Source organism: Ammodytes marinus (assembly GCF_949987685.1).
Source record: "Ammodytes marinus genome assembly, chromosome: 5".
Taxonomy (NCBI): domain Eukaryota; kingdom Metazoa; phylum Chordata; class Actinopteri; order Uranoscopiformes; family Ammodytidae; genus Ammodytes; species Ammodytes marinus.
Window position 1 is genome coordinate 13,146,078 of NC_137234.1, and position 59,519 is coordinate 13,205,596.

The 59,519-nt window shown below is 40.5% G+C and overlaps 5 protein-coding genes across 5 annotated transcripts; all 5 read left to right on the forward strand.

The window, feature by feature from the left end:
• Window positions 1-7,502: 7,502 nt before the first annotated feature.
• rfx7b (regulatory factor X7b) lies at window positions 7,503-16,676 on the forward strand. Its single transcript, XM_080028018.1, has 7 exons — window positions 7,503-7,569; window positions 7,664-7,786; window positions 7,877-7,993; window positions 8,493-8,577; window positions 8,688-8,895; window positions 9,692-9,987; window positions 10,590-16,676. The coding sequence occupies exons 2-7, from the start codon at window positions 7,677-7,679 to the stop codon at window positions 13,854-13,856; spliced, it is 4,083 nt and encodes a 1,360-aa protein (XP_079884144.1). The 5' UTR covers window positions 7,503-7,569; window positions 7,664-7,676; the 3' UTR covers window positions 13,857-16,676.
• A 2,829-nt stretch (window positions 16,677-19,505) lies between these two features.
• On the forward strand, window positions 19,506-33,599 carry LOC307251233 (protogenin B-like; the record flags this gene model as incomplete). Its single annotated transcript, XM_080028553.1, has 19 exons — window positions 19,506-19,572; window positions 20,292-20,591; window positions 23,802-23,946; window positions 24,103-24,236; window positions 24,347-24,643; window positions 24,867-25,026; window positions 25,153-25,400; window positions 26,002-26,166; window positions 26,458-26,763; window positions 27,997-28,182; window positions 30,037-30,132; window positions 30,252-30,438; window positions 30,707-30,834; window positions 31,009-31,179; window positions 31,516-31,698; window positions 32,080-32,203; window positions 32,315-32,453; window positions 32,588-32,695; window positions 33,171-33,599. 19 exons carry the CDS (start codon window positions 19,506-19,508, stop codon window positions 33,597-33,599), a joined length of 3,573 nt encoding a protein of 1,190 aa, XP_079884679.1.
• A 2,568-nt stretch (window positions 33,600-36,167) lies between these two features.
• rsl24d1 (ribosomal L24 domain containing 1) lies at window positions 36,168-38,996 on the forward strand. Its single transcript, XM_080028338.1, has 6 exons — window positions 36,168-36,309; window positions 37,505-37,618; window positions 37,706-37,778; window positions 37,879-37,942; window positions 38,094-38,179; window positions 38,474-38,996. Exons 1-6 carry the CDS (start codon window positions 36,229-36,231, stop codon window positions 38,548-38,550), a joined length of 495 nt encoding a protein of 164 aa, XP_079884464.1. The 5' UTR covers window positions 36,168-36,228; the 3' UTR covers window positions 38,551-38,996.
• An 868-nt stretch (window positions 38,997-39,864) lies between these two features.
• Window positions 39,865-41,940, forward strand: LOC307250468 (cAMP-regulated phosphoprotein 19-like). The gene is made up of 3 exons (XM_080027563.1): window positions 39,865-40,004; window positions 40,550-40,672; window positions 40,761-41,940. Exons 1-3 carry the CDS (start codon window positions 39,960-39,962, stop codon window positions 40,929-40,931), a joined length of 339 nt encoding a protein of 112 aa, XP_079883689.1. The 5' UTR covers window positions 39,865-39,959; the 3' UTR covers window positions 40,932-41,940.
• Window positions 41,941-43,194: 1,254 nt separating this feature from the next.
• LOC307250926 (unconventional myosin-Va-like) lies at window positions 43,195-59,294 on the forward strand. The gene is made up of 40 exons (XM_080028197.1): window positions 43,195-43,346; window positions 43,718-43,828; window positions 44,614-44,785; window positions 45,054-45,198; window positions 45,342-45,498; window positions 45,582-45,725; window positions 46,088-46,169; window positions 46,274-46,381; window positions 46,509-46,615; window positions 46,731-46,996; window positions 47,088-47,169; window positions 47,254-47,394; window positions 47,521-47,646; window positions 48,176-48,259; window positions 48,504-48,629; window positions 48,787-48,884; window positions 48,999-49,085; window positions 49,201-49,309; window positions 49,427-49,638; window positions 49,724-49,880; window positions 50,293-50,532; window positions 50,702-50,950; window positions 51,532-51,625; window positions 51,714-51,856; window positions 52,023-52,136; window positions 52,689-52,823; window positions 52,976-53,032; window positions 53,177-53,404; window positions 53,497-53,564; window positions 53,652-53,726; window positions 53,814-54,012; window positions 54,262-54,355; window positions 54,459-54,602; window positions 54,702-54,856; window positions 54,940-55,029; window positions 55,122-55,272; window positions 55,374-55,656; window positions 58,063-58,237; window positions 58,325-58,405; window positions 58,549-59,294. Exons 1-40 carry the CDS (start codon window positions 43,320-43,322, stop codon window positions 58,699-58,701), a joined length of 5,469 nt encoding a protein of 1,822 aa, XP_079884323.1. The 5' UTR covers window positions 43,195-43,319; the 3' UTR covers window positions 58,702-59,294.
• The last annotated feature ends 225 nt before the right edge of the window (window positions 59,295-59,519 follow it).

A 59,519-nucleotide genomic window follows, 5' to 3' on the forward strand; every position in this document is an offset into this window, starting at 1 on the left:
TATTTAATTGCCTTCAAATGAGCCTTTTTATATCTATACAGGAGCGAGTGGGGCACGCCGCCATGCACCACGATGTTTCTACAGTAGCACAGAACGGCCAAACTTAAAGGCCACACATGTTTTCATATATGGGTGTCAGTTGGAAGATCTAGAATAAGTACTATAGAATAAATAAATAAATACAAATCTCACCTCATCACATGATAATGTGGAAAGACTTGAGGCAGTGGTGGATAACGCCATCTTATAGCTTCTTGTCCTTTAAGGCCACCGTAGATTCTGTAAATTATCCGAACGGCTGGAATAGACATGGAGCGCTGCAAGAACTTTGACCACCAAAACCGCCAAAATACTCCTTTATTACTCACTGTACCTTTCATTTCGGCCGAGATCTATGTTTTACAAATGATGTCACAAAAACGACAGGTTACAGTACTGACTAGCAGTTAATATTGATGTCTAACCTAGGCTCCAGCTCTTCAGATTATCATCACATACTGTGCAAAGAGACATTAACTCATTTACAAATGTACGAACTAAACTGTAACAGACACAACTTCAAATTCCTGAAAACAAACACCACGTAGTGCAACTTTTCTATTATTCCCTCTTGCTCCTTGTTATTCCTATCTTGAGATGAAGCCTATAGTGACTGTAGAATTACACATGCATGCCTTTCCTTTCCCCTGTGTTCCTTCAGTCTATTGCTGTCTTGCATTATGTTTCATGACCATGGTGTTTTAGGAGTAGTGGGAGCAACATTTCCTGTTTCCATCAACAGATGGCAGCATTAAATAAGTCATGATGAAAGAATGTATTGAAGTCTTGTTTTTCTTGACCCTGGTGGCTTTATTTATCTGAATTTCCATATTTATATTTCCTTACATGGGGATAGGCCTACAGTACATCTTTTACCATTAGCCTACTGATTATTTGTATAGGGTAAAAAATAAAATGTTGGCCTAATTATAATCAAATGAACTGAACATGTGAGTGATATGTGTCATTTGCAGCGGGTTAACTGATGTGACATCAGTGATATTTAAATCTGGTACAGACAGTCTCCATCCATTTCATCCTCTCAGGTTTTGTTTTTTCCGCCAGCTGTGTCTCAGATTTCAGCCGAAGGAAAAAATAGTGTGTGTTGATGAGCAAAGAAATATCTCGGGAACAATCTGTCTGTTTGGCCTGTGCAGTGTTTATTCACCGAGAGTCTGATCAGATAATCATTCGTCAGAAAGATTTTGGAGGAATTGGAGATCAATACACGCGCTGCTACATGACCGGTGTACATGGTGAAGTCATATCATCCTGGCTGTTTGCTGTTTACCCGTCATTGTCACTATCAGATCAAGCAGCTTCCTGCAGCAGCGCCCCTGCCGGCTGTCAGCGCCACTACAGCGTACAGACCAGCGTCAAGTTACAGGACACGCGCTGAAAAAACAAACTCACAGGAAGTGAAAATAAATCTCTGTTAAAAATAATAACACAAACAAGTCGAGGAAATTTGCCAGGTTACATTTCGGAAGAGAGAAGTGCAACGTGTTTAAATCATGGAAACTTGCTTTGCTTTCGACCAGAAAATGATTTTAATAGTGACATAAACATAATCAATTGGAACCTTTTCATGACAGTCCATTTTTAAATTTTTTCCCTTTACCACAACAGATTTTTTTTATCTGGACAGGTGGTGGTGCACCCAACACTGCATTACTCTGCATTACTTGCTGATGCGCTTTCAATATAGGCTACATGCTGAAGGACAAGAACTACAGTCGTCGATCTCTGCAAAAATACATACCACACGGTTAATCTGAAGCCAATAAGAGTCTTCTGCTGCCTTATCTGATTTAGACAAATCAAGTGTTCATCTTCTAATGTCTTCGGTAAGAATTTTATAAGAGAGTGGATCTTTAGTTATAAAAATCCCCACTGTCTGTGAAGACACAAAGGGGAATTATTTAGCCTACTAAAAGGATGGTTCCTTTGGATGATAACCACTTGATTCAATTTAATCAGACTACTGAAGACTCCTGTTATTTCCAGTGTAAGTTTTGGGGTTTTCTTGAATGGCTTGTATGAACAGAAGGAATGATTAAAGCAAGCAGAAACGCTTTGGATGAACTAACATGGCATGTGAATAACGTGTTTAAAACTGATTTCTTTCAAGTTGACCTATCTTTCAAATGTGACAAATATTCTTTATCCTTTACTGTGAAAGTCTGTGAACATTTGCTTATTCCTCGGTTAATATTAAAATGGATGTTTTTGACTTCTGTAATACTTTTCTCCTACTATGTTTATGCACCAAACTAGTCAGACAAATTCCTTATAAATGATAGCCTACCTGTCAAAAAATATATTTTTTTTTAATGAAATGGCATGCTCTTATTTCTAAGGCGACAAACCTCTGCGCTTCCGGCCGTGTCCGCTCTACCTGCGTGCACCTTGACGCAGGCAGCTCGTCTGTAGCTGCTGCTGGCTGCTGCAGGCGTGCTATTTGCGGCAGCGGAGAGATCTCTGCGAAATGCCTTTTGTATTCCCGGCTGGGTTTTATTTGGGGGCTTGTTTTGTGTTTTGCGAGGGTCACATCACAGCGTTTGTAGCCATGCTCTGTGGTGGATTCAGTGGGCTGTCCTAGCTGACTGAGCCGCTCCAGCAGCGGTGGGTCCGGTGCAGTGCACAGCCGGGGATGAGGCCTACTTGTTAAAGCTCCCCCACCACCACCCCTCCATCGCGATGGCTGATGATCAACAACAACCTGGTCAGAAGCCTGCCTCGGGATTAGGCTCTCTTCCAGCGTTGGTGCCAGGACTCCAGGGGCCCGAGGCTAACGCGTTACAGTTCAAAATAAAGAATTCAATTTGGTAAGGATGTGAAATGATCCCTCAATCAACCACACTGTCCTTTTACGCTAGCCGTAGCCTCGTAATTAGCGTATCTAGCTTGTGGAGTGGCAAGGGGAGGATGTGTGTGTGCTGCACAAAGCGGCTGCAAATAACACCGAGCTAACCGGATATATTTCACCGACACACGGTAGCTGCAAAGGGAAAGCTTCTCTGCTAAGCATTAATATCACGTTAACGTCGGGTTACTAACGGCAGTAGCAGCTATAATCATTAGCATCGAGACCATAGGCCATGTGTGACAGATAACACCTAGACCCAGCGGTGGTGCTGATGCTCGGGATGACAGGTGTCAAAGCAGACAGGTCTGCAGAGACAGCCGCACACTGATTGGATGCTGTTAGTGAAGAATAGAACACATTCCCCTAGCCGCTTGGTTTATTACATGTGTTATAGAAATTATTTATATTCACTTATCTCTTGATTTCCAAACCCCGTGCAGAAAAATGTTCAGATTTTCTGACAGTGTAATTGGAAACGATTCCGACTTTCCCTCACCTATCACACATTGCCATATATGTTATTACATTTTTCTTTTTGAAAATGCATTTAATTTTTCTTTATACAGCTGCTTTTGCATTTGGTGCTCATGTGTTTATTTTCCATGAGCTATTTCTAGGTCTGTGTCCTAAATTCCTATTTGTGAGTCACCATATTCAATGTCTGGAGTACAACGTTTCCTTAAAAAAATACCAACAATTAATTTTTTATTTCATTTTTTACGAAAGATATTTTATCAATGAGAAACGGAGCCATCGCTAACGTTTTTTAATTGACACCTGTGTTAAGTGAAAGTGAGAGGTGTGAAAAGATAAAAGTGGCGCTCATGGAATGGTTACTACACCTATCAAAGTGTGAAAAAACAATCTAAATGTACTGTTTACCTTACATTAAAACATTGACCACTATTGAATGGTGGGTAGTAAACGAGGACACCCACTACAACCTGACTGGATATTACACAGGCCTTTTCTGACCAAAACAACAAAGCCACGAAGTCCAAGGAACTCTCCCTGATCAATTGGTGTCGTTCTGGGTGAGATAAGGAAAGCATTTCTGAAGTGTTAGGTGTTCTGGGAGCACTATGGGCTCCATTACTGTGAAATGGAACACATATGAAAGCAACCAAGACTCTTCCTTAAATGGGTCATCCAGAAAAACTGTGTAACCAGACAAGAAGGGTCATTTGGGGAGGGGGCGTGGCAAACTTGTTCATCAACCTTGCCAACACCATCTCTACCATTAAGCAGAGTGGTGGCAGGCAGCATCACACTGTGGAGAGGTGCTTGTCAGAAGTGAGAGAAGAATGAATGCAGCACAAAACACAAAAAGGACCTTGAAGGAAAAAGGTGCTCAAGATTGCACACAGCATACACATACAACCAAGGCAACGCTGGAATGGCTTTGGGATCAGTCTCAAATGAACCCCCGAATAACATCCGTGTAGAGACCTGAAGGTGGCACAGTTTTCGCTCTACCTTCCGGAAGAGGACTTGAAGCTGTAACTTCTGCCAAAGTTGCTTTCTTACAGTATGATATTTAGATCAGTTTTCCATTTAATCCATAACACAGTGTCACAAGAAGTCTGAATACTTTACCAATCTTCTATATAGCATGTAATATTTGTTTTTAAATTTCAGTAACACTTTACGGCATGATTGCGCATTATAGTATAAGGAAAAAATAAATGTGAATATTGTGTGGTCCCTGTGTGGCCTGGCCGACTATTCGACAAGGTTAACATATATTGGAAATAAACAACACGCTTATTTGAAATAGTAGTAAATGTGTTGTTTTAATCCAATCTGTATTTATTGACCCTTCTGCCTTTTGCTCTCTTTTTTTTCTTTGTAGCAAATCTGTACAATCAAAAGTGGACAGCATATTGGTGAGTATCACATAACAGACTGTTCTTCTATTACTACTCAAGCCAAATCTCTTACCAGTCCCTTATTTTAAGAGTTGCATGTACTAACTGTTAATTGGTGGAACCAATCAAAACTGAAACCTCTATGCTTAAATTTGCTTTCAAAATATTAACATCACAGCAATGAATGCAACCAAGGCGAATTTATGATTACATTAAAATATGTTCTATATTAAAGTTTTTTTAAATTATAGTGACAAAGTAATTTACAATATATCTTCCACACCATGTCAAAAATATACAAAGATCAATTTTTTTTCCAAATATCAGGAACTTAATTTTTTTGTACATTTGATCTACCACATGTGTAAAAGCTGTCTATTTATGCAAATTATTTGGTAGGTTTATATGAGCTGACTTGTGCTACGCCTTTGTATTTGGTCATTAAAGCCATGTGAGTAAATCAGCTACATGATTAAAAGAGTAACTTGCAGGTTGGAGACACCTGTGAATCAAATTATATAGGAACTACATTTAGAAAAAAATTAAATATATATACAATAAATACTCACTACAGTGCCCTCTGGAGTGGTATTTTTTGAAAAAGTTTTACTTTTACGCATATAAAATAACTACGAGTGACGTCACACATGGTAGAACGATCAAGTTCAACAATAAGAAATGAATATATCTAAATGCTAGTTTTGACACTGAAGAAGTTGTAAATATATATTCATACGGATAGTATGGACCACAAACTGATAATTATGGTAGGTGCTTTGTCCATTTTTCCCCCACACTTATAATACAGACTATCTTTCTGGTGTTTGACAGATTTCGGCAGGCAGGTTTAGTCCCTTCATTGCAAATCCCGATACAATATGAATATGACAGTAAAAAGGCCACCTTTACATCTAGTAATAATATGTGTCTCTTATCTGGATTAATAGATGGATGAATGGATATCTATCTATATTAATAATACTTTTTATCTATTTTTGGCCTATCCAGTGAATTAAATATTGGACAAATGACATTCATGCAAAACTCCATCCTGTAAATATCCGTAAGCAGTGACGTATTAATGCAACCAGAGAAAGGGATGGCTGACACTGTATAACTGTGTGGCAAAATCTCATACACTCATTTTCCCACAATATAAGGTGGCGCTTGTGTTGTGTATAGCCATCGTCTTGACAAGAGACGGTTTCCCGTATCTGACATGACAAGTTAAACCTGCAGTGTGTAGAATTTTGGGTTTTATTTCCTAGCAGATTTTGTAGAAGGTAATTATAATATCCATAAGTACATTTAATGTAGTGCATAATAGCTGAAAAAAATGTTTTTAATTTTATTTTTTTCCCTTAGAAAGGGTCTCATATATGTCCATATTTCTGCATATCTTGGACCAAGGCCTAGTGCCGCCATCTTGAAAGTGTCATGGTTGGAATGTCATCAGGTGCATTGTTTAGAAATTAGAATTGTTCTTGTCCTTGAAGGCCACTGTAGCTTCTGTTATTATTCGAAAGTGGTGGGGTTACCCAGGGAGTGTTGCATTCTAGAACTTTGTAGAACTTTCTTGATGATGTCATATTACACACTGCACCTTTAAAATGAAATTGTGTAAATTAAAATCAAATCTTTATGAGGTTGCCTAGGTTACAAGTGTACATGGCAATGTAAGGACCATGTTAGAAAGACCAAGAAAACATTTTAAGATGATGGTGCAAAAAATAAAATGACAGATATTAAAGGCGTTTAGAGGGAGTCAGACAGGTAATTTACTGGAGTGTAGTATGCAGCTCTTCTATCCATTGCTCATTCATTGGCTGACACCGTTCACCTCATTCATTCAAGTATTTGTTCCCCCTAGCAACAAAGAGACAAATAGAAAAGGAAGAGGTAAGATGAATCCATGCTTAGAAACCAATTGAGGAATGGTTTGAATCATAGTGTGCAACTGTCATACCTATGTATTGTAAAAATTAAAGCTAAATTATGAACCAAATAAAAATGTACTATGCTCATATAACTAACCAGTCCAATTGCGAAGCCCTGAAAATTATGATGCTTAAGATCAATGATTCTGTCTTTATTCTCTATATGATGTAACTCTCGTGAAGCATGCCTTTGTAGATTCTCTTTGGGGAGAACTGTCAAACGTTAGAATACCTAGCAACTTTTTACTTTGTTTTAAATTAATAAGCTTTTTTTCCCCTTTGTGCCATTTTCTATTTTTACAGCAAGATGTTGAGAAGTTTACAGACATCGAAAAACTCTACCTCTACCTGAAGTTGCCTTCTGGTCCCAGCAGTGGCAATGACAAAAGGTATGGCACAGACACACTTCACTCCAATTTTCCCACTTTTTTGCTCTTTTTTTGTTGGCTTTTTGTTTTGTCGGGCAACCGTTAAACACCCATGGCTGAATTATTATGGCTCTCATTGCATTATTGGCACATTTTTACTCATTGCTTTTTTATTTTAGGCTGATGGATCCTGAAAAAAAACAAGTTGATTTTCAAGTTTTGCTTTTGCTTTTATGACATTTCTTTTGCGAGTGGTGCGGGGGTTAGTTGGTCTCCGGTGATTTTTTTTTCTTCATGCAAAATTGTCATTCATTTTCCTGCTGTATGATTGATAATCATTATGAAGCAAACCACTGATTTGTGTCGATTTTTGCTATACCTAGCTGTGTGTGTTTCATTTGTTTCCCCATATCTATTCATCACTCCAACCCCCCAATTCTGCCCAATTGGACTGAGAATGAGAGGGGGTCCTCCACTCCTGGATTATGGTATTAAAAGTTTCTGTATTAACAATAAATGATGCGTACATATCACGGAAGCCCTGCCTCACCAGATTTATCTTGCCTTGTGTCTCAATTTCAGCGATCAGAGTTCCATGTCGTCGAGCCGTACTCAACAGATGTATGCGTTCAACTGGATACGGAATCACCTAGAAGAGCACCCAGAGACTTCCCTCCCAAAGCAAGAGGTGTATGACGAATACAAGTGAGTATTTGACCTCATAGTGTAACAGAAGCATACCTCAAGTGTGTGTATCGCTTGATACTAACAATGGTGGATTCTGCTCTCTTCTAGGAGCTATTGTGACAATCTAGGATACAATCCACTGAGTGCAGCAGACTTTGGAAAGATCATGAAAAATGTCTTTCCGAACATGAAGGCACGTCGTCTGGGCATGAGGGGCAAATCCAAATATCCTTTTTATTCCAACGAACCACTTTCCTTATGCTTCTATTTGTCTGTGGTATCCTCAAACTTTCAGCAAGTTAGTTAGCTGATTGCAGACATGTAGTAATGCCATTCAGGTGCCAGGATTTGAAGAGGCAGACCGTGTGTAAATAATTCTCTGCTAGCAATGAAAGACTTTGTTACGTTTTAAGTTAAAAAATGACCATAATAACTGTATAATGTATCGCCTTATTGATGTAAAACCTAGCTGATAACATGGTTGATACACTTTAAAACCTACAATTCCAGCTTTGAACGAACCCCAACAGAAAGCCATCATAATGTATAAAGTTGGCATACAGTGTCACAGTTATCGAGGACAAAATAATTGCGATTTTTACGATATTATCCCCAAAATCATCTAAATATACCCATTGTCGGGACGTAATTCATTATCCCCCCCCCAAGTATACATTTCTAAACCCAGAGTCACTTTGTTTCAGACACCTTAACTCCTTCTCACATACTGTTATAGCGGGTTAAGGAAGAAAGCTTTCGTTCACATGCCGTCCTTACCCAACCTGGATCTGCAGAAGTCTGGTGATGGGGTAAGAAGTTACACTGCAAAAAACAAACACACTAAAAAATTAAACATTCGATAAATACTTGGACACTCAGAAGCTCATCCACCTGCTGCTCTCTTCTGTCTGGACTGTAGTGTGAGCTGATGGAGTCGACGGGTCAGTCTCCCAGTGCTGAAGATGAAATGAGATCTGCGGCCTGTGGACTGGTGTGTGAGTGGGCCCAAAAGGTGCTGAGTCGTCAGTTTGACCATGTGGAGGACCTGGCCCGCTTCCTGCTCAATAGCCACTACATTGGCACTAAGTCCATGGCTGCGCTCACTGTTATGACCGGCACACCCACAGGTAATGATGTTTCCGCAGATCTACTGGTGTGGAAGTTGGTAGTTTTACGGTTGTTTGGTGTGTGTGTGTGTGTGTGTGTGTGTGTGTGTGTGTGTGTGTGTGTGTGTGAAGTTTATTGTGTACTGTACTTTATAGTTTGACATATTGATTTGTTATTCAAGGAGGGATGTGACGTAAGGTAACGCCTTTCAAATATGTAATATTTTGTTTGAACTGAGTTATTACGACGATGACGCAAACGCAACATCATAAAAAAAAATCCTAGCGTGATCCTGCCTCTTAGATATCTAAATGAACAATTAAACCATTTCTCATGTTAACCACCCTCAAGGCCTAAGCCCTGTTATATTTTGAAAGATTTTCGGAATAAATAATGATTTCAAGAAAAATCTGTTGTAATACTTCGTATATCATAAAAATGTGCCACAATTTTTTCTTTATTGAATGGGAATTGAAATGTTCCATTATTAAAGAATGATAAATTCATAGCCTACTCCCACTTAATAAAAAAAAAGTTATAGAAACTAAAGATTAAACCATGAAGAATAAGTTCAGTGGCCTGTAGTAAATATTTTAATTGTATATAAATACATGGTGACAGTATGACTGCGCAATATGGGTTAATATTATTAACGGTGGTAATAGGAAGATTTTTCCGAAATGTGAATTAGAAATTTCAATATTAAACCATTTTGCAAATTTTAAATATTACTTTGTTCTTAACTGCCCTCTAGGGGCCACACCACCACATCACACGGGCACCCTTTGCTAATCTTAATTTGACTTCTCTTGACAGGGATGAAGACGCCAACTCCAGTCTCTGCATTTGTGCCCACAGCTGAGGCAAACTCTTTCCAGCCCCAGGTGAAGACCCTGCCCTCTCCCTCTGTGGATGCCAAGCAGCAACTGCAGCGCAAGATCCAGAAAAAGCAGCAGGAGCAAAAGATGCACTCGCCCCTGCCACACGAGGCCCAGATGAAGAGAGCGGAGGCCAGCACCCCAGGCCCCACCATCCCCTGTGGCAGCCCTGCTATGCTGTCCCCTCAGCCCACCATAGGAATCGTAGTAGCGGCCGTCCCCAGCCCCGTCACGGTATGCGGCTGAATGTTTTCCCCACTAATTATTAGGGATGTGAAGATACACTCATCTCACGAGATGAGAAAACATTTTTGCACTATTTTAGACTTAATTTTTTATTTTATTTTTTTTAAATGGTCAATGAGGATAAATGACTTGAAAAAAATATATATTTTCACAAAATGTCAAACAATGCAGGCCCATTTTGTTATGTGCATATATGAAAATTCAATTCTGAACAGTATAAATAACAAAAATAAATAATTTATATAATTTTTAAGTGCAAATCAACTATAACAACAATCACAGCAGCAATTGTTGGCAATACAATTCAACAATGCAATATAGAAGAGAAAATGTATAAGAGGAATGCATAAGTAAAGAGAGCCACCCGAGACACAGATCAACACGAAAGTAGTGCAAGGAGGACACAGTGCAGATAAAAAGTAGTTTTGCTGTGATGATGCTAGACAGTTTTAACTTCAAGGAGAAATATGAAGAAATTTTAATATTGTGAGATCTCGTGTCACGAAATTTCGTCACACCCCTACTAAATATGTTCAGATGTGCAATTGTGACCGGAATGTGATTTTTTATTCTCATTGTTCTTCTCCCAGGTGCAGAGAAGCAGGCAGTTAATGACCTCTCCCAGCCCTGTGGGGACAGCAGAGGGGAAGGTGTTGCCTGTGAACTTCCAAGTGGTCACTCAGTCTCTTAAGCAGTCCCCCAAACCCCAGAATATCTCAGCCAGTCCTGTGGGCGACCGGCTGGCACGACACGGTACACGGTACGCCCAAATTCTGCCTAAGCCCTCTGCCACCAGTGCCATCACACTGCGGTCGCCGCCCACCCTGCTCATCACCAACAGCCCCATAAAAACTGTGATGCCCAATCCCCACGTCAGCTCGGTCAACGTGGTGAAGATGACGGCCATCGCTCTGGCTCACAGCAGCAGCAGTGCGACGGTGCGTCCTGCCTCGGCGGGTGTGAATACCAACGCTGTTTTGGACAATTCCCTGCACCTAGTTGGGGGGAGTCTGGATTCCCCTTACTCTCACGCAATCAGACCCAGTGCCCCAGTCTCCACCCCAACCTTCTCCACTGACACCAGAGTGGTGTCCGCAGCTGAAAGTTCAAAAGAGGAAAAAGTGGCTAAGTTCAGGGCTGCCAGTGAGCCAAGCTTCCTGGTCAAGTGTTCTCCAGTACCGGACCGAGGGGGGAGGATAAAAAGTGACCCCAAATCCCCTCCCAGCAATAACAGTAACTGCCATGACAGTACTTTGTACTTGACTGTTGATAATCAGAGCTCTATGGGCAGCACGTCATCGAAAGACCCCTGCCAAGATGCCAAGAGCCCCAGGAAGCGTACAGGCTCGAGCGGAGAGTCCCATGTGATTCCTGTGAAGAGGGTGTTTATCTCCCAGCAGCCACTGGCTGTAGTCGACAATCCCAAGCCCGGAGTCAGTGCTGCACTGAAGAGGATCCCCAGACTGGGAACCCCTGCCAGACCGGAGAGTGCCCCCTGCAAAGTGACTGTGAAACACACCACAATGGTGCCCACGCAGATCCTCGCACTCTCCGACTCGCCCATCACGCACACCCAGGGTTCCCAGACTGTTGTCAAACCCCAAGCCTTGCTTGTGAAACGCGAAGACCATTCTCTCAGCAATGCTGCCAACACTGGAGCAGCTGGAAACAACACGTCTGATCGGGTGTTGCTGCAGCAGATCACCGGGGATCCTCGTGTCATACTGGCCAACTCAGGATCTCACGAATCCTCTGGGATAAGTGACTTAAAGAGCACAATATGGGAGGAGGGACAGCTTGACGAGCTACGGAAGCAGGCGTTTGCTCAGCAGATACCAGCAGAACACAAACAAGCCCCCACTGACCAACTTTCCATCATCACTCAACCCTCCGAGGCCTCGGGCCAGCTCACACTCACACAGGAGATGGTTGACTTTGCGGGTTCTCAGCCCAACATGGACTACTTCCCGTTCAACGACGACGACATGACCCAGGACAGCATCGTGGAAGAGCTGGTCCAGATGGAGGAGCAGATGAAGCTGAAGGGCCTGTTTAGCAGCTGCGTGGACGTGTCTTTACAAGGGCAGTCGGCTGGCAACCAAGGCTCTATGCTGAACACTCACCAGGCCGGCACTGCCTTTTACCACTCTGCTCACAGTAGCACCACTCCGGTCCAAACTCCCACTCCAACGCCAACCCCGACCCCCACGCCAACCTCTGAGATGACCATAGGACACAGCCTGACAAGGGAGAGCCCCTGCTCCCGCATGGCTCCCATCACCCCTGTGGATGGAGCCATGGGTCGCCACACCCCAATCAGCACACCGCTGTCCAACTGCAGCAGCAGTGTCCCCCCGAGCCCAGTGGAGTGCAGGAACCCTTTCGCCTTCACTCCCATCAACTCCAGCATCACGGGTTACCACGACTCCAGTATTGTCTCCAGCAGCCCTGTTAAGCCCATGCAGAGGCCAATGGCAACACACCCCGACAAAGCCAAGCTGGAGTGGATTAACAACCGCTACAACAGCAACTCCGCGGGGCCTTTGTCCAACCACAGCATTGGCATTCTGCCCAGCTACCAAGACCTGGTGGACGACCAGTTTCGTAAGCCACATGCCTTTGCGATTCCTGGCCAATCATTTCAGGCCCAGTCCAGACAGGACGCCACTCACTTTGGCCGTTTAACACCCATTTCCCCAGTGCAGCAGCAACAACAACAACAACAACAACAACAACAACAACAACAACTGGTTACGGGTGTGACCACTCCCACCAAACAGGAGAGTTTTGCTGTGCCTGCGCCATTAGACAACAAGGCGTCAACCTCATCAGCGTCCAGTACTTTCCGTTGCCGCAGCGTAAGCCCCTTAGTGCGCCAGAGAAACTTCAGCGGCAACACAGGCCCCCTAAGCACCGCCACCACCAATACCACCACCACCACCACCATCCGGGCCGTGGTCTCACCCTTTAGCTCCCCCATCACCGCCGAGGTGCTCAGCATCCTGTCCAACAGCCATGCGGTCGGCTCCGTCCACAGCATGGTCCAGCGTAGCCAATCGGTACCTCTAAACATCATGATGCAGAGTGAAATGATGCCCTTACAGGGTCAGAGCAACACCGCCAAAATCACCAATGTTCTTCTCAGCAAGATGGACGCCGACGGGGACGATTCTGTCCGCGGCCTGGGCATTAACAACCTCCCCTCTAACTACACGGCCCGTATGAACCTCACACAGATCCTGGAGACAACTCCTGGCTTTGCTGGAGGAGGAAGCGCTCACCAGACCGTTAGCTCTAGCCCTGCTGCCTTTGAGCTCCAGCAGCACGGCTACCTCACCACTGGCAGTGGAGAACAGGTGAGTTTCTCCACTGGGGACGGCCAAGCACAAGGGGGTTCTGGTGAGCAAGACCACCAGCAGCAGCAGCAGCTCCAGGAGAATGCTGTGCAGACACAATCACAGCTCCTCCTCCAGAGCACACAGCAGCAGGAGGCGGAGGACGAGCAACAGCAGCTGGATTTCAACAACACTGTCAAGGACTTGCTGGGGCACGACGGCCTCAACCCCAGCTCCCAGTTGGTGGGTCAGGTAGCTTCGGAGCTCAACGCAGTGGCGTCCGACTTCTCAACCGACATGAGACTGACCTCAGATCTTTCCAGTAGCATCACTGACCTTAACACGTTGGACACCAACCTGCTGTTTGACCCCAATCAACAGCAGGAACAATATGAAGACTCAACACTGGAAGAACTTAAGAACGACCCGCTTTTTCAGCAGATATGCAGTGATACTGTGAACTCTGGTTTTGACTGGCTAGAAAGCAAAGACCAGCCTACTACAGTAGAGATGCTGGGCTAATGTTCTCTTTTTTTGTGTATGATTTCTGTTCTTTGTTGTTTGTTTGGTGCGTATATAGTATCTATGTTTTTAAACTATAGTTTGTTTGGGATTTGTCTGGATTCAACCATTCGTTCTGTTAAAAGTGCCAGGCTTACCAGAAAATCTCTCGTACTGACGTTACGTTTCTTCTCCCCTTTTTCATTTGTCACCCAGAGTTACAGTACTTAACCACCTTTGTCCTTCATCTGAAATTAGAAATGTAAGCATTTCGAGTAAAAAAAAAAAAAGAAGTGAGTACTTGGTGGCAGCATGCACTTGCAAAAGAGCAGGTTTGTAAGGTATGGACATTAAGAGCAACATAATCTTCCATGTTATAACCAATCAATAATGCAATATTTGTATTTAATGAACTCTTAATGGCATTGAGATGGGTAGGAAATTTGGCACAAAAGACCAAAAACGTATGCTGTTGTATTCTATTTTCAGTGTGCAGTTCAACTTCAACCAAATGGAGACTATATTGGTATTGTAGTATATGCACATTCTAGTTGTAGTACATTTGCCTGCCATATCTGAATATTGAAAAGGCTAGCATCCTATGCTGCCAGGTGCTGAATTTATGACATAATCTTTATACTTTATCATATACCAAATCAGTGGAAAACTGATTCACATCTGAGCATTGTCCAAGAGTGAAATTTTCTTAAAGCCTATACTTCTTGTACTGTTTAATATCTTATAAAGGGAGTAGATGAATCAGTAGGGAGAAGATGGGAATTCAGGCCACTTTGTGGACTATACATCGAAAGGAACAACTGGCTGCCTTATTCCCAAAGTCCCAAGGCCTTATGCCATCTGTAGAGAGACTGTACATAGTGTTATGTTAAGAATCTTCTGAACCATCCAGAGCTTCATCATATCAAGGCAGCTGTTACTCTGATGTTTTCTGTACTACTTCAGTACTTTTCTTTTTTTGCAGTGTTACAATATAGATGCGTATTGTACAGGCTTACGACTACACTGTGTGTGCCCTTATCAGTGATGAATTTAGAAGAATTTGATAGGCTGTCATTTCATGAAAACCATGGCTGGCACACTTTAAGTCATGAGATTTTTTTTTTTTTCTTGGCATGCTAAACTCCCCGCTCGGATGAGAGTATCGATGGTATGGAGAAGGCTTAGTAACATAGAAGGCTTTAGGCTGACATGTATGTTTTGATGTCATCTTGAGATCAAGAGGGAAATTATTATGTTTGTGGATAATTCCAGCCTTATTTCCATACCAAAGATGATCCGTTGGAATTACAAGAGATTATTACACATAGAGACACTCCTAGTAAACATCGCCAACAACGGGAAACGGGCAGCCTCTGAGATATAAAAGAGCTTTTATTGCATTTGAGGAACAGGATTAAGTTGCGTAAATCTTATGTACAGTATGTAAATTTGTGAATGGTCACTGTCCTATGTTTTATAGTTAACCATGGACCTGAAAGCATGTTGAAACCATCACTGCTAGCCAGGTAGGCTATGTGATACAGTAGGATGCTTGCTTGAGTTTTTGGCTATTGTCAATGTTGTATAAGTCATGTTTAAGCTCCATCTGTAAATAGGATAGATACATAGAGATTTGATGTATCAAGACACTATATTATGGCCATTATTCTAGCTAAGTATGTGCCATTTAAAAAAAAAAAAAAAAGCTTAACAGATCTATAGTCGGAAAGATACTGTATGTTGTGTGTTACATTTCTGGCTCAATGTGTCGTAAAAGTAATGCTGTCTGGTCTCGCTTGCTGATTTTACTTTACTTTTTTCTATTCAAAGATAATAGGTCTCTGCACTTGCAGAAGTGATGTGTGCTTTGAGCAGGATGAATAGCATGGTATATTGAGAAAAAAAGTTGTGATTCTGTTAGCTGGTTGCAAACATCTCTATTACAGACATTGTGCTCGAAGCCTTTCAGCAGACACTGGAAAAAAAAACGATTACTCATGTTTCAACAAACTTTGGAGGTTCACATTATTGCACTAAATTTTTATGACACACGGCTTTGCCACATCTTTATGGACAAATGTAACGATGGATGCCCACAAAAAAAGAAAAAACTTTTTTTTTATGACAAGATGAGTAGGGAAATTAACCGTCAGAAAATGACTAATTGTCTTGTAGCAAAATGTGCATTAATCTCAGTGAGATACACATTTCTTACTCATTCTCATACATGAGAATATAAAGCATTGAGGGAAAAAAGTTAATAACCTTTTAAAACCTACATGCTCATTATGTTGATAAATGATTGTACGCACGCATGTGTGATGACTTCTGTTGTAATTTGTATTCTTGGTAACCACTGTCTTCTGTGATTTGGGCAGGTTCTGTTAACCAGACTGGCAGTGCTAGTTTCATGAGTTACATTACTTTTGTTGTTCGCTGTTAACTAAGTTAATGTTGTTCTACATGTTATGTCGATGACTTCTGCTGTTTTCTGTTGATTTTACATATTCTTATTTTGCAAAAGGCAATTGTGAAGAAATTTAACATTTTCTCTCCATTCTTTCTTTACCAATAAGGCACTGATATTTGAATTTGAATGAAGGAAATGCACCTCTTTATGAGTACGATGCTCCATCAAGCAGTGACTCTGATTATTTACCTTTGACTGACCCAGAACCAACTCTGTTTGACTATCTTGTCCATTTCTACCTGTAGAAAAAAAACCCTCCTCTGTGGTGTTGTCTGGTGTACTGCTTAATGTACAGTAGCTTGTTAATATTGCAAAAGCGTTGTTTCTTTTTTCAATGGAAAGTACTCACTGGTGAGATTTTTAAAGTGGTTTTAAATGCCAATAAACTTTTTTAAAGAATGTTCTTGTGTGTTCATGTAATGATGATTTTGTATTTTATTGCAATTAATAAAAAAGATGTTTCAAATCATGTGAAGGAACCATAAAGTACTTAATATTCATTGTAGTTTAAAAATAGTAAAGGCTAGGCATTAAGGGTTGAATCAATCTTTTATATTAATTGTCATTGCAAGTAGTGTTGTACAGTTATGACACCTGGTAATGGCAGGATTTTTAGGAAAGAAATCTACGGTCCATCTCCAATACAAACGTTGCAAGACAAAACCAGCATTTTGATTGGACTGTCACCAGCCTGACAAGATGGTATTGATTTTGCCAAACATTATGCTAAATATGTTTGTTTGCGATTGGTCAAACCACACACTTTTAATATTTTAGCAGCCAAGTCTACATCCTTACTCAGGACCTTTCCATTACTCTCTTGGCATGAGGTCAGAGGTGGTCAGCTCACAATGACCTCTAGGGTCAGTGGGGGGTGGCTTCTCCTAGAGACAAGCTCAAGCCAATCAGAGCCCGGTTCGTTGGTCCTCTGCTCTGCTTTCCCAGGGCCTCCTCCTATTCAGAACATGTTAATGGCCTTAACCCTATTGATCACGGCCAAACAGCCTGGCCTTTAGAGCCCAGCGGTAACCTCGACCTCTAAGCCACAACATTTGGCAACGTGAGTCGACAGATTTCAGAAGCAATGCAAGATTGTTTTTCCTGTTTGTGTACAACATATCAATAGCCAAAGAACTATAGATTAAGTGAGGTAGCAATACATGTTGTCTTTTTTTATTTTAGACGGATTATTGCCATACTTTTCAGGAATAAAATCATCAGTTGAGGTTTTGTAAAAAGTGAAGTTCTCCAGAGATTTTTTTTTTTTTTTTAAACTGAAGCATGTCAATAAACACAGTAAAACATATTTAATGTCAGTAAATAGTAAATAATGGTCCATGACAAATAAACTGTGTGTTTCCTTTATAAAGAAAAGGGCATTTAAATCAGTATTATAATATATAATAGAGTGTAAGATGCACATGTTTCTCCTGGATATAGAATAATTAATAACATTTAAAAAAATCTTTGAGACTAAGTAAATACATTACGGGACGCTGTTGGTTTTGAGCCTTGATGAATTATAACTATAAAGCTTTAGATGATTAAATCAATAGTTAGTTCTAATCAATACATAATTACACTTCACCCTCCACATTTGATTGGATATTGAAGTGTTGAGGTGCATGTGCAATCCCTGAAAATCACTAACCATTCATGGATATATTGTTGAGAATAAAAGTTATACAATGGCTTTTGGAAGGCACACCGCATTTAGTGGTCTGAATGCATTTACCTGTGCCATCGGTTGGGTGTTTTGCTGATACAGCATGGCTGATCTCACAGCTGGAGCCCATTGTATTGCTATTGAATGAGGGCTGGGAGACGGGAGGGTCATTGTCAAAAGGCACGGTCGCTGGATCAATACCTGAATTCATTAGGCAGCTGACTTCTAGCCATCAATATCTCTTCATAATTACCAGGTTCGGTGGTGGAAGCAGATGCTGCTAAGTGTGACCTTATTACCAGTAGCCCATTGTAACAGATAATTCCCTTTATTTTTTATCTTATTGTATTGTCTTAAATATTGTGTACAGAGAACAGAAGATTACATGGCTGAGTTGTTAGATGGGAAATCAGTAGTTGATCACTGTGTTCTTTGAAAATGACTGTTATGCAGAGTTGTAGATTGCTATGTGTATTCAGCTATATATAATGTGTTAAAGGTGTACTATGCAGCATCAGAGGAAGGGGATATTTTACATTTGCAGAGCCTGCAGTTAGTTTACAAAACATATTTATATCTATTTCAAGTGTAGTTGATTTTATCTATGATGCCCAAAATCAGAATTTTTTCTCAAAGGGCTTTAAAAACTATTCAACATAGCCTACTTCCTCCTTTGAGCATGGATCCTCCATTTGTATTCCTCCAAGGAAAATACTCTACTGAAAACCCTTTTAACTGGATAAAAAGGAAGTAACCGTGAGAACAGACAATCAACATCTTCCATCTTCCAAGAGATTGGAGAAGATTTCAGCAACATTTAGCAGATAGGTACAGAACCTGCACCAGAAGAACTGTTGAAACTATGAATAATTACTTAAGTCTTATAGAGATTCTTATTTGGATCAAGATGTGTTTTCTGATAGAGACCTTGGAACAAATAGCATATTCAACATCACAGCACTTCAGTCACACTTAGAGAGAAGCACAATAAACAACATCAGAGTGCAATATAGGCTATAGTGTTCCTGCCTCTGTGCATTTGCCGAAGTTCCTAGTTATTTGTGTCAAACAACCCAAACGTGAAGATAGTTATAATTATGTCACACAGAACCTGTTTATTTGTTTAGTTTTATGGTCTATACAATTGGCCCCTTGCTGGCAGTATCAGCTCTAGGACCAGGAGAGAATCTAAATTGGTCAGATTTACAATCTCTGATCCTTTCACCCTCAAGCAGGTGCAATGAATGCAATTGCACAGTTCCACATTTTGTGACAGTTCCTCCTCGTGGCCCCTGGGGTCCCTATACTACTAGACCTCAATGAAAAAGACACTTGCTTCTGTTGTGTGCTGTCTGCGCATGTGTGAGAGGGCGGGGTGGGGAGAAGGGGGGGGGGGGGGGGGGGCCGCACCCCCGTAGTGCAGTTGGTCCTTTGCTCTGCTGCTGCTGGCAGAAGTAACTTGGAGGACGGACGGACTGCACGCACGATAGTGGTGGTTCGCGGCGGGGGGGAAATGACACAACTATTCGGATAAATGGCGAAGTTTAAGATGAAATTCCACCGGCGCTGGATGCTTTTTGTTTTGTTAATTCCTTTATCAAGTAAGTGTGTTGTTTTGGTTGTTGTTACTACTGTTGTATCGTTGTATTTGGTGACCTGAGTTGCGGTTCGCTCACGCACTGTTGAATAGCTATAGCGTTGCCTGTGTGATTAACTTAAGCTGACTGCCGTCCACTCTCTGAAACCTATGTTAATAATGAAATCTATTTTGCCAAACGACTGTTGTTTTCTGAACCATATTAACTAAGAGGAAACAGGTTCTTAAAACTGTATTCTCTCTATTATTCGTGTGTTTCACTGTCATTTAAGCCTATGTCAATTAAGGTTAGCCTAAATGTCGGTTTTGATGCTCAACGATATGATATTTAATTATAAACATGACACGTACATCAGTTTCCTAAAGATACATTTTTATTTTTATTTTGGTATAGTAACCTAACAATCTACCAGTCCTATGCATTTAACATTTGTGTCAGGTCAGGACATAGGCATGACAAGAATAATCCTTTATTAGGGAAATTCAATTAAGCCTAGGCTAATTTTGTCAAAATTATTCTGTATGGTCTTTTTTTTTTATCGTTTCCTGTAATGACAGCATAGTTTCCTTAATAGCCTATTACTGTATAGCAACACTATTCCTGATGTGTTTGTGTCTGTCTGAAAGGCTGAAAGTGATTGTTGTGCAGCTGTAGTCTCCCATTAATCAGATACATGATACAACTCTTTATGAATGTCCCCCTTTCTTTTTCTTTTTCTTTAGGTGTTTTATGCTTTAGCGAGTTGTCCTTCATCACAGAGCCCAGTGATGTTACTGCACTACCAAAGGACGCTGCTGTCCTGGACTGTCAGGCCCACGGGCAGCCTCCAGTCACCATCAAGTGGCTCAAGAATGGGGTTCGGTTGGAAGCGAGTGAGCACATACACTTTTTGCCCAACGGCTCCTTGTACATACCAAAGATAAAGCAAACCAAGGAGGAATCAGATGAAGGATTTTACCGGTGCCTCTCGCAGAACAAATACGGAGCTATCCTAAGCCAAAGATCACGTCTGACTATCGCAAGTGAGTATGGATCTCAGGGTGATTCTCTTGGGGGGGGGGGGGCTAACATGGACTTTATTCCTGTTTTCTTACTGTGGAGACCAAGACGAGGATGGGTTAAAGTTGTTGGTGATATAAGCTTTGTGGTGTCAACATGCAGCCATCAGAATGACAAGTTCATGGGTAATTAACCTGGAGATGGAAAGCAGATATACCCCACCCGACTCCATTCTTTTTTTTCTTCTTTTTTTCTACTTCTAAAGTCTGGGTTTCTTTCTGTGTTATTGGAAGTTGTTCAGACTTAGCTGTGCTTGGGTTTAAAGCTGTCAGTCTAGTTATGGGATCATTTTAAGAGACAGTTAAAGATAGTTGGAGAGTCAATCTAAAAGCTCATAAAAGCTCCATAAATAGGCAGCCCTCTTAGACCCTGAGTACCTTAACTTTTCCTTGTTTTAAAAGGAACTTGCACATTTATGAAAGTAATCAGGAAGCATTGGCAAAAAAGTTAGAAGTTAGCCTTCTCTCTCTTAGTTTGTTAGTGGGGTTGCATTGTCACTGCAGACTGTGGATCTGTGTAATAGCTGAATGGTCTGCCACACAGAGGAATCTCTGAAAGGCTATTTGCCTTTTAGCCTTTGTTTGGAGTAACCCTGACCGCACCAGAAGAAAAGGCGAGGTTTTCAGGGCATTTGTTTGTCCACATATCAGTGGACGGGGCAGCTGTGTGCATTCAATGGGCCTGGTCTATCATGGACACTTGGTCTAAGAAGGGATATCCCATGAGTGGTGTCATGGCAACTACCTCAGCCGTCTGAAATATTCTGATAATGACACTGACTTTGAAGATGGAAAGTTGAGGCTTTATATGGCCATACACTTAACAGTGAAAAAAAAAAGAACTTTATACAACTGTCACACAGGGAGAGATTTAGAAATATAGAAATACAAACACGAAAAAAACAATCTCACACGCTTATGGACACATCAATTCAGTTCTTACACTCTTGTTGTGTTTGTTGTCGTTCTATCAAAAGGTCACACAAAATATATTTTTTGCCTAGTTTGGCCTTGTGCCAGCCTTTGTCAGTGAAAGGGTTAAAGGTTTGTGGTCAGCTGTAGGCAGGGAGTGGAGGATGGGCCTCCTCTCTGTGCTCCCCTTCTGTCCATAGGTCCTGGGGGTCAGGGGTCAGCAGAGAAAGGCTTTGTGATGTCACAGGCCGGCTCATGGCTGGGCCGCCCTGCTGTTCCCTCTCACAACTCACAATCCCTTTCACTGGACCAGCCCCTCTGTTGCCCTGTCAAGCAGAGCCCTTTTGTCAAAGAAAAAAAGGCCAGTTTGTCATGTGAATGGCCCGGCCTGATATTCCAGTAATAGTGTTGATCTTTTCAAAACATATTCAGGAATTGTTTTCCCTGTCGTTGTAGGACTGTCGCCATTTCTTTTTTAGAGATTGTCAGATATCTCAAATACTACTTCTTACAATATTTCAAAATAAAGTACATATGTGGTTTTTGCTTAGTAAATGTATTACTTCAGTAGCCTTTGATATAGGATAAGAAAAAAATCACAGGGTTCTCTCATTTTTAGTCCAATGGTAAACTAACTTCGATCTGGTTCCCAGTTAGGGCTCAGATTGAATGGGGGGGTTGATGCCGAACTTTGACCTTTTTAGGGAGACCTTTGTGCTGATTGACCTAGACATTGATTTGTGCTTTACAACAGAGGTGACCATATTAGAGGATCAGTCTGTGTACAGGCCACACCCACCGTGGACATCACTGATCCTGGGGTCCAGTGATTCTTACCTATCAGCCATGTTGTCTGGAGACAGATAGATAGATAGATAGATAGATAGATAGATAGATGGATGGATGGATGGATGGATGGATGGATGGATGGATGGATGGATGGATGGATGGATGGATGGATGGATGGATGGATGGATGGATGGATGGATGGATGGATGGATGGATGGATGGATGGATGGATGGATGGATGGATAGATAGATAGATAGATAGATAGATAGATAGATAGATAGATAGATAGATAGATAGATAGATAGATAGATTTGATAGATTTGATAGATTTGATAGTATTTGAATGCAGTTTTACCCAGTTCAGTAAAATGGAAGCTTAATAATCTTTGCTTGGTAAATAAAAACAAGACTGTGTTGTTCCTTACGTGTGATAAGTTAAGGCCACCCTACTTTCTCATGGTACAATGAATTCCAAACCTCATGATAATACCTACCTAATAATACCCCTAAACTACAGCGTTTTGCCATTTCAGAGGAACAATTTCAGAGGAACAATTTACAAACAAACTATAATGGATCATTTTCTTCTGGCCTTGGTTTAGGTTAAGCCCATAATGCACTTCACAGAAAATGGGGAACCACGTTATTTGTGTAATATTGATGAGACTAAGTCCTAAATGAAAGGATTGCTCTTTAATTAGAATCTGCCAGTTTAGGATTTAAATCGACTGTTTCAGTGGGAGAACAAGGTATTGATTTTCTTTAACATGATATTGACTTCCTTCCTGTGAGTGAGGGGGTTGGGAGAGAGTTATCACCTTACTGAATGAAGGTCATTGGTCATGTCTTCAAATAAATGCAGATTTAGAGTTGCTTATTTGTGGTGATGAAAGCGATTTTAAGTACACAAACAGAATGTGACTCAGTAACGTGAGCACAGCTGTTTTAGTCATTTTAGAACATTATGCATACTGGTAAAATCTGAGCAAAATTAAATGGACAAAGTGCCATATTTTGATTATGGAGTGTGTAATACTTTTTATTTATTTTTTATTTATTTTTTACTTCTGATGCTTGCTTGCAATCCTTCTAATGTAAAGTGAATTGATTAGTTTTTATCTATAAAAATGCATCATTCAGTGTCATTCTTCCATTGATCCATTGATTGGAGCAGCTGGTCAGTTTGGGACCTGATTGCTCATCTGCTCAAAAGCAAAGATCATTGTATCTTACAAAGATCAATTCCTTTCATAGAACCAGTTATCATTAATCAAAGTCAGGGCTTCACATGCATGATAAGTAATATATATTTATGTGGTAAGTGACAAAAACGTGTGACTGTAAAACAACTCAGTGTAGATGGACCCATATACTAAAACAATTACCCACTGGTTTCATAATAAGGTAATAAGGTAGGTTTTAGTTGCTTGCTGATAATTGCATTCTTGACCATCAATGTATTTTCTCCACAGGTATCTCAGAGTTTATGTTGCACCCTGTGCCGACGGTTGTCACTGAGGGCTCAGTGGCACGATTCTCCTGTGCAGTCACCTCCAGCCCAACTGCCACAATCACCTGGGAGCTCAACCAAAGCACATTACCACTACAGACAGACAGGTACCAACAAAATACACACTGTCATCTTATAGACCGTATTACATCCCCACACTTTAAAAAAAACATGAATTTGTAACAGTTAGCATGTCTTCCATTCTGTTGCTGTCAAAATGTACCCTCTTGTTTGACCCTAATATGGCCTTTGTATGTTCCCAGAATAACGGTTTTGCCCAACGGAGTCCTTCAGATCGCCAATGTTCAACTGGAAGACGCTGGAGAGTATCGATGTGTGGCAACTAACATCGGTAGCCGGTCAAAGAGTAGGGAGGCCACGCTGACAGTCAACCAAGGTACTTAACTCTTATAGCAATAAACTGGATTTTGGGATAGAGCATTAAACCATATTTTCCTATAGGGTACAACATATTTATTTTTCTGACATTGTCCCTTTCTTGTGAAGGTGCAGGCCCAAAACCACGTCAGAGGCCCATGATCATTGCTGGACCTCAGAATGTCACAGTTTCTCTTCACCAAACTGTGGTGCTGGAGTGTGTGGCCACAGGCAATCCCTGGCCCATCATCTCCTGGAGCCGTGCGGACAGCAAACCCATTGATGTATACAATGCCAAAGTGCTGGGCAATGGAAACCTGGTTATTGTTGATGTCAGTTCCAAGCACAGTGGAGTCTACCTCTGCAGGGCAACCACACCGGGAACACGCAACTACACTATCGCTGCTGCTAACCTCACAGTTTTAGGTACAGTAAATTCTTTAGAAGTTATGCATCCTTGGTTTTCAGACCGCATAACCTGCCTGCTAGTGTTCCATATGCCATAACACAACCAATGCTTTTGGAGATGTGAACAGATTGTTTAATTATGAGAATAATCCAATTCCTGCTTTCAGAGCCACACAATTGGTGTTGTATTTGTTGATGGTTGATTGTATTCATGACTTTTCTTTTAAACCCTCTGTTGCAGTGCCACCATCCATTGTCGAGAGGCCTGAGAGCCAGACCCGTCCAAGAGCAGGCACTGCCCGCTTTATGTGCCAAGCAGAGGGAGTGCCCGCGCCACGCATTAGCTGGCTAAAGAATGGAAAAGAGGTCCATTTGAATGGGAGGATTAAGATGTACAACAGGTATTGCACAACAGGAGCAGTGGTCACAATCAAACAAAACTAAGCAGAGTGGGGAAAAAACCTGCCCAAATTGAATGCATTTACTTTTCTAATAATTGTTAATACTTAATTTTTTCTTTTTCATAGTAAATTGGTGATTACCCAGATCATCCCTGAAGATGATGCCATCTATCAATGCGTGGCAGAAAGTGAACAGGGTTCTGAGCTGTCCTTGGCTCGCCTTATTGTTGTCATGTCCGAGGACAGGCCCAGTGCACCCAGAAATCTCCATGCTGAGACTATCTCAAGCTCTGCTATCTTACTGGCCTGGGAGAGACCTCTCTACAAGGCTGACAAAGTCATAGCCTACTCCATCCACTATATGAAGGCTGAAGGTGAGACCAAGATGGATAAAACATTTATTTACGTTTCAGGTTTTGATTCTGTCTTGAACAGATCTGTTGTGTGCTGGGAGGGATGAAGACTGTTGACCAGAACAAGCTATCTCACACTCTCACATATGATCAACTTTCCTCTGTGATGGCCATCTGTTTTAGCTGCACAGATCAGAGGTCAAGGAGGACTCAGAATGGCAACTTCACTGAAATAACAACAGGCTTAGCCAGCCTATTGTCCGCTCCCCTGCTCATACTGCTAGTAGTTAAAGGGACAGGATAGCTTTTTGAAAGCCGTATGGTCTTGCAAACCAGTAAAATAAGAAGATATTAATTCTAACCATTAAATTGACGGTTAAAAAACTCTATTGATAGTAAACATGTTGGTAGGTGTTAAAGTATGTTTGGTATATAAAAAAACTGAAAGCAGTTATATGGATGTAGTTTGCATGACACATGTTTATAGAAAGAGATAAGTGAAATTGTTAATAGGTGTCTTTCAAAACATTGACTGTTTGCAATCTGCTTGACAACCTTTCATAAAAGTATCTTCTCTTTTGGACAATTGAACTTATTTCGTAACCGATCTCTTGCATTTCAGGTCTAAACAACGAAGAATACCAAATTGTTATTGGCAACGACACGACCAGTTATATCATCGATGACCTTGAGCCAGCTCGAAACTACAGCTTTTATATTGTGGCTTATATGCCGATGGGAGCCAGTCGTATGTCAGACCAAGTCAGTCAACATACCCTGGAGGATGGTAAGCACTGAAACTCCTAGCATTCCTCGCAATAAATCATTCTCTCAGTTAAGCTGAAATGCATGCAATTGATGAGGGTACCAAGCACACCATGAGTGGAAAAAAGGGGAGGTAGATCTGTGGGCTGTTGTTAATAAAATGTTCCCCTCGATAGTAGAACGTTTGTATTAATAATAAATAAAAGAAGATATTACATTTGAGCTTTTTGCCAGCACGCTTGTATTCTTAAGAAATCCATCACCACCTCAGATTCAAGTACTGTATATGTGTTGTGTCCCTCTCTTTTCACAGTGCCTTTGCGTACCCCAGAGCTCAGTCTGACCAGCCAGAGCTCCACAGATATCCAGGTGAGCTGGCAGTCACTGCCCGCCAAGCTGAGCCGTGGCCGGGTGTCTGCGTACAGACTTTCCTATCGTACAGCAGCGGACAACACTGTCACCATTGTAGAGCTACCTCAGAACAGCACAGAATACCTGCTGGAGGGCCTGCAGCCTGACACCATCTACCTGCTCCGCATGGCTGCAGCCACCCGCGTGGGCTGGTGTGAGCCTTCTGCATGGACCTCACACCGCACACCTAAGATATCCAGCAGCAAAGGTAAACAGGGTGCAAAAGGCTAAAAAAAGGAAACAAGTGATATAAAGCTATTCTTATCTGGGCTATCTCATCACATCATTGTACTGGGCAGTTTTGGTCACTTCATTTTTACATTAGGTACTAAGTTTTCATGCTTGGTTGAATTTATTATTTGTATCAAAAGCATGCATCTTCAGTAAAATAAGAAGCAAACAACAAGTACATGCTATGTAGGTTATGCTTTTGCTTTTGGCACAACGCTGTTTTCTTGCTCTTCGATTACCAGGAGGATCACATGCAGAGTGACCGGCTTATGCCTAGAGTTTGCTCTTTTAGCATTGTCCCACAGTCTTTGTGTTGGTTACCCAGGAACCTTTGCCCTTCGCTGTCAGTGATGTTAGAGTGGCCTCAGTCACGGGTCATAAAGAGAGGGCCTCAGGCATCTACTATGTGGGGGAAAGAATAGCCTCTTTTCATGACCTGCTGCGTTGGGGGAGGCTGTTTGTCCACCAAAACTGGACTTCTTGTTTTTAAAAGTTTAGTTATAGTTATAGATTTAGATTTAGGTGATGAAGAGCAGCACAGCCAACACAATTGTACTTTTTTTGAGAGCATAAAATATAGTGAATACGAAGTCTTCTAAATGTATACCTCTGTGACACCCACAATGCTCAACTAAAATGTACACCTCGGAGAAACCATTGTGTTAATAACTGTATAAACCTCTTGCATTAATCCTTGTTCTATAGCATGTTCCTTGTTGTTTTTTTGCTGATGGCTTAGTCTTCCTTGTCCTGTCTTGTGCAATTACACAAGACAGTTTTAAAGTTTTAAAAATTTAATAATATCTCTCTCTCTCTCTCTCTCTCTCTCTCTCTCTCTCTCTCTCTCTCTCTCTCTCTCTCTCTCTCTCTCTCTCTCTCTCTCTCTCTATATATATATATATATATATATATATATATATATATATATATATATATATATATATATATATATATATAAATCTCTGTGTGTAAAAAACAGAGAGATAAAGGGCATCTCCATCATACTCGGGGTCGGGTTAGATTTGGATTGGAATTTCATTTCATTTGTAATATGGGCAGTGGTAGTTACAGCGATAAAAAGGTATTATGGACAGGTCACAGCTGATTCTGTTCAGACAGGGCTTTTATTAAATGAGTGTAGAGATGAAATGAATTGAATGTTTACATTTGAGTGTGCATTGATCATTTGCCTACTGCCTCTGCCCTTCAGTGCCTTCAGCCCCTACTCTTCTTCTTGAGCCAGTCAACTGCACCTCCATTGTGGCACGCTGGCAAACCTCCTCAGACTCTGTGGCTGTCCAGGGCTACCGGCTTTGTTACCACGAGGAAGGCCAACCAGAGCAGCCCATCATTCAGCTGCAGGCTCAGAACCATACCTACACCATAAGTGGCCTTGGTGAGTGATGCACACAGCTGTGTAGTTGTGAGACGGTGGGACGGTGCAGCGGGTGAAAAACATACAACATTATGTATTTTTGCTATGGGAGCATGCATTTCCACCATCTCTACGTATGTAAAAGCAAATGACTGATGGATCATTTGCTTTTACTCAAATGGGTCTTCCCAATTTCTGTGGGCAGTTGGATGTTGCATTTGCATTTTCCGCCTGTGTGTCCTGATCAATATGGGCTGACCCCTCTTGCCTAACCAGCAGCCCTCTCTAGTTTGGCTATGTTATTGTGTGAGACTCCCAGGGTTAGAGGTTGGGGTCCAGATGTCCCTCCCACCACCGTTTCCCATCCTGTGGCTTGCATAATTACCCCTGGCCATTGTGTTGTGTTCAAGGCCAGACCTGGTCTGTAAGACCTTGGTCGCTACCCCCCTTTAGCTGGACACTGGAGTGCACAAACAAATACCCCTGGGATTGGCCAGAACTGGTCCGAGCCACTGACCTCTAGCCGTGAGACAGCAGTCCTGGATTCGGACCCTGCCCCCACAGGTCATCTGTGCTGTCCATGTAAATAACCCACAACAATCTATATGCAATTTCAACCGGCAGGAACATAGTGATCAAATCTTCTTTTTCTCTGTTGTAGTCTTTAAGCACAATGTGGTTCCACTTCCTACTAAAATGTTTTAGTTTTGCCCGAAAAATGTGTGTGAGTAATGGGATTGTTAAGATTGTTAATTATTATCAGTTTTTTAACTAATAATAACTGGCTGGAAAACTCTTCAAAATTGTACAATATTTTTAATCGCTCAAGCTGCTGCTTCCACTGGTCCCATGTTAGCTCAATATAAGTTCAGTTTTGGAGCCGATTTTATTTTCTGTGTTGCTCCTAGTTTAAGGCTATAACTGAAGGGCAGTGGGAAGAACATGAAAGAGGGAACAAAAGGGGCCCAGCTCCTATCCCACAGTCCTGCTCCCAGATTCCTTGTGCTCTATCTTGGCCTGACCCGGTGACCCCAGTCAACTCCCCCCAGTCCCATGGGCCTAGGATCCCAGCAGCTGAAGGCGGCCCCCGGCCCAGCCCCCCACAACAGGCCTGGACACACTGCCACTGGTCAATACCCAAATGCTGACCTTTCACACTGGATGCATAAAACAAACCCTAACACCCCCTAAAACGTCCTGATTATGGCAATGGTAGCTTTTCAAGTTAAAAAATACAAATTGTGATTGCATTGCCTCTAATGAAGGTTTCCCAACCCCCAAATCAATCTGCACCTGGTGCAGTCTATGTTCCTTATTAATAACTCATACTATATTTTAGGGGAAAAACATCACATACAAAATCACACTTTGCCTCGACGCACCTCTCTTGTTCCCCTCAAATTCAGTGTATGTTTTTATTGTGTTTAAAAGCACAACTTTGTGGTCATAGCTTTTCATAGTTGTTCAATCTTCACAGGTTTAAAAAAAAGCAACAACAGTATTTATTTGTCATAACTTTCATAGAGCTTATTGATCATGTAACCAGCTTTACTGGGCCTTGGGGTTGGTTGATCTCCCCCAGTCTCCTTCCACATGACAACACATGATAAATGAGAGGCTTGGGTGACTCAGGAGGCCATGCATTGTTAATGGACAAACATCTCCTCCTGCAATTAACTACCAATGCCTCTTGAATGTCTGATTGATAATTTTTGGGTTATTTTAATGGTGATCTTTCAGGCATTGGCACTTTGAATAACATATTTGACCCATACTGCTCTGTGCAATTACTGTAATGTCAGGTTGGCCAACCTTCATCTTTTTGTTTTAGCAGCACGTACAGAAATCGCTGAACATTTATTTTTTATGTTACAGATCCAAGGAGAAAGTATCATGTCAAGATTATGGCTGTCAGTCAAGCTGGAGATGGCTATCAGACAGACCAAACAACTAGCACTCCAGGATGTTTGTGTAAGTTAATTCCCCTCTTCTTTATTTTAAAAGTCTTACCATTTTAAAATGAAATACAACCATTTTTTAAAGTTGAGAAATGTGATGAGATAAATATGCATTTTGTTTGCATCAATCAGCTGCTAGAGAGCAGCCCACACAATCACCTCCACCTCCAGATCACTTGACCGTCTTGGCCAGCAATTCATCTGCAGTGTCCCTGCAATGGGGCCGTCCAGCTTTCGCCTCCGGGAAGGCTGTTAGCTATACACTCCGTTGTACCCCTGTTGGAACCCACAACGCTTCTGCTATACGCTACATACAAACGTAAGCTGAGAACCAAATCAGTATTTTACCTCTAGCATAACAAATAAAGCCTCCAAAATATATTTTTGTGATTTTTCAGTGACTCAGGTTATGTTACACTGCAGGTTTTACAAATCATTTGTGGATAGGGATCTTGTACTTTATCATTGGCTGTTTATAATGATATAGGCTTTTAAGCTTACCCAACAGTTGCACATTTTATTCAGTGATTAACTCAGGATTATTGCTTGACAAATGGCCATAATGTAAGAATGTTGTTTTTCCACAGCACCAAACAGAATGTGACTGTTCAGAAATTGGATGCAAACACCCGCTATGAGTTTGTCGTGCGTCTCCACGTGGACGAGATGTCGAGTCCTTGGAGTTCTGTTGTTTACCATCGAACTCTGCCAGCAGGTAAAACATTAGAGATTACTGTCACATCATTTCTTCACTGCTCTGTTGCTTTCTGTCTTTGTTGTCATTCCAATATTCCCTCTACCATGCAGTCACAAATTAGATGAGTTCATTTTTCTAAGTAAATCTCTCAGCAAGTATTGTTTATAATTAAAGTGATTGCCCTGCATACAGCACCTAGCCACCCACCTGCAGGAGTGCGAGTGACTCTGATCGAGGATGACACCGCCCTGGTGTCTTGGAGGGAGCCCACTGAGCCCAACGTGATGGTTACACACTATACCATCCTGTACGCTTCACAGAAGGCCTGGCTGGCTGGACGCTGGCAAATATTGAAGAGGGAGGGTGAGTAGTCAGGCATTAGCAAAGTCATTTGGGAGAAGGTGGTGTGACAGCACCACTTATTACAAACAACACCATTTGTAATTATATTGCAATTTTAGAGATAGACAATAGAACAATATAACATAGACCATAGTGATGATAATGATGAAGTAATGCCTTATAAGAGATTTAAAAACTGTCCATTATGCACAATTCAACACCGAAAATCCCCTTTATAGTATACATTTTTAAACATCTATTATTATTATGTACATACATATATTATTTTGTTATTTTAACATTAAATTGTAACTGTGTCAGTAATCAGCGTGGTGTGTTTTGTGCTTCTGTTTGCAGGAACCCATACGATGGCTCTGCTGGAGAAACTGGAGCCGGGGAATGTCTACCTGGTGAAAATCTCTGCCGCCAACCAGGTCGGTGACGGGCCGTTCTCTAACAATGTGGAGTTGGCACTGACGCGTGGAAACACCCACCGCACCAAGAACCCCAGGCACTCCGACAGCGTCCCGGATACAACAGGTAAGCACCATGAAACACTGGAGGGGTCTCATCTTGATGAGTTTGATCAATTTATTATATCAAGTTGTGGCAATAAATATACAATGATATGAAAGTATACTGTAGGTTTTGCACTAGTGTTAGTTTTCTTAACTTGAAATGACCTGCGATTCTGCCACAAGTTTGGATTTATAATCATTAGTAAAGAAAAGTGTCAAGAGTGATTGAAGATTTTTATCTGGTAACAAAAAAAAAACACTCGGATGAGGTTTGTTAAACATCAGTTTCTAGTCTTGAGTATACAGTTTTCGTCTAGTGTAATCTATCTTCTGTATCTTAAGCTATTTGTAACTCTTAGCTAATGTGTGATTATTTCAAACACTGTGTTGTCTTTTTTTCCAGTGTACTCTGATGGTCTCTACCACATAGACCAGAGATCTATGACAGGGATCATTGTTGGCGTGAGCATCGCCTTGGCCTGTATCGTTATGTGTGCCTTGATCCTCATCAGTAAGGGCAGACCAAGGTACTGGTTACGAGCATTTTGGATAATGAGAAATATTTGAAAAGTGTATCGTAACCTGAGGTTTTTTTTCTGACATTGGTTTATATTTTTTTATCTTTGCATGACCAATAGAAAATCCTCTGGTCACAAAGCAATTACTGTGGGAGCTGCTGGAGGTCCACGTGCTGGTTTGTCTCTGCCTGGTGAATGCCATATAGAGAATGTTGAGGCCCTTATGCCTACGATATGTGATCACTCTCTAGATGCCAAGGTGAGACAAATAAAACAGAGAGAACCGTTTTCTTATGACAAAAATATATATTTTTAAAATGCACAGTTACATGTTTTATGATCATAAAAATTAATAATACACATTTCTCATATGTTTTTTTCTCATTTTTCCAGGGTGGATCTAGTATGGTCATAAATGGTGCCAGTCCAATTAACAGCATAGATCACAGTAAGAGGTGGCTGCTCTTCCAGAGGGACATCATGAATCCAGCTGAAAGCGATGTAAGTAGTAATGCATCATTATTCAGCTCAATCAGATATTGTTTTCTATATTATCTCTCTTTAATCTTAAATATGCACTATGTAACTTTGGGTGTGTCAGAAAAGTGAAACTTTTCTAAGGTTTATTCTCATTACTGAATGAACAAACTTTCCTCTGAGGAACATGATCCCTGGAACACTGTTTGAAGTTAGAATGCTTCCTGAAAAGTTACTGTTTCACTGTTGTTGTTTACAGCAGCAGGGCCCAAAGTTTGGTTTACAAACAAATTCTAGACTTACGTTTGGTTCCAGGTGCCTTAAAATACACTTAGTTTGGATTTATGATGATAGAATTATTCAATACTAAGAATTACGTGTAGAGAAAATATGTTTTGTAAACTAACCGCAGGCTCTGTGAATGTAAACAAACCCCCTTCCTCTGAAACTGCATAGTGAACCTTTAAAATCAAGTTTTCCTTCTCCATCTGCATATCAGGTTGAGGGCAGAGCCAGCTTGTACGAGGCTGGCAAAACTGTTCTGCGGTATGAGGAGCACTTAGGTTCGGGGCCCCTGCCACCGTCGTCCAGGGAGATGATCTACGGACCGCAGCATCACTCTGAGAGCTCTCACACCAGCGAGGGCAGCCAGGAGACGGGAGACTCGGGACAATACTCCAACGAGGAAAGCAACGAGGAGGAGATGAGCAACCCTTCCACTGGCAGATGCTCCCGACCGGAATCTTTCGGGTCAGATGATATTACCGCTGTCGCTGAGCTGAAGCAGTCATTTGAATTGGAAAACGAGGAAGTGCTGACCCACCCTCTCCATCACTCCGGCACTCCTGATGCCACCCGGCTCTGCTGCACCTCAGAGGGCTCCCATCATGCCTTGCTTCACACGTCCCAAGCAGCCGGCTCCTCCTAACATCACCTGGCCTAGCTCGTTATCTAGCCGCCGAATGCTATAAGCCACTTCCACCTCCCTTTGCTTCCCGAGTAGAAAAAAAAACCCTTGGTTATTTCCTGAGGCACAAGGAAGCCAGCTGCTGGGATGGAGGAAATGTGCTTTTTTTAGCTTCGGATCTACCTCAGGATTTTGTATGAATGTTTGGAAGAACGTTTTATTTCCATGTTTTGTTTTGTTATTTTACTTTCTACCTGTCTGTGTCTGTGTTTGGCGTCGTCTGTCCTAAACCAAAGCTCACCCACGATGAATGTTGAAAAGAATGTCAAAAATGTACTGTGATACATTTTTCTTTATTACTTTCCACTGGAGCAGAGGTTGTAGTTGAGCTAATTTTGACTGATTTATCTACCTCCGTGTTCTGTTCCTGTACATACATTACTACCTCTTTTTTTCGCCACATATTGTGCAGTATTATCTCAGACTCAGGGGACAAGGTGAAAACATCACTTTGCCAGTGTCGAAGCATTATTACATTTACTGGTCGTCATTTTTCAAATTCCCTAAACTTTTATTTTGACGTTTGAAAGAGCTTTTGTTTCACATTCTTGTTTGTTTTTTAATGATGTATGTTGCGAAAATAACAAAAGTGCATTAGATATTGTCCAACTATTTGAGCTTAATCGTAAAATATTGTTGTTTGGCTCTTTCAGTGCATTGAACTCAAAGCTTTAACATGGCCTTAGTAACGAAAGGGCTTTGCATACCATATAAGGTAAGATCCAAAGAAGGAAAAAATTGACCCCAAAGAGTTTTTGATAATACAATATATATTCTAAGGCAACCAAAAATATAAAGGATGTATATTGAGGATGCGTTTGCCAAAAATATTGTTCTTGCCAATGATGTAAATTTTCCTTAGAATGTTGGTTTGAATGCTTTTCTCTGTGTACATTTTGGTGAAAGCTTTAGCACATGTCCCCCCCCGGCTTGTGTAACATTTGCCTTTTAGACCATTGCTAAACGCAGCGGTGATGCCGATGCTATTATCCAAAGAGTTGTCTACTTCCTCAAAAGGGTATGGCTTTTCATTCAGTTGATCCTTGGTACTATGAGATGGAAATGATTGACACAAGACCAAAGATCCAATGTGTCCTGCCAGTGATGGATGTTGATATTTTCTTTCTTTGTGTAGAGAATCATCCGTTAACATTCACGAATATTGCTGTATGGGGAAAGAATTCTCTTTCTCTCTCCAAAATATTTCCTGTCCAGGTGTGACAATGAAGGATTCTGACTATCAAAAATGGAAACCCTATGTGTGAAGAGCAACATAATCAATTTTTATATCTTTGTAATACAAAAAAATCTTAACCAAAGAAACTAGAGGTCTCTGTTATTTAGCGATTTTCTTTGGTTTTCATTTACATTATTTGCATTTAAATATAATATGATTTCCACTGGTTTTGATCGCTAGAAAAGGCATTTTTTTTTTTTTAAGCTTGAGGTGTCATTAACTGCTCTGCTGTCTTTTTATCACGTGAAGTTTCACCAGAATGATATTTAGGTAACATTGGAATTTTTGATTTAGATTGTCTTTTTAGCATGATGTTGTAAACAAAAACATTTCCCAATGTTAATTTGACATTTTAGTAAATGAATGAGGCTGGTTTCAAGTTCAGAGTTCGTCTGTGTATTGCATTAATACAAGAGCGTCATTTGAAAGACACAGGTAACTTTGCTGACTTAACTCAGGTGCCAAATTGTAGATTTAGAGTGTAGACTTAACTGTTATTATTTAAGTCATGGTTTTTGATATTACAGCTTTTGAATACCAAAACAAATATTTCAAGCCAAAGTGAGCAACAAAACAAATAATTTTAAGTGTTGAAATGTTGCAAAATACTTTTTTGATACTCTCAAGATGATTGAATACCAGAAAATAAAATGGTTCTCGAAAATATACATTTTGTGTTGTACTCTTGTGTCTCTTGTGTCTTTTTGGGTTTGTGTGTGTGTGTGTGTGTGTGTGTGTGTGTGTGTGTGCAAGCAAATGAAGCTTCCCCTTCTCTTAAACATTTCACAAGGGCCCTTATTAATAGGCTACATATTTGTATTTGAGAAGTTCACAAACCAAACTATATTTTCATAATGAATAAACAAACACATATTAGATCGTTATTCTCTTGAGTGCACACTACAATTATTACTATATGTTTATTTGATTTGATAAGGTCTTATTAATATATTTAAAGTTGAACACATTTGGCCTCCATAGTAATTATAGACACGTTAAGATCATGGTTAAGATGGACAGTGTGAGGTGATAACTCTGTGGTTCAGCACTTCAGGAAAGAGTCCAAACTGCATATAAATGATTTCACCAATCCTCGAGTGCAAGTGCAACTTTTTCAGCATAGCATGACTAGGGGTTTACAAGCAAAACATCCTATGTGTATTTGACAAATTTTAGAAGTAGAAACTTTGACAGATGTAACAGAAGGTCCACCAGGGGGCAGCAAAAAACTCCAACAGGGGCATCAGCCGCCAGAGTCAGAGGAAAGCGAAGAAGAAGAAGAAGAAGCGGAAACGGGGCGGTCTTGTTTGTGTCCGTCTTCGTCTCTTCGCACGCAGCGCATCTGCTGCGAAAATGCGCATTGAAAAATGCTATTTCTGCTCGGGGCCAGTGTACCCCGGGCACGGAGTGATGTTTGTACGGAACGACTGTAAGGTATGACACCGTCTCTTCGCCTAAAATACCATTTAAATGTCGAGAGAAGCTCATGTTTGGACTATCATCGTCAGCTGGCTAACGATAGCATGCTAACGTAACGTGCTGTTTTCACTCACGTGGGATCAGGACAGGCGTTTAGTAGCTAAGTGGCTGTATAATATCTAATCGTGATGATTATCTACATAGGTGATTAACAACATAGAGGTGAATCATAAACGTAATAGTTAATTAAATGTTGTTTCCGTGTTACGCTTTTTAAGAATAACATTGACGTAGAGTCTGGACATTTAAATATCAGGGCCTGGGTTTGAGCTTGTGGAGCAATTGCGCCCTCTAAAGGTAGACTGAAAAAACATGACCTTTGAATTGTTTATTTATTCATTAAAAATCTTCATTGATAAGTCATTAATGGCATTATACCTTTACAGTATTCTATTTCAAAAACATTTGATTTCACATTATTTTATATATATAATGCCTTTTCTCTACATTTAAATATTACTTACACTGTATTTGCACTGTTTTTTTATTTTTCAGATTTTCTCTTAACTTGTGTTTCTCTTTATTCTGAGACTCGAGAATGTTAATGCCAACGACTGCTTCTAGATTTGTTGTGCATATGACGAATACAATATATCTAAATATAAAACATACGGAACAACATCAGAGCCAGACATTTGTGGCCTACTTATTTGTTTTAACAGTTTAGTGTTGTTTCCAAAAACAAAGGTTTAGGATTGCTAATTTGGGACTTAGGTTTTTATAATGCCTTTTATGTCCCTCAGTTTCATGTTTGTCCAGCCTCATATATATATCCAGTTTCTTTCTGTTACTTGTTTTAAAAGCACATTAAATTATTTTCTTCACAATCCCTTAAACTTTGTTGAAAGAATGGTGACCTAGATATGTCCTGGGTGGGACAATTAACACATGCAAAATAAATTCACACCACTCTTAACATCTCTGTGGTGGAAGGACTATGACACTGTTTTCTTAACTACCTCTAAACAATCTTTGGCATTTCTTTCCTGCAGTTTCTCGTGTCTTACACATGTATAAAGAGAGAAAGCTTGTAACTTATCTTCCTGGCAAGATAAAAGAAAAATTATAGGTTTACCGGTTCACATGTGTTCCAATTCCCCTGAGGTTTATTTCTTGAGTTAAACTTAAATGATTTGTTTTGCACCTGTAGTCCTTCAGATTCTGCAGATCAAAATGCCACAAGAACTTCAAGAAGAAGCGTAACCCCAGAAAGACAAGATGGACCAAAGCCTTCAGAAAGTCATCAGGAAAGGAGTTGACAGTGGTCAGTTTGGTTTATCTATGGAATGCTATCCCAGTGTTGTTCATTGGTTTTTACTGTGACTTATCCAACAAACCTCCTCTCTTTCAGGATAACTCTTTGGAGTTTGAGAAACGCAGAAATATCCCCACGAAATATAACAGGAAACTGTGGGACAAGACAGGTAATGTATATATTGATGTTTCACATGGACTTGCTGTGAAAATGTTTTTTTCATTTGATTATTGAACTGAAGAATTGCATGCCACTTTTAATTGCTACAGTGGAGGCAATGAAGAGGGTGGAAGAAATCAAAACGAAGCGACAGGCGAGATTCATCATGAACAGGTGAGCACTCTGTCCATTCTGGGACATACTTTTTGAGTTTTGCATCTTACATTTTATGGGGTAGATAGTTTTTAAGACATATTTGGAATTGACAAGATTTGTATAACTGTGCTGTCCTTATCTGAATATTTTTTTTGTCTCCACTTTATAGATTAAAGAAGGGCAAACAGTTGGAGAAGGAAGAGGACATCGTCGAAGTGAAGAAAAATATTCACCTTATCAAAGCACCTCATGCAGGTAAGGATTTAAAGAGTGGACAAAAAGTTGCGTTATACACAACAATCTTGGAAGGGGAATTTTAAAAGTTGAAGTTGATTTTAATGCACACACGTTACAGTCCTGTGTGCCAATGGCAGACACATGCACACTGTACTGCAGAAGACAATGCAGATTGATGCACTGAACAAAAAGTCTGCATACCATAATTTAGCTTTGCTGGCTATTGTTCCAAAGAAAATACTTTGTTATGAATGTCTGCATGATTAGTCTGTGATTTCAGTGATGTTCAAATTTTATCTTTTGTTTTTACAGGAAAGGCCAAACAAATGGAAGACAAAATGGTGCAGAAGTTGCAAGAAGACGTGGACATGGGGGATGAAGAACTTTAATCTCCCTGATGAAACTCTTGAGCAAGTTGCCCGTGTATTATATTTAACTTCTGTTTTGGACAAAACCTTGGCTGATTATGGACACAGTAATGCTTTCAGTTTTTAATGACTGTACAAGGACTGAAATCATCAGCAGAACACAGCTCTGCCTCCAAAACAGCAGTAGCAACTAGTTTTTTTTTGGGCTGTAAAGAATTTACTCGATACTGTCATAAGAAGTAATAACAGTAATGCTGAAAAGGGTATCCTACCCAAAATTAATACATATTTTGGGAATTGCTCTTCTTTTGTTTCTTATTTTATATGACATTAACCCTATTATAACTAGCTTCATAAAAGACAAACTTGGATAAATATCTAAAATAAAAAATATAGAAACCATCAGACATCTTACTTTTGTGTTGTATGTGAATGTTTTTTCTAATAAACCCTTCATTTGCTTTGGTCATTGTGTTAGTATCATACTTTTTTTTCTCTATTTTTCTACACTGCACACTGATGTGTATATATGCATTTATTATGAAAAGAATAGAATAGTATACACCCCTCTAATTTGTAACATTATACTGAATGCGATTCAAACAAAATTTGAATTGAAAAAAGAATTGGCATGTGTTTTTCTACATCTTTCAAGTTCAACAATCAGTTCTCTCGATTTTAGTAAAGTGTTTTTCTGAGGAGATGAGTCAATGGATAGTCCTAAATTGGTATTTCTCTATGGAATGGTAATATAGTATGAAACTTAATAGTAAAGAGAGATTTGACTCAAAATATCAAGATTGTTTATTTGTCATGCACAACAAGAGCAGTCAATGAAATTCTTAATCTCCTTTATCAATGCAACATAAAAGAAAAGAAAATATGGGTCCTAAATACAAAATATAGTGCAAAGATTTGCAAATCAAAGTGAAAATTTAGAATTGAGGTACTTATCAATTTAAAAAAAAATCTAATCTAATAAAAATATAATGTACATTGAATGAAATACTGATAAATGGAAATATGTCTATGCACGGATGTTAGGATGTTAAAAGTTATACATGAAAAGGTGTAAACATACATAGATGTAACCATGTTTAAATAAACGGTTATTGTTGCTAGTGTCGTTCAGTGCTTGTAAAACCATTTGATTTAAAGACATACAGAAATAAAGTTACAGTAAATATGCATTTTTCAGCACAGGTGTATTTATTTTCAGGCAAAGTCTCTTCAAAACACTTGTTATGGGCCACAGTCTCTCTCGCGCTCTAAAGGCAGCTCTGGTATCGACTCTCCGGCCTGTTGCTGGACAGCCTGCTACCCTCCTCGCGCCCACTGCCAGTCGCACCTCTCATCTTCGTGAAGAGCAGAGCTACTCGGACGGCTACATCCACAGTGTTTTGCTAGAATAAAAAGGATTGAATACCGACATGTCAGAGGAGCTTGAAGGAACGAGATCTGCCGAAGAACAACAGGTAAATTGCAACGACAATCTGCACTTTTGTCTCGTAAGCCGGCGCAGCTAGTGCTTCAAATCCACGGTTTATGGTCGATTCTGGTGAACTAGCAGCAAGCTAGTTAGCAAGTGGCTACTACTGGCTAATGTCATTAAAGATGCTAGCGCCAAGGAATTATGCTAATTAGCTACCAGTGTTTGATAGTAAAGCAACAATAAACAAACATTTTATTTTGTTTTGCGGTCAACGATCAGGATGGCACTATAACTTGCAAATAGAACGATCTTTTTGCTAACATTGTTTAACGCTGTAGCTAAACATGCTAAGTTAAATGTCAGGATTAATGCTAGTGCAAAAACCAGCTTGAGTTTCCCTCATGGCGGCGACTGCATATTATGACATGGCGTTTTTAAAAAACATAAATAGTAGCCAGACTAGCTGTAGCTGCTGTCAAAATATAGATTGCACGTTTGAGGACATTTTAAAGCAGTTTTCTCGTTTCTTGCAATCAAGTCAACAGAGTGGTGTATTTTCCATCCACTCACTCTGGGCTCTTTCTACAGGAAATGGAGGACAAGGTAATCAGCCCAGAGAAAGCAGAGGAGGCCAAACTGAAGGCCAGGTATCCTAACCTTGGAGCCAAGCCTGGAGGCTCAGAACTTCTCAGGAAAAGACTTCAGAAGGGGGTGCGTCTCAAACTTAAACTCGTTGCTCATTTAAACAATACAAGGTCTTACATCAGTCTCACTTTATGTTGTCTTGTTTTTTTTTCAGCCAAAGTATTTTGACTCCGGTGACTACAACATGGCCAAGGCGAAAATGAAGAATAAGCAGTTGCCATCAGCCCCAACGGAGAAGACTGAGATCACAGGGGGACACATCCCAACACCTCAGGACCTTCCTCAAAGAAAGACGTCAATCGTGGCCAGCAAACTGGCTGGTTGATGGTTTTTATGATTACTGTTTTGTTACCATTCCAACCCCTGCTTCATATCTACCTGTTGTTTCTGTTTTGGGTTTTTTCACCATTGTATGTATTCTCAAAGAACAAGTTATGTATCAAGCCAAATTGTTGAGAATAATTGGAAACTGTCAGGCACTGAATTGTCAGTAAGTTAAATCCAACAAAGTAGTAGCTTAAAGTGTTTCTCAAGATCCAAAAAAATGCCTGAATAGTAAATGATTTCTGAACATGATACTACACTGTCTGATATGAATCCATGTCAGCGCTACCCTTTCACAGAATATACTCACTTTTAAGGATATATGCCTCCATGTAAATAGCCTGCGCAAATGATCCGTTTTCATCACAACAAAGGAATCTTTTTTTCACCGTGTTACTGATAATTACAAAGGCAAAAATACTTATGAGTTATAATCATCGAAGAAGAAATAATCATCGAAAAAGAAATATCACTTTGCATGGAAGTATTTGAGAAGTGTAATTAACAGATATATGCCTTTTCAGTTTGAAACGGTTTTGATAATTCACCTGCTCATATGGAGGTATGTCTGTTTAAATAGTGATAAGTGAAGTAATCTTGCTTTGGGTTTTTATTTCTAATCCTTGATTGTTTGTGTCATTCCCTTTCCCTGTAACACTATTTTGATTATTTGCTTTCACGGCACTGAAGATTAGATCACAAACACACTTTGTAGTCAGTTGTATTTTAATTAATTTTAGTTACATTGGTTTGCAAAGACTTGCTGCTGGTCTCCATCTCATCCTGACCTCTAAAATGGCCTTAAAAGTAACGAACCTTTGTTCCTCTTGAGCAATATTTGCTCCTTTGGTGAGTATCTTATTTGTGAGTTTTGCCTGTCCCTGTCTGACTGGAATCACTTCGGATTTTATGGAAAGAAACTCCCTTGACATGTCTGGAGTGTGCATGTGCATTTACTGTGCAGTCACACTGTGCCATTTGTTTTGTAAATAAAATAGTTTTGCATAATATCTTACAAGAACATTATTCAATTTAATTTGTCTTTGCATTTATTCCATTCACATGTTGGTAAACTAACTGCACTAAAAATAGCCAAATTTGTGTTGCACACGAATAATGGCCTAATTGTACTATTCATTATAGCCAATAATTATTTAACCATCCACAATATATGTTGATCGGGCAATCCAGTTAAATATTGAAATCACAATATATACAAGATTAATGGCAACATAAATTAAAACTTTTAGAAAAATATAGAAGTAATAGCAATACACAACCTGCAGCATGCACCCATTTACAATGCCATGATTGATGCATTGAACAATGTTACATTATTGTGGGGGTCAACTAATCCATCTACTGGTGTGGACTGGAGTATCTTGCATGGTAAAGCTTAACCTCTCAAGTTATAGCTGCCAGAAACACTTGACTATTAAGCACCTATATTTCCATCTGAAATGTCACTTGTGGCATAAGTTGAGTTTTCTCAAAAGGAAGTTCTCAAAGTTCAGTACCTCAAAAGGGCAATCATACTTTGATTTGAGCAGGGCCTTAACCAGATACAGAGGGAGGGGGTCATTTTGCCCAAATTTTAAATTATAAGAACACTTAATATATAAAAAATTATCAGATTTTAGTACACAGGGCAACCAGAGCGTTCAGTGTTGTCAATAGGACATTGAAATGAAAAGTATTCAAATGAGAAATGAATTCAATAATTAAATTTATATTTAAAAAAAAGTCACCTTGTTAATGTTTCATCCCCATTGTAGTTCATCACAACTTGATGATAAAGCTAATTAGGTATATAAGTTCCGTAGTGGTTATCAATAAGTGTCAAATCCCAAAATCTTTTCAGATAGCAATGATAAAAAAATAATGTTAACTGGTAGCTATGCTAATCAATATTAGGAAACGGATTTAAAACAATGAGGTTAAGAAAAAGTATTTGTTATAGGCCTATTCCCTTTTAACTTCTATCCTCTATACATTACACCAATGTGGTGTATCAATTATGCCTTTAATGGCAGTAATTACTTGAGTCATGTTAACACCCATGGACGTACTATAAAGACCTTTTATTAGGTCCATGGTTGACACCGCCACAGCCTTCTCAGGTCAGGTGGTTAATGTTTAGTTGACATGCGCGAGTTGGCCGCTGGGAGGCGCTCAAAACGCACGAGAGCACAACGTGTTGGGGCACGCGCAGCTGACTGACTGGCCAACTGAAGGAGCAGCAGTTAAATCTTCCCTCCAGCTGAGCGCACCTAGCCCTGGAGGAGCCCAGGAACACTGTATGCTTATCGCCCTGGAAAGTCCATGAAATGTTTATTTAACTTCTCTCTGCGGAAAGTTTCTGAGGGCCCGAGGAGCGAAGTGTAAAGACATGGCAGCGTCTGAACTTTACACTAAGGTAGGCATACTGGATACACGTAGTTTGTGTGTAGTCTGTCCAGCTCATCCAACGGTTTTCTCTAACTAGCTAGCGTTGCTTAAGTTATCGTTAATTATATCTGGCAAGAAAGGTGGTTAACTCCCATTAGTCACTTAGAGATGTTTACCAAACTGCTTGACTGGGTTTCATGTTTCGCTTTTTTACATTGGTATGCCACGTAAATGTCTCGTATCCATTCACATTATACGCATGACTGCTGTATGTGGCATCAAGTTGGCTGTCCTGCCATATTCACGAGATAGGCCTACATGTCACTGCTGTTTTGACTGTGTTGCTGTAAATACAGTAGGTTGAATGGATGTGACCCTGTGTCCCCCTTTGTCCATCAGTATGCCCGTGTATGGCTTCCAGATGCAGCAGAAGTGTGGAAGTCAGCAGAGCTCCTCAAAGATTATAATCCTGGCGATCTCAAACTGATTTTGCAGCTGGAAAATGGCACGGTGAGAAACACAACAACACATTGAATCATGTTACTTATGAGGGTATTCACATATACTTACATTCATTTCCTGGAGACTACCCTAGCCTCAATCAGAGACTCAAGAATCAGTGTTACACAAGCCTTGTTCTTACTTTCAGACACACACTCACACACACACACACACACACACACACACACACACACACACACACACACACACACACACACACACACACACACACACACACACACACACACACACACACAGAGTCCCAAACAGAGTGAAAGAGGCACTGCGGTGGAAAAGGGTGTGTGATGTTCTGAGTCGGAGCCATGCCCACATTTCTCTGCAAGAATACTGGCAACAGAGCCTCATAAATATCTGTGTGCGGTAGGATTATTGGAGGCAGTTGTAATGTTTTTTGAAAAATGTGGAAATAAATTCTCAGGCATGACAAACAGCTTGTGCTTCTCTAGTAGGCACAACTCTGCACAGCTTTGGATACAAGACACCAGTGTAGTGTCCTGCTTTCTAAATAGGTGGACTGATGGATGAAAATAATGTGTTATCACTAACAGTGTGGTTGAATAATCTTCTCTCAGCGCTGTTGCTACCTGCAGCTCTAGTGTCAAGTTGTGGCATGCACTGCACTTATGGAAATAAGGCCAAAGCATTATCATGAGTGAACATGAACAAGCCAAGCTCAGTGTTTGCTAGTTAGTTCAGTTTTGTAGGTCTTCTAAAATGAAAGCAATTCAAGGTCATACTTTTGGTACTTGAGCTAACTTGCTGTGTCTCTGTAGGTGGTGGAACACAAAATAGACCCCGGAGGCAACAACCTGCCACCACTTAGAAACCCAAACATCCTGGTGGGGGAAAATGACCTCACAACTCTCAGCTACCTCCACGAGCCCGCTGTGCTACACAACCTTAAAGTGCGCTTCATCGACTCCAAGTTGATTTACACATACTGTGGTAATAATCTCACTTCACACTATCACTGTAGACTTTGGAGCTCTGCTCACTGTACGCTCTGACATAATCTACAGTACATCATGATTACTGTGTCACAGACGGCTTTTAAAGGGACACACATCAAAACGTTTTGATAAATAATGCACACAATTCAATTTCATTCATTATTAATTTTCTTTAATTTGAACATTTTCTTTAATTTGAATCCATGTCAGATAACATACATTTATGCTGTATAACTGAGAATTGTTCTCCTTGTGGTATTTAGGGATTGTCCTGGTTGCCATTAATCCTTACGAGAGCTTGCCCATCTATGAAGCTGACATCATCAATGCCTACAGCGGGCAGAACATGGGGGACCTGGACCCCCATGTATTTGCAGTAGCAGAGGAAGCATACAAACAGATGGCCAGGTTATTCAACTTTCAAATACATTTCCTTTTTCATTTGAAAGCAAATTAAATGTTAATTTCCTTTTTATGCAGACTTTAAGTTAATCAGTTAATTTAAACTGATTATTTAGTCTGTATGTATGTCATAACATCTTTTCACACAGAGATGAAAGAAACCAGTCAATCATAGTGAGTGGTGAATCAGGAGCTGGCAAAACTGTCTCTGCTAAGTACGCTATGCGTTACTTTGCCACCGTCAGCTGCTCCTCTGATGAAACCAATGTTGAGAAGAGAGTCCTTGCCTCCAACCCCATCATGGAGGTAACATTTAACACTGCATGAAAATAAGACAAAATGACAATACAACTTAGTTACAGAGAGCCCTTTAATATGTTTCCATCCAGGCCCTTGGGAATGCCAAGACAACAAGGAATGACAACAGCAGTCGCTTTGGAAAGTACATCGAGATTGGGTTTGACAAGAAGCATTGTATAATCGGCGCTAACATGAGAACCTACTTACTGGAAAAGTCTAGAGTTGTGTTTCAGGTAAATTTCATTGGTATGGATTTAACTCGCATTCCTTCAAGTGACTACCATCAATGTCTGAATGTGGCCCTTTATATCTTTCCATCTTCCATCTTTCTCCTCGCAGTCAATTGATTTAAAACACTCTCATGCGTGTGTAACATGTGTATATCTTAGCAACTTAAGCACAAACAACACACTGAAGCCTGCCTGGCATTTGATCCACAAAAGATGGAAACATCTGGGGTTTTGTTAAGCAACTGTAAACTTATTTTCAAGACAAAATTCTATTTATATAATGGATTTATAAATGTGCTTGCGTTTTATGCAACCGTTGTCAAAAGAGCTAGCAATTCTACATAATGTTTATGCATTACTTTTAGGCCCGAAGTGAAAGAAACTACCATATATTCTACCAGCTGTGTGCCTCTTCACATTTGCCAGAGTTCAAAGCCTTCAAGCTAGGTATGAGACTCACTAAAATATCACTTACTATTGAAGCTGGATTTTAAAAGATTCTAGAAATATTTTGTACATGATGTCATTTCTTTATGATTTAATGTTTACAGGTTGCGCAGATGATTTCAACTGTACTAACCAGGGTCAGAGCCCAGTCATTGATGGAGTGGATGATGCCAAAGACATGTGCAATACCAGGACAGCTTTCTCACTGTTAGGTGGGTATTGGTTTCATTTCAATAAGCATTGCACTTACAAGTTGAATGGACAGTTCTGTACATTTATATTTTGTTACTGGATTGCCCGATCAACATTTATTGTTTATTTGTTCTGTTTTCATTGTAGGAATCAGTGAAGGAGATCAAATGGCAATTTACCAAATACTGGCAGCCATTCTCCATCTCAGCAATGTGGAGGTGAAAGCTCAGTCGGCAGACAGAAGCAGCATCTTGGTGAGTACCCGTAGTATTTTGTCTAGAATATTTGATTTATTTTATGTCCAGATGTTGTATTAAGGCTCTGTAGATATGTACCGGTGTAAGATTATTATTGTGAATGCATTCCCAGCCAGACGATGTCCACCTTGTGGTGTTTTGTGAGTTGACGGGGGTGACCTGTGAAGAAATGGCCCACTGGTTATGTCACAGGAAACTCCAGACGACCACAGAAACATACGTCAAGACTATGTCCAAAGTGAGTGCGATCAATGGCCGAGATGCCCTTGCCAAACTCATCTATGCCAAACTCTTCAACCAGATTGTGGGCAATATTAACAGTTCCTTAAAATCTGCAACCAAACAACGCTCCTTCATTGGTGTGCTCGACATCTACGGGTAAGTTGTCCTCTCCGGGATGTGGTTTTTCTATTTATATTCCCTCCATGATGCCATGTGGTTTTACTTTAAACATGTATTGTTCCTTTAGGTTTGAAACATTTGACGTGAACAGCTTTGAACAGTTTTGCATCAATTACGCCAATGAGAAGCTCCAACAACAGTTCAACATGGTATGTGTATTTTCCTCTAAAGAGTTCATTTTGTAGACAAATTGCACATGTAAGTCATTTTCAAGCTTTCACTCCCCCCATCAGCATGTCTTCAAACTGGAACAAGAGGAGTACATGAAAGAGGAGATCCCCTGGACATTGATTGACTTTTATGACAACCAGCCGTGCATTCATCTGATTGAGGCCAAGCTGGGTGTCCTGGACCTTCTGGATGAAGAGTGCAGGGTAAAAAAACCAGCAACCTTCTGTTCAGCTACTTTCCACCACAGGAGTCTCCACTACACAATTTCTTTTGGACGCTATGAGTAAGGCCATGACTAACTGATGAGTCAGCTCTTCCTGTTTCCATAGATGCCCAAAGGCTCTGACGAAACATGGATCCAGAAAATGTACAACACCCTTCTGAAGCAGAATGCTCACTTTGATAAACCCAGGTTATCAAATGAGGCTTTCATCATCCACCACTTTGCAGACAAGGTAAAACACACTTGTTTGCCTCATACTGAGGAATTTGCGTCACAGTAGTCTGCCCCCCCTCACAGCGAAAAGGTCCTGATCTCAACACAGATCGAAAGATTTTCTGTGTGTTTGCATTGGTTTACAGGTTTGGTGAATTGAAAATTAAATTGCTTGTAGGTGCACATGTGTAGCTCTTCTATATGTGTAAGCCTGTGGTAGACTGCCAACCTGTCACTCGCCCAATGTTCACTGGGATAAGCTCCCGCCATCCCCTATCCTGAACAGACAAGGCAGTGTTGACAATTTGTTGATGGATAGATTCCTCATGTGGTCCAGTCAAGAGCAACAAGAAAGTCAAGTGTGAAATTAAAATAACTTTGTATGCCATGTCTGCTTCTACTGCTATGCCTTCACAGCAAATGTTTGATGATTATTATTTTATTAGAACGAATCAATCAGTCTACTTCAGACTCTGAATGATGGATATGACCTTTGCTCTTTCTAGTAAAAGCACCCTGTCTGTATTCTGGTCCTTTGTGCCCTATAGGTGGAATATCAGTGTGAGGGTTTCCTGGAGAAAAACAAGGACACAGTCAATGAGGAGCAGATTAATGTAGTAAAAAAGAGCAAGGTGACAAAGTTTACTAATTGTTTTATCATATTTCCACTTCCATGTCTTACCCCTGTTTTTGTGAAAGTAACGGTCAAATATATTTTCTCTTGCAAGTCCCTGGGCACACACCCTTGAATTGTTCAACCTTAACTATTGGAGGAAATCCACCCACTTATAAATTTGCAATTGTAAACACTGCCATCTGCTGTTCAATGATAAGAAATGTTCTTTCCTTGAACTCTGAAAAAAAAAATCTTTTCAGTTTGATTTCCTGCTGAAGCTGTTTAAGGATCATGGCGGGGTAACAAGTTCTACTAAGAAGCCTTCGAGTACCATTGGAAGGGCTGGTCCGACTCAGAAAGATAATAAGAAGACTGTAGGTCTGCAGGTGAGTTAATGAAAGTTATATCTAATTGAAAGTTATCCTCAACTGGTCATGAAATTACTTTCAGAAACCGAACATTTAAACTGAATTGCCCAGCACATTTTCACAATAATTTTATTCCCATACATAGTCAATGATTTATTGTTGTCTTTTTGCTTAGTTTCGAGAGTCTCTAAATTTGCTGATGGAAACGCTGAATGCTACAACTCCTCACTACATACGGTGCATCAAGCCAAATGACAACAAGACTTCATTCACGTGAGGAGCAGGATTTCACTCTAATGTATTATATGACAATATGCAGCGAGCACAGAATAACAAGTAGTACAGTCATTTTAGTAACATAGGTTTCTATGTTAATCTTTTTCATAGTATGGACCCTGTGAGGGCTGTGCAGCAGCTTCGAGCATGTGGCATCCTCGAAACCATCCGGATCTCAGCGGCAGGTTTCCCGTCTAGGTAGGATATTGGCAGCATCTGGTACACAGCACAGGGCCATGGACAGTTGTACACACAACTTCATGTTAATAAATACACCTATAAAAACGTGTCTTTATTCATTTGAATGTGTTAGATGGACTTATCAGGAATTCTTCAGCCGTTATCGGGTCCTCATGAAGCACAAGGATGTGCTTCCTGATGGAAAACAAACCTGCAAGAATCTCTTGGAAAAGCTTGTAAAGGTATGTGTGAATTGTTCAAAAGCATCCCCATGATGTAAGTACCAAACTAAAACTTACTTTCACAGATCTGCTAAAATATAACATATGATATGCTACTGTACTTCTTTTCCCTCCTAGGACCAGGATAAGTATCAGTTTGGCAAAAACAAGATCTTCTTCAGGGCTGGTCAGGTGGCTTACCTGGAGAAGCTGCGCTCTGACAAGCTGCGTATGGCATGTGTCCGCATTCAGAAGACTATCCGCTGCTGGCTGGCCCGCAAAAAGTACCTGAGGATGAGGGAATCGGCTATCACCATACAGAGACATGTACGAGGTCACCAGGCCCGCTGGTGAGTGGAGAAGTTAAAGAGAAGATCAGAAGTTAATAGGAATATCTGCTCTAGCATATTTCTTAACTGTTTCCCCCCCTGACAGTTATGTTAAGCTTCTGCGAAGAACCAGTGCAGCCGTTGTCATTCAGCGGAACGTGCGTATGTGGGCGACCAGGAGACGCTACCAGCAGCAGCGCTCTGCAGCCATTGCTATTCAGTGCTGCTTGAGGGCTTACATGGCTAAAAAGCAGTATTTTAAGGTAATGCCACACTTGATAAAAAAATGAAATCAGTTATAATTCCACTCTTGAGAACTTTTGCTTTATTGAAAGGTTTAATATTCAAAATTAGATTTAAACACAATTCCATTAAGAAAAAATCAGCAGTAGCTTTGATTTTAGCTTGCCCTCCTGAGTATTATTATACATTTTTTTTCTGGAATTAAAAGGGTTGAAAGGGGAATTTCTCAAGCCATAGAGGAAATGATAAGATGAATATAGCCAAGAAAGGTAAAATTGAAGGAAAAGCATAAAAGCACTTTTAATGTTGAAATGCGATTAATTTTGTATTATTATTTTATTTATTTTTTTACATCATCTCCTAACACATTGCAATTCTTATTGGTAATTTAATCTATAAACTTCGCTTTATATGCGTCTAATTTTTTCACAGTTGATGTATGAACAAAAGGCTGTGGTCATCCAGAAGTGGGTAAGGGGCTTCCTGGCTAGACGGCGCTGCAGACGCACTGTGGCGTCCATCGTCCTGCTGCAGAGCTGTGTACGTCGCATGAGGGCCAAGAGGGAGTTAAAGAAGCTGAAAGTGGAGGCGCGCTCTGTGGAGCACTTTAAGAAGCTCAACTTTGGCATGGAGAACAAGATTTTGCAGTTGCAGCACAAGATAAATGAACAGGTTAATTATTGTGTGATTATTGGGTATCTAGTTTTGTCTGTGTTTTGTTCGATAGTTAACTCTTGAATCTACCGTAAGAAAAAAAAAAGTAATTGTTGTTTGAGAAAAATTGGATCATTGGGAGTTTTCAGATCACATGCACATCATGTGTTTGTGTTTCCCCCTGCAGCATAAAGACAACAGAGAGCTCAGTGAGAGGCTGATTGTCGTGGAGAAGAGCCATGCTGGGGAGAGAGAGAAACACAACAGAGAAATCCAAAACCTACATAGATCGGAGCAGGAAGCTAAGGCCAAAGCAGGGAGACTTCCCTCACTGATGGAACAACTCAGCTTCCTCCAACATGAGCTGGAAAAAACCTGCAGGGAGAAAGGAGACCTAGAAGAGCAAACAAAGATCTACAAGGAGCAGACACAACAGGTAGGCCTACGACAAATCCGCTAAATATATCCACCTTGACTGCTTTGCATCTTCACTACATAGTGCTTTCTTTTTATTATCTGGATGGCTATAGGTATAAATGAAAAGGCATTGTTGGACTCGCATAAGTACCTCTTAATGGTATTTAGTCAAAATCTTATTTTACTATACACCCCTAACCTTTAACACTTAGCTGTTCAGCAGAGGTTTGATAGAGTCCCCCTGTGTTTGTCACCAATAACTTATTTTTTTAATTGTTCAAATTGTGTTTCAATGTTTACATATGTTTATGTTGGATTGGCATTTGCTTCTACTGCTGGCTTTGTAATCTCATTATGTTCGGCTGCTCTCAGCTGCAGATTCATTATTTTTATGATCTTAAAGTTTGCTTGCCCAACATGTTGGAGCAGCCCAGTATATTGATAGATTTATTTTGTAAACATTTTCTTTACAAAAGGAAATAATGAAATGCAAAAAAAGAACTTTGGAAATTTTAGAAACCTTTTTTCTTCAACCCTTAAAGCCATAAGGAATAGGAGTAAAGACTAATAACACACAAATTTTACTCTTTTCACAATCAGGTGGTAGAGGAGCTTAATAAGAAAAACGGCTTGTTGAACACAGAGAAAGAAGAACTGAACAAACTAATCCTGGAACAAGCCCAACAGTTCACAGGTACTGAGCAGTTCGCCTCACACTTTCACAGTTATTAAGTCATGGCTGCATCTAGCATAAATAAATAATCGAAAATGTTTTGTTTCAGAGACTAAAACCAACGTTAAGGATACAAAACAGCTGGTAAAGGACTTGACTGAGGAACGCTCTCGCTACCAAAGTCTGCTGAGTGAACACCTGCATCTGGAGGAGCGGCATAAAGACCTACAGGAAGAGATGGAGCTCAGCATTGTGAGGAACATTTTATTCGGTCAGAAACCGGTTACCTCTACCAATAGGTTACTGGTTAATTCTTATCTGGGTGTCTCTGTACAAATTAAATGGAACATTAAAAGAAAATTAGGTCTGGCTTCTTGTTTTATTCTGTAACATGTTTTTATTTTTCCCACCTAACCAGAGTTCAACCAAATCTGATCTCAAAAGGTCAGACTCCAACTACAGCAGTAACTCATCTGAGTTCAGTCAGAGCTTAGGCTCAACTGAGGAGGAATACAGCCCTGTACAAACAGAGGTAACACAATATCATGGTGCATTATAAGAATTGTAGTCTGAAAGTGATACTCAGCCCATCTGTCTTCTTAAACAGTGGCTGTAAAACTCTGATAGATTTTATTTTCACAAAGAATAGCAGCTGTTTGGTGTGAACATAACCAGTTACAAAGACAACTTCCCGAAGGTGATGACTTTTATTTGAAAAATGTGGTGTTCTTTTCAAACCTGACCAGCTCTACTAAGGTGATAATAACCTTTGTGTTCACAAGAGTTTCCTAATGACTTGGATTCACAGAATTCCTTTTAAAAGTTGGGTTGCTATTGAAAAGGCTGTATGTTAGCCTACAGGGAATATTTTTTTGTTGCCACAAAAAAAAAGTAGGAAACTATCTCTTAATGTGTGTTTATTTGTGGTGAGAAATTCACATTTTTGTGCTGGGAACTAAACTCTCATTCCTTGGAACAGCTGTGGGAAGATTTCTGACCTTGTCTGTGTTATAATCCTATTAGTTCAGCGTTCTAGTTAGTTTGTGAAGAGATTCATCAACCAATGCTTGCTGTGTTTTGTTAGGATGAGAGCCAGTCGACCGCGGACCTGCCAGTACTTCTGAAGTTTCAGAGAAGAGTGAAGGACCTGGAGCAGGAAAAACAGTCACTATGGCAACAGCTGGAAACAAGAGAAGAAGTCCAACAGGAAAAGGCAAAGGTATGCGCTATAACACCACACTGTTTCCTTAATGGTGAAATGAAAACTCACTAAACAAACAGAAGAATTTGTATCAATAATGTAATGGTTATTTTGCTTCACATTTTTAGTTGAATGGCTTATATTTAAATTATGTATATTTCTCTAAAAAGGAGGTGGAGGAGCAGAGAACTGTTCGCCGAGCAGAACTGGACTTGGAAACACTGAAGGTATGACTTCATGTATTGGGGCCCAGGCTGGATCTCCTATGATATCTTAAAAAGTAGATTTCAACAGAGTATTATTATTCATATAACTTAAAGAGAAATTCTAATAAATAATTTGTTTATGTTTCTCTGGACATCTTAATTCAGCGGCAAGAACTGGAGTCGGAGAACAAGCGATTGAAGCAGAATCTAAATGAGCTGCGGAAGTCCCTGACCAATGAGAGCGGTGAAATGATGCCCCCTGTAAAGGGCTCCCCGCCCTACAATGTACTACTGGAGCAACTCAGTTCATCCAATGAGGAGCTTGATATGCGAAAAGAGGAAGTACTGCTTCTGCGGTCACACATGGTCCGACAAGAGGCTCTTAAACATAAGGTCAGAAACAAATGAATTACATTGAAAACATGTATCTTTTAATTTCAGTACTTTTTGAATTTATAATTTATCCCGTATAAACCAACCTCTAGGACTCTGCGTTTGGGGAAGGTGTGAGATTAGATCTTAGTGAAATGCCCTCATTTCAAGATTCTGAGAGGTAAGAGCATAAGGATTCTCAGTCCATTTTATATCCATCCGGTGGTACAGGCAGGTTTTGTTTAAATTATTCGATGCTGTTCCTTAGATCCATTGAAATCCATACACTGAATGAAGATGGAGAGCTGTGGCTGGCTTATGAAGGCTTGAAAGAGACCAACCGGTAAGGAAACCATATTCTGTAGTTGGTTAGTGCATTCAAGCACGTCCCGGTCATACGGAAGTGAACAGTTTCCCCTCCGTCCTGCAGAGTTCTGGAGTACCAGCTGCAGGAGCAGGAATGTGTTGCCAATGACAAGTACAGGAAGCTGCTTGAGGAGGTGAAGAAGCTGAAAGATGAAAATGAGAAGCAGCAGAAGCTGCTGGCTCAGAGCCTCCTCCTGCCTGAAGACGCACGCATTGACGCCAGCCTGAACCATGAGATCACACGGCTCACCAATGAGAACCTGGTGGGTCCACTCACTCCCTTTGTCCAGACTGTCAGATCTGTCACTCTTGACTTTTATCAAGTAGAATGACTGTTTTCTCTATGAGTATAAATGTATTGTTCTCTGACAAAAAATCATGGTCTCACAAATGCACAGTAATATTAAAACCGAGAAGAGTACATGTTTTTATAATTATTATTATAATAATTAAGACTTCTAAGCTGTTCATGAAAGTCCTCACACTAATCTATTCTTTTTGCATAATTTTAGGAACTAATGGAGCTGCAAGAGAAACAAGACAAATCTATGCGCAAGTTGAGAAAACAACTCAAACTCCATGTTAAAAAAATTGAAGATTTTGAAGGTAATTCCATGAAATTCACATTATCACAAATGTTTTTTTTTTCTAGGTCAATAGGACAGCATTAATCCTGTGATTTCCCATGATTTGTCTCTGACCTGTTTAGCGAGTGCTCAGCAAAAGAACAATGCCTCTTTGATGAACTCTCCCGTCAGAGCGGTGAATATCACCCGCAAGGAGAAGGAGTACCGAGGCATGTTGGAGTACAAGAACGGTGACGAGAGCCGTTTGCTGAAGAATGTGGTCATGGGTATGTTACGAAAAAATAAAACATTTTCTGCAGAAGTCCTTCGTGGATGGAGGATACTGTATTTGAGGAATTTGCTTTGAAATGTGGTAACCTTCTCAGATCTGAAGCCTCGTGGTGTAGCAGTCAGCTTCATTCCTAAACTTCCGGCTTACGTCATCTTCATGTGCCTACGATATGCTGACAATTTGAATGACGAACAGAGAGTCAGTACTCTGCTCAATACCACCATTACCAGCATCAAAGGAGTCATTAAGGTATAGTGTAACTAAGATTTGTGTAAAGGTAGTGTCTGATGCGTTTGGTTTGAATTAATTCCCACACTATACTGTTTCTATAGAGGAAAGCACATGACTTCGAAGTGGTGTCTTTCTGGCTGGCCAACACCTGCCAATTGATGCACTGCCTGAAGCAGTACAGTGGAGACAAGGTACGCTTGATTAGGCTTTGATGTTTGTTTCCAGTTTAACACGTCCCTTATTTAACCCCTTATATCTGTATCTAAACCTCTTTCCACCGTAGGCTTTCATGGTGCACAACACTGCCAAGCAGAATGAGCACTGCCTGGCCAACTTTGAACTGTCAGAGTACCAGCAGCTTTTAGGTGACCTGTCCATCCAGATTTACCGGCAGCTCATCAAATGCATGGAGAACATCCTGCAGCCAATGATCGGTGAGAAGAATCTCAGCTAACATGTTAACTAACATCGTGTTTTTTTTTTTCCGAAGCTCGATCATAACAGAACCACACTTTTCCTTGTGTCCTATGTAAAGTGGCAAGCATGCTGGAGCACGAGGCCATCCAGGGTGTTCTGGGGTCCAAACCGACCGGCCTGAGGAAGAGAAGCACCAGTTTCCTGGATGAGGGGGCTGTGACAGTGGAAGTCCTTCTGCAGCGTCTTGGCTTCTTCCACACCACCATGAATCAGCATGGGATGGACCTGGACGTCATTAAACAGGTGGTCAAGCAGCAGTATTATATCATCAATGCAGTCACACTCAACCACCTGCTGCTGCGGAAGGACATGTGCTCCTGGAGTAAAGGCCTGCAGATCAGGTAAGGCATAACAAGGTATTTATAGGGGCAGAAGTGTGAGGATTGGGGTGTGTCTGTTTGATTGTTAGAAAAAACCTGGACAATTCTGCATCTTTTCAAAGACAGTGTTTCCTCTAGGATTGAGACATAGCAGCGGGGCTTTTGTTTTGAGCATTCACATTTGCACCCTGCCGGGATGTTTCATATGTGTGTGTGTCTATCTGCCAATGGTTATTAAGGCCTAAATACAAACTAGATTTAAACCTGCAGTGTGTAGAGTTTTGGGTTTTATTTCCTAGCAGATTTTGTAGAAAGTAATTATAATATCCATAAGTACATTTAATTTAGTGCATAATAGCTGAAAAAAATGTTTTTAATTATAATTTTTTCCCTTAGAAAGGGTCTCATATATGTCCATATTTCTGCATATCTTGGACCAAGGCCTAGTGCCGCCATCTTGAAAGTGTCATGGTTGGAATGTCATCAGGTGCATTGTTTAGAAATTAGAATTGTTCTTGTCCTTGAAGGCCACTGTAGCTTCTGTTATTATTCGAAAGTGGTGGGGTTACCCAGGGAGTGTTGCATTCTAGAACTTTGTAGAACTTTCTTGATGATGTCATATTACACACTGCACCTTTAACAAAAGGATAAACATAAACAGGGAAAAAAAATTGTTTAGTTTACATATCAAGCTTTCTCCAGATTTAGGTCAAATATGTTACATTGAACATACTGTACATACAATATTGTGTGGTGACATAATCATGTTCATTAAAGTAGGCCCACCTTTTCTTCTTTTTTATGCTTTGCGTGAATTGATGCGGATAGTGTCCGCTTCTAGGTTAAAGGGGTAGTTCAGGATTTTAGACATAGGGCCTTATTCTCAAATTAGCCTTGGTGTTCTTTATCAGTGGAGACAGTTTTCAACACATTTAATTCAGTCCTTCTAGTTGCAGAGTGCGCTCGTGCTAAGCTAGCGCACGGCATCGGGGGGGATACCTAGCCTGCTACTAAAACAGTCTTACCCACTCCACAGTACACCCGAGGCCAATCAATTATAACGCCAGACTATCGATGTAAATGTCTGTGTTGATAGAATAATTTTAGAAATAAAACCAACCTCGCATATTGGATTTTGAGGGACTTTATTCCTTGTAGGCTGCGGCAGCGGCGGACTAATACCTAGGTTACAGGCTCTATAATAGTTTGTTTACCTGCTGCTGTCTTACAGACGCAGAGTACAGTGCACAAAGGAGTTGTATTAGCCTATGCAATAAACAAGATATGGCCACGTTTGGAGGACTTAGCAATGCGTCTGCTTTTGAAGACGATTATGAGGAATTTGTTGTATCCAACGAACCATACCTGTACGAGCCGGAATACACTGATGAAGAATTGAGAGGGATGCTCAAAGGGCAGAAAGAGAGCGTCTGTAGAGACAGCCCCCGCTGGAGCTGCAGCAGAGAACCGGGACAGAATGACGGTAGACTGGTGGCAGTGCAGTTTCAGTTTCTGTCCCACGCTGCTCTGTTTACTTTCTGCTGTAGTGATTCGGTTACACAGCAAAGTAAAAGTCCGCTGCTGCTAAGAAAGTAGTCCCTCAAAATGCGATCATTCATGCGATGCGAGGTTGGTTTTATTTCTAAAATGATTCTATCAACACAGACATTTACATCGATAGTCTGGCGTTATAATTGATTGGCCTCGGGTGTACTGTGGAGTGGGTAAGACTGTTTTAGTAGCAGCTAGGTATCCCCCCGATGCCGTGCGCTAGCTTAGCACGAGCGCGCTCTGCAACTAGAAGGACTGAATTAAATGTGTTGAAAACTGTCTCCACTGATAAAGAACACCAAGGCTAATTTGGGAATAAGGCCCTATGTCTAAAATCCTGAACTACCCCTTTAAGATGCTTTGTGTGTGACAGCTAGATAAAAGTTATTTTCCAAAGTTAAAAGACGAGGATCTCCCTGTGTACTTTATGTGTGTTAAATTGTATAAATATGAAAAGGCGTCAATAGAACACTCTGGAGATAATGCATGGGGGAATTTGACTGGGATATAAAGATGCAGAGAACACACACACTAGCCTCGAGATGTTGCCGTCTTGCAGACCTGCGCAATTATGACGCTCGTCTTGCTGAGCACACAGCATTTTTGCTGTGCGCTCAGCAAGACGCGCGTCATAGTTGCGCAGGTCTGAGCAAGACGCTCCAAGTCGAACGAGGCTATTGTGAAAGAACAACCTGACATATTTATATTTTATTAACTGAATAAGTGCACTTAGTTGCATTCTTTGTCATACAAGCAGCAGTATCATCATTCAACATCAACCATCCTCTGGTTTGACAGAAAATATTGTCAGGTTAGACATTGCGAGACAGTGTGTTGGTCCTGTCTGAATTGTTTGTCCAACACTTCTGGCTGCAGGTACAATGTTTGGCAGCTGGAGGAGTGGCTGACGGAGAGAGAGGTGGCAGACTGCGGTGCCAGGGAGACACTGGAGCCTCTGGTTCAGGCTGCACAGCTTCTGCAGATCAATAAGAAGACTGAGGCAGACGCCCAAGCTATTTGCAGCATGTGTACCGCCCTCAACACATCACAGGTCCATCATCAGTTCATGTTCAGCCTTCTTAATATGCAAACATGATATGTTGCTAGGGCTTTGATCGTTGTTTGCTTGTCTTGGCAGATTCTGAAAGTGTTGACCTTGTACACCCCGGTAATTGAATTTGAAGAGCGCGTGTCAACCAGTTTCATCGCAACTATTAAAGTGAGTAGATGGAAATGTTTGTAAGTGTGGCCAAGAATGCAGTCCTCCTTAATACTTAGTCATGTGTGTGGTAATGCTATTAATCAATGTTCTTCCTTTTTTTCTTTTTTACTTTATCTGCTTTTTTTCTTTTTACATTTTAGAACCTTTTGAAAGACAGAATTGAGACAACCACCTTGATGATGGACTCCAAGAAGATCTTTTCCGTCATCCTCCCCTTCACGCCCTCATCTGTGGCTCTGGACACAATCCAGATCCCTGCCAGCCTCAAGCTGGGCTTTGTCACCCGCATTTAGACACTTTATTCTCTTAAATCTGATCAGCAGATCAGAAACACCTAGGACTTTTTTGTACCAAAGTTTGTGCCAGGCATAATGTTGTCACTATCACTGACTGTTGCAGTAGTGCAGCAGAATAAGCATATGTTGTTGTTCACATGCATCTTTGTATTAGTTTCTCAGCATTGCTGCATCAGAGTAATATGTATGAACAGGGAATGTGCAAAAAAAAGTCTTCTAAAGGTCATCTTTTGCCACACCTGATCTAATGCTGATAAAGGTGTTGATAGTATTTTAAGACTTCATGGGTTCATTAATGCATTCATGGGGAGGATTTTTCCCAATATAATATTTAAACAAACGTAAGTAAAATGTGACTTGTCACATCACACATCTGCAAGTGACAGGTTTCTGATTATTGAACAAATCTTATAAAGAAAAATGAACATAACCATGACATGTTAAAATATGAATGATTTAAATGTTGAAAAAATGTTTTGATGAAATTTCAAGAGGACTGTTTTATTCTTGTAACTTTATATTTCTGTAACTAACATTGGTGATGTTATTTATGTCGGGACGAGGTGAAAGAGCAGAAAATTAAAATGTATTCAACCTCTCAAAGTCTTAATGTTGTCGGTCATAGTTTATGATTTAGAAACATAGCCTACATGTAGTGGATGCAAATGATCTGCATATAAAAATGGCCTAACAATTCCTAGATTGGTTAACCTGTTTCCTTGAAGCTTCTCAGCTGTGCACACAAGGAATCTGTTTCCTTGTAGAAGTATTTCTGCATTCCCACTGTCTTCTCAATCTTGAAAGTGCAGTGATGT

Bases quoted from the DNA above. Each gene is read 5' to 3' on its own strand.
- LOC307250926 (XM_080028197.1), top strand. From the start codon at position 43,320: ATGGCAGCGTCTGAACTTTACACTAAG. The intron at 43,829-44,613 runs GTGAGAAACACA...GTGTCTCTGTAG, and splicing joins TGCAGCTGGAAAATGGCACG to GTGGTGGAACACAAAATAGA. The intron at 49,639-49,723 runs GTGAGTGGAGAA...CCCCCCTGACAG, and splicing joins CGAGGTCACCAGGCCCGCTG to TTATGTTAAGCTTCTGCGAA.
- LOC307250468 (XM_080027563.1), top strand. From the start codon at position 39,960: ATGTCAGAGGAGCTTGAAGGAACGAGATCTGCCGAAGAACAACAG. The intron at 40,005-40,549 runs GTAAATTGCAAC...CTCTTTCTACAG, and splicing joins GATCTGCCGAAGAACAACAG to GAAATGGAGGACAAGGTAAT. The intron at 40,673-40,760 runs GTGCGTCTCAAA...TTTTTTTTTCAG, and splicing joins GGAAAAGACTTCAGAAGGGG to CCAAAGTATTTTGACTCCGG.
- rfx7b (XM_080028018.1), top strand. From the start codon at position 7,677: ATGTCGTCGAGCCGTACTCAACAGATGTATGCGTTCAACTGGATACGG. The intron at 7,994-8,492 runs ATATCCTTTTTA...ACTCCTTCTCAC, and splicing joins GGCATGAGGGGCAAATCCAA to ATACTGTTATAGCGGGTTAA. The intron at 8,578-8,687 runs GTAAGAAGTTAC...TCTGGACTGTAG, and splicing joins TGCAGAAGTCTGGTGATGGG to TGTGAGCTGATGGAGTCGAC.
- rsl24d1 (XM_080028338.1), top strand. From the start codon at position 36,229: ATGCGCATTGAAAAATGCTATTTCTGCTCGGGGCCAGTGTACCCCGGG. The intron at 36,310-37,504 runs GTATGACACCGT...TTGCACCTGTAG, and splicing joins TTGTACGGAACGACTGTAAG to TCCTTCAGATTCTGCAGATC. The intron at 37,779-37,878 runs GTAATGTATATA...TAATTGCTACAG, and splicing joins GAAACTGTGGGACAAGACAG to TGGAGGCAATGAAGAGGGTG.